The following is a 70,803-nucleotide window of genomic DNA, read 5'->3' as shown; positions in this document are numbered from 1 at the left end:
AAATATTTAATCCGTTAAAAAGAGATAATTACAGGTTTAGAATCTTAATGTATTCCATTTTGGAATCTCGTTATTTGCTTTGAGGGCTTGGGGGCCGCTGGTTCCGCGCTTGTACACTTCTCGTCATTAGAATTTTGTTTTCTCTGTTCATACAGGATTACAAATAGGCTGAAATGTAACAATGCGAACATTGTGCCTCTGTGCGGTAACGCAGAGCTTCTTAGAGCTGCTTGCTGGGATAATGTAGCCAGACCTAAGAGGAAATCATTTTTTACCTTTCACTGGTACTGTTGGAGCTGTTTGTCTGAATACATGCAAAAAGGAAAAAGCCAGGGGAAGTATTTTTCACAATAATATATGTAACATTTAACCCACTCATTTCTTAAGAGGGAAACCCCATTCATTTTATTCTTGAGTTATATGGAGGAGTGCGCTGGAGTTAAAAGCATAAAAAAGTCTGTTTTGGTCATAATTCACACATTTTAATTTTCTAACCAAAAGGCTCCTTTTTAGTGAATAGGTCATTATGGATGCCATCTGTGCCCAGGGTCCCCATAGCCAAGAAGCTTTGAGAAAACGTACCTTGGCCACGCTCTGGGTCACAAAGATCTCATCAACCATTGTAGTTGTGTTATATTGTAGTTTTATAATGATATATTAAAGACATTTTGTCTTACTAAAACCTATTGAGAGAACCATTTTTTTCTGCCCATGTAGAAAATATTCAGATATCCTTAGGGACACACGCATGGTATCTGTAAGGTGTGTTTAAAGAGGGACTCTCACCACCCTGCCCAAAGCTTTTATAACAAAGTATTGAGTATGTGAGTTATACATACCTAGTGCTCTAGTTTAAATCATTTTAAAACTTTGATGTCACTTAACTTTACCCTCAGTAGATGTACTCACCTACTCATGATCCTCTATCACTCTTGACATTAGATTTTTCTCCAAAAAGCAGAAATGGAATAGTAACCTTTGTAGCTGGCAATATAGAGACACGGATAAGTACATTGCCTCTCCTGAGTGTAGAAGGACTGGGGGCATTAAAGGGAACCTAGCAAAGGGAGGCAGATTATGTATCTGCGCATGGAGTGGGGGTCTCTGAACTAGGGCTCTACCTCCAACCATCCCAATATACCATACGACGAAGCTTTAATTCCCTTAGCTTAGTCACCTTTTGTTCTGAATGACGGGACATGACATCTTATCCCAAATGTCATCTTATCTTTAGAAGGACACACATCACAGACTTCAGTAGTGTCAATAGTTTGGGTAACAGGGAGTTGTCTGATCTCCCCGACCGGTTCATTGAGCTGCGGCCCAAATAATGCGATTAATTCGGCAAATAACACAGAAGGCCTAATCAACTTATGGGGGAATATAGCTATAGACTCGGAAGAATCATAATAGAATCATGATATATATATATAGGTACATGGATATTATCTATGAGTTTATACATTGTAGGCAACAGATACAGCTAACAATGGACAGTAAAACTGAAGAAGCTGTAGCTTCTTTTCTCCATGTGTTCTTAGCTGATACAATGACAAACATACCTCATATAATGAATATTATTTAAAAGTACATTGCTTTTGAACACGGACTGCAAGATGAACTTCAAGGTTCCCTCATCGATGGGTGGGGGTTTCTGCAGCTGTCGGCCACAACCTCCAAGACACTCCTGGCCAAAGTTGAAGAGATTTGGGTAAGACCAGCTGCTAACCTGAGTCCGCTTGTAGCCAGGAAGACAGGTGCTTCAACCAGCAGGTCCTTAGCTCCCCACAGGCTATATGAGGACATGTCTAGGGCACTGTAGGTGTTTGACTAACATCTGCTGCAGATTAAAGTTTAAAGATTCTATAACTTCGATTTGTCTTTTCCGTGGATTCAGCGTTTTGCAAAATAATAAAAAAGTTAAAATCAAGCAACTGTGGTTTTTTTTCTGCTCAGACTATTATTCTATGACGTAGGTTGATCATTTGTGTTTAGGAGAACACCATGTTTAAGCCTAGTTCTCTTGCTGTTACAATGTTACAATGTTACATGCCAATAGTAAGATCATCCTACCAGTGGTGTATTCATCCTACCAGTGGCTTCCCCAGCTGATCCTCAAGCTAAGTGTCCTCTGTCCTGAGCACCGGCACATTTCCCAGTGCTCCGTTTCTAGAAGCATAGACCTCCATAGAACAAATGGGCCATTCACTAAGCAGTGCTCCAGAGACCCCGATGACCAGTAAGGGCCAGGGTGATCTGGTCCCAAATCCTTGGACCCGGCGTAATATGCCCCTGCTCCCCTCTCCCACTGACAGGAGGTTTAGGTAACCAACATGCCGCCTTGAATAAAATATGGCTTGCCATATCAAGACCTGAGGGAATGGGGTGGTGGGTCAAATGTGGGGGGGTTAAAAAGGGTACGGGAGCCAGGAGAGGGATGGTACTAGTCTTCTTCAAATAAACTCTCCATAGAAGACCAGCTTTTAGCAGGCTGTGGATGAGCTATAGATGGTCTTGGATTGAAACCAGCTCCCTCATTAACACCAGGCAATGTTTGCCCCACTAATGTGACAGAAGGGCCTAATTGCTCTGTTGAAACTTTCTGTATATGTATACCATGTGTGCAAAACCTCATTAAATGAGAAGTTTAACCACAGCCTGGTAAATATTTATTTCTCCTGTGAAGCCTAGAAGAAGAAGAAGAAGAAGAAGAAGAAGCATTTTATGTAGATAACTTTCAAACAAAGGACATCAACAAGAATGTGAAGTTTTTCCCCTTGATTTTGCCATTTTTAGTATCTCAAAAAGCACATTTAAGCGGCATTCAGACTCACAAAGATCTGGGTATTTCTTTTAAAGTCCCTCTACGTCAAAATAATGAGCAAAGGAAGAATCTCTGAGCCCTGTGGGCATACGATAATTTGCATGACTTAAAAGAGCAGCAGTCTGGTCATTGGGAAGAAAACAAGAGTTAAGTGTATTTTTTTTTTTTTTGCTACTATGGAAACAGAAGGAACAATTAAGGAGCCCTTTAAGTTTAAGATTTCACTCTAAGCAAGATGACAGTTTACCCTTTCCCACCATATTATATTTTAAGGAATTACCCACGTGGAAGAAATTTAAAACATGTCGGCATTGACCTCGTAGTGTAAAAGTAAAAACATTCTTCAACCTTCCAGTAAGCATGACTCTAAAAGGTTAAAATGTAGAAAGGCTGCAAAAATAATATTAACCCCTTAAGGACAATGGGCGGTCCCTAAACCCATTGAAAACAATGCATTTTGAGCCTGTACATGTACGGGCTTTGTCATTAAGGGGTTAAAAAAAAAGTCAGAGCATTAGGTCTTTTTTTTGATGCGTATCATCACAATATTACCATTAAATTTTCATGGGATCGGATTAATCCCTTCATTGCTGCGGGGTCCAGAAAGTCGCTATAGACCCCTCCAGCAAAACTGGAAGTAAATGCTCCAGAGAAATATTTATACCAGGAGATTAAAATTTTGCAGTTTTAGGGGGGGGGGTTACTGTTCAGGCATCTGGTTACAAAAAAACACAAGTATTTGCTGATAAACTAAAATGGACAAGAAAACAAATAAATGATGTTTTTTATTACAAAAACAAAATTAACGTCTTTTTTCCCACCTTAGTTGAAAACTGTTGTAATTAATTCCTAATAATGTCAAAGGCATTAAATTAAGGTTGTGTCCTGTGCCAAGCCCGGGCTTAATGAAGAGGATGAACCACAATGGACACTGGAGCCCCAGTTCTCCTTCCCAACCCAAATCAGGACTGCAAGAAGGACCATGTCTTCAGCTATGGCCAGCAATGCTCAAAAGACTTTCCACCTCTTCAAAGCAAAAGGCTTAGATCTTCTTTGCTGATCACAGAGAACTCAAGGACTTCATTTGCCTTTTTCCATGGAGAAATAAGCAAAGACCTACAGAAAGTGGTGGTAACCAAAAGAACCAAACTCAACATTCTTCTAGAAGCAGAAGCACAACACAAAATGTAACCAAGAACGATATCAGTCCCAAAGATAAAAGCCTACAAGGCCTTCTTAAAACCAGTTAAAACAATAAGAAAAAACATTTAATGCTCACGAAAAAGACAAACTTTTGGCTACTAGTGTCTTCTAAGGCACAAAAGCCAAAGGTGCCTGTCCAAGGTAGACTTGGATGTCTAGAGAGAGATACCAAACATATCTCAATGATGTCTAATCTAATAAAACACAACAGGACCCAGAACGTCTCATTCTAACGAAACCATGGGCAATATCTATATCATCACAGAACTACATAAAGTGTATCTGAAGATATATTATATTAAATAACATTAAATATTTCGGAGAAGAAACTGGCCCAGATTCCCGAGAAAACATAACCCACCTTCTTTAAAGACAGAACCTGAGCAAAGACCGTGAAAGTTCTATTTTTTCTTAAATATTAATATCTTAGCAATCAAAATTTGGCAACAATAAAACTTAGTTTTCACAGTGAAACACTATAAAGCGATAAATGGGAAATGAGATCTTCCAGCAAAGCAGGATAATTAAATAAGAATATTCTTTGATGGCACAGAATTTCCGCTCACCCATGTCTGTTGTATCTTATTAGCTACCCCCGACGTGCGCCACGGTACCAGTCTGTTAGTTTCAAATGTCATAAACTATCATTTATTTTATCTTTTCGTCTTGAACACCTTTAGTAAGTTTCTTCAGTCTGTAGGTTTAAATTCCTTTAGCGACTGATACATGGTTAAAATTTCCTTTTTTTCGACACAGTAATGTTCTAAAATTGGATTTAAAAGAACAGCGGAGGAGACTGGATAATGTAATAGCGGCTGCCTTAAAACAAAATTATAATGCAAAGTAGACCTGTGAAAGAAAGAAGCAATACTTTCCATTAAAGAGACAGAATAGTGTCCATGACAGCCCCCCCGAAAGGAAGAATGCATATTAATGTACTCTGTGAATAACCCTAATCCTCCATGAGTACTTTAATGCAATCTTCAAAAAAAAAAGAAGAAGCCTTCCAAACAGTCACTGTTATAAAGTTTTGGGAGCAGTGTGGCTAGAGGGAATGGGATTTGGGTTATTTTTTAGGTTATCTTCTGAACTAATAATACCAAGTCATTTAAAAAACAATATATATATATATATATATATATATATTTTTTTTTTGCACAAAATAATTTCTAAATCCCCCATATTACACCTAGTTGTTTACTTTGCGTGTGCTTTTTTTTTTTTTTTTTTTTTTTTTAAATGTATATTTTTTTTGTAAAAAAGAAAAAAACTACTCATTTATCCTTCAATCAGGAGGTTCCAATGTGGTGTAATCTCCCTATTCCCTATCAAAACACCGGAAATTGCTGTTTTTGGCATAATTTGCCAAATACTTTTGATGTCAGATTCTGCCTCATTCATAATTTTTGCTGGAAACAGCGCTGAGACGCTGATGCCATAGAATGTTTTTTTAAAAAAAAAAATAATAAAAAAAACCCTGAAAAACAGCCTCTTAAAAGGCATTTAGGATTAAAATGACACATGTGTACTTTAGGGGGCAACTATTGTTCTGTCTAAGTGGAACAGCACCTTTAATGAGCTGACACAGTGGTTTTTGGCAGGTATGTGAAAATGCCCCCCTCCCCTTAACAAAGCAGACCTTTAAACAGAGCATAAAAACACTGCTTAAATCTTTTATTAAAATGGTTCAGTAGTTTTTAAGATATCGTTAATTGTAATTAACAAGCTGTCATTTAACATATTCGTTCATTTGTCTTATTCATTGCTCAGCCACAGGGAATGCTTCATTTGGTGTCATTGTCACCCTCATGCTATATAAAAGTTTTTTCTTCCTTCTCAGCACTTTATGGTTTTACTCTTCGTTTTAGGTTAAAAGCCCACAGTGTTGTAAAGATGGTGTTGGGTGCTTGTGCCATTGTATGGCCACAAAAGAAAAAGTGTCCCCCAATGTCTTTCTTTTGGGACCCCACTTCCCAAAGGGATATGTAGCATATTTCCTTCCTTAGACTAAGGAAGGACCAGATCTTCTAAGTCTTCCTCCAAGGAGAGGAACCACTTCTTTATGGCTCTACTCGATCCTCGAAACAGATTTCTCACACATATTCATAGTCTGTAGGTAGCGTCCAGGAAATATGTTACGACTTCCCACTAAGATTCAAATCCAATCTTCGCTGAGGGTTCATGGGAAATGAAGGAACCTATGGTGGCTATCACAGCTGGAAAATAAAAAATGTGATTAACTGAACATTAAATAAAAATAATAATGGCTCAAGTGCTAGATAGTCATCAGTAATGGATTGACCTATAGATCCCATTCTCATTTACACTTGAGCCGTATACAATAACTAGACCGGTCAAAGGAACTTCATTTACTAGAAGATCAGGGCCATCCTTAGACCTCAAGGGCTTCCCCGTGTCGGGAGTCCAGCCTCATTAGAGGAAGATTGGAGATCCACTCTGATTATATTGCTTTGGATCACTAGCTTTAATCACAGAACCGACCACCATGGACCTCCCTGAAGACTCAGCTCTCTGGTGTTGGATGACTCCTTGGCTCCTACTTACCTTTGAAGGCTACAGATCCCGATAGCCAGTCCTCCCTTGGCTTTACCAGTGAAGAAAGGATAGGGTCCTGATATCTTTTCAAGGGGATCTTATGTTCCTCTGTGGCTTTTTAACAGTAATGGTACTGGTACCATAATCATCTCCACCAAGATGGTTAAAGTACATCACTTTGGATAACCAACATTCATCGTCACTCAAACTTCACAAAAGTTTACCTTGGGCCTCAAGAAATAAAAAAATAAATAAATACCCGCTTTTTGCATGTTTAATTCCCCATGTGTGATTATATTGTATTTTATACAGTGTGGTATGAGTCCTATAGATGTGTTTTACACATGTTACTAGTTGAGTGATTGTAACAAAGTGCTTACACAACTGACACATTGTCGCAAGCTAATAACCATCATGGTATATTAAAATTACCATACCGTCGGACTATAGCGTTCTAATATAAAATGTGGAGCGTTTCTGCCATCAATCACTATATTCTGCGGAAACCCAAATCTAATTAATCAGGAGGCATATGTACAGAAGTGCGAAACGAAGGCACCTTTTATGAATGACACATTTTATGGGGCTGTCAGACTGGGCTATAGCTGTAATCTCCCCCCCCCCCAACACCACCACCACCATGACAGAAAGTTTTCACACCCAACGTCTTCTTCTTCCCGAGGAAATTAAAATAAACACGTTTACATGACACGAAAACAAATTACTAAAATAAATTACCATCTGTCAGAACAAAAAAAAAAAGATAATCAATCCCTTATCTTGTTTATGGGTCCATGGGGTGATTTATAATATATAAAAACAGTCACATGGAGGATAAAAAAGTCAATAAAAAAAAAAAAAGAAAGTTTTAAGAAAGAAAATTTCTATGATTTTATAATTCTGATTTATAATGCAAACATTTACATACATGATACGGTAAATGACATTGTTCTATAGGTTTGTTGTGTGTCCAATGTATATTTTTATTGCGTTATTGGTCCACACACCTCACTGGAGTTTATTGGTTGTAAAGAAAAGTTAATAAAAAGTATTTCGGCACGGAATGCCTTTTATTATAAGTTTCTTTTCTTAAGGGGACACTCTGGCTTTTCAATGCACTGTAATGCATGCGTTAGCCGAGAGGTCCTTTTAAGTTTACATAGAGTCCCCCTCTACGGAGTCCCCCAAATGCATTTGCCCCATTGGCGTGCCACTGGTTTGGTTTTTGCCAGTGAGATCCAGCTCTGGCTCGGTGAACGTTACACAGGAAATGCTTCCATTGATTAGAAGGGGGGCACTTTCCTTCCAACGATCGATACCTTTTACTTGTTCCGTACCGCCTGTGCTTTCTGTCTGTGGCAATCGATTGAAACAATGCGTAGATGTTTGTTTGACTCTCTTTCGGAGCGCGCGAGTTTCGACGGAGTAAATCGAGTCCTGGTGGTAGGTGGCTACATGTCTTTCAAGAGGTTCCAGAAGGAACTCTCTCTCCGGAACGCCCAGTTATAAATCCTGCTACATCACGGGCAAACCGGGACCGGTCCTGTATATGGAGATAATCGCGATTTATTGAACTATTGTCCACAAACCGTAGGCACAACCGGCAAAAACAGAATGGCGGATGTGTTGAGTAGGTTTTCTGTAACCATGATCACCGTCGGGAACGTAATATCCAGCGGAATATGTTGTGTGCTTATGCGCTCGGTTGTCTTGATATTGTGACTGTGTCCGTATTCCGCCATGATCCGCTCCTGATCACGTGATTAATGTCATATTAAACTGAACTGGCAGAATTGGTTAGCGGCCCCCGCGTGTGTGGCATCTGGCAGCGTGTTATTACACTAAATTAGCGAGATAAGTGCGCCTGGTAGGTTAACGACTTTTATATACACACACGTAGAGCTCATTAACCCAATAATGGCCCAGTACCTATCATATCGTATGTTGAAGCTGCATTAATAATAATATTAATGTATTATTAGTGTTTCCTTAACGAGCGAATCGTCTGATAGTTGTATAAATCAGCTTCTTTAACGAAAACGATCTAGGAACATCCAACCTCGGACAATCCGCAAGCACAAATAGCTTAGGGATTTCGATGCGTTGCGTCTCTAATAAAGCTTCACGCGATGGGTCACGGTGAGAGTCCTGACCCGTAGAACTCCTTCCTGATGGCAACGGCGCAGATTAATGTTGGTGGGGGGAAAAAAATGGAATTAATGGACCATTTGGTTGAAATTGCTGCATCCTCTCCATGGAGCATTAGGTACGTGGTATAAAATATGTAAATCATTCGACAGAACTGCATTTTCATCATATTATTACATATTGTTGATAAATATGAAAATGAGCATCGATATTACATTTCATAACTTGTGTCCTAACTATACTTAAAGGGACTTTACTGCCCCCAACGACAAATACATATTAAAGTTAACCCTAACCCTCTGACAGTATTCATGCACCTGATTGGTTGGTTGAAGCAGCCAATCACTGGGAGGAAAGCTCTCCCGTTTAAATCAATGGCTGGACATTCTGCACGGGGGTCGGAGCAGCAGCGGGTGAGCCAACGCTGGCGCTGACAAATGGTACGTATGTCACCTGCATGGCGATGGCCAAGGGGCCCAATGTACATGGGGGGATTGGGCAGAATACCCCATGCGTTGGTGAAAGGGGCCACTCGTCTATCATATGGATTAAAGTGCATATGATGGCTGGGGTGTCCATTTAACTGAAAGAAGGAGGTTGAGAAAGAAATGGCTGTACAGAATTGGACTGGGAATCGTTTATATAAACATTTTACCAGGGGGGGGAGGGGCTGACATACACAGGAAACAGGAAAAGATTAACATAATTAACACAACATTGGGATTATGAAGACAGTGGAAACGTGGGGGAAAATACAAAATATTACAGTTTAACCCCTATGAGTCAACGTCAAATTGGGGTCCCAATCATTTTCCTAAACCGGGGGTCCAGCATCCGTAACACATAGCCCCCCCCTGAAAAAGAAGAAACGACGCATGTTCGCAGATCGAATAAAGGCTATATGGAGTCATAAGTGCAATTATTCAGCCTTTGAAAAGTGATTGCTATTCCAGGGCTTCTTTATGGTCCTGTCACAGCTAAAGGAGCACTTGTGAAATAAGACTAAAATTACTAAGCTATGGCTTTCTAGGCACTTTAGTTTCCAATTTGTTACCCCTATCTGCTTTGTTCTGCACTTTAACGGCAGCTCTTACACGGGCGCAATGCGATCTTAACTCTTGGCGTGCCAGAGGGCTCATCGGCACACCGGTCCAAGCAATGGGGTTTTCTTACCCCTTAAAAAAGTTCTTTAAAGAGTTAAATGACAAGTGCAAGAAATACGTTTACTGCTGTGTACTTCTCATTTATCACTTTACTTCCTTCCGGGGCTAATCTCCTGCAATGCTGACATTTCTCAGCCCTAATACAATGTTATTTGGTTAAGTGATGTATATTTGGCTGTCCGTATCCCGCGCTTTCATATCGCAGAACATTGTACGTTATTGGCTTGTGTGTAAAGAAATTCGATCGCGCGGATCAGGATGCAACTAAACAAATTATTTATGTATCGTTTTTTCCCCCACGTCAGATATATTAAAGTCATGGTGGGTGTACGCCTCGGAGTCAGATCTAGCTGGTTTCTGTAAACCACTCATCGAGAAGACACAATTTGACCAGAGGACATTTAAATAAAGGGCTAAAGAAAGGTGCAAGTTCTTCAAGGGAGTCCTTGGTCTCATCTTAGATTCAGGAGCCGTATGCCTACCCCATGTATATTTACATTCCTTCACTGTATTAGCCTCTACCACCTCTGCTGGGAGGCTGTTCCACTTATCTACCACCCTCTTGGTAAAATAAAGCTTCCTTCCATTAAATCTAGCCAAGGGCTGGTTCATAGACACCGCAGGATGCCATTGTCAAGACATCTCCAGTGCCCCCCTTTGCGGACGTCTACATGGAAGACTATTCCAGACATATATTTAGGATTTCCGGGTCTGATCTACCCTTAGAAGCCAACAATATGCAACAAAAGAGACGATAATCGTCTATCATGTCAGTTTTAAAGGACGGTACACACGGGACTGTCGGCGCCAGTAAACCTAGTTAACTTCGGGTTCTTTTTTATTGAGTCAGCGTTTTCTGGTTTGGAAATATCATTATGCAGCAGGTTTCTCCGAATCTATATATAGTTTCCAGCCCCCTAGTATCTGCTCGAGAAGATATGTTCAAGCATATGGAACAGATAAGAACGCACTTAGCTCTGTGGCTCCTCTAATGGTATTCTATACCCCCATGAATATTGAAATGAGCTCAGCTGAACGCCCAGGGAATCGGCTGAACGGGAGCACCTAATTGCTTTTGTGCGCTGAATAGATTTAACGCATCATTCCTCGAAAACCGGTGAAAATCGTTTATCTCAAATTAACAATGCAGATGAGTCTTCTAATTATACGAAGTCTCGCTACCAATTACTCTGTACTTCTCTTCTACATAACGCAATACATCTGAAAGTATGACCGTTTTGGGGTTTTTTTTTGTCTTTTTTTTATTCTGTTTAGAAAAGTTTCATTTTTATTGATACTAAAAGATTCCATCTCGTTCCAGGATAATGTCACGGATCTGTGCCGATCTGGCATCAACATCCCCTCGCTACAATGTTACATGAGCCTTGCGAAAATTCAAACATTAGAAAGTCATCAAATGTCGTTTTATCCCCTGAATAAGATTAAAGCGGGAAGTCTGTTGCCCTTGATTGTACGGATTGGTGCTGTATCTGTTTTGGCATACTATTAACTTTATTCTTCTTCTAAAAGTTAAATCACATAGAAACAACAAAAAAATACTTTTTTGTAGCAGCAGCCTATCAGTGTTTGCTTTTATGTCACATGACAATTAAGCATTCCCTGAAGAATTCTGGACAAGGGTGCACTTGGACATTGGACATTGACCAGTTTTACGAATGAACTACATTTATTTATAAAGATAGTAAATTCAGCAGAGTAAGTGGAACAGCACCTTTAGAGTAAGAAGCTCTGAGAAGCTCAAAACATATTGGTCCAAATTGGCCTGACTCATGAAGAATTGAAGACTACAAGCAAAAGCCAAGCCCGGGGCTAACCTACTAGCACTGCAGACAAACTATGTCTACGAGACAGCTGGGCAACAAGCAGGCCCAGACTGGCCACCTGGCACACTGGGCAAATGCCATAAAAGCATAGTGGGCAGAAGTGCATAAATAGCCGTCAGTCGCACTTCTGTCATCAGACGTCCTCTGAGGAGCCACGGCCGCCTCGTCATCTCCAGCCCAGTTCTGGCAATGAGAACATTTCCAAATACCTCTTGACTCTGCTTTATCTGCTCTTGTCGCTTGATAAAGGAGTGCGGAAATGTGGTTTTGGTGGCTATTTTGATCTTCCTGCCCTCTGACGTCATGACGTAGGCAACAACTTGACTCCTGGAACCGTACATGCATCAAAACACGAACATCAGGATGCACCTGACATCGCCGACACAGAAATTCTAAAAGGAACTGTAAAAGGAGCCTTTTTAACCCTGGATGGAATTTGCCATTTTCCAGCATTTTTAGAATATGTCTTGTGATAGCTGGATTATTGTAACTATTACTGTAGCTGAACGGGCTTTTTGGGGGCTTTTCAAGCTGTTTAGTTTATTAAAATATAAGAGATATTAGCTTTGTTACAAATTCACAAACACGATGATCCAAATTCTATATTTATTTTAATGTTTTTTAATTATTTCTACTTCCTCCTATCCGGCCTCTCCTGCCCCACTATGCCAGTCCCTCCACCAACTCTCCATACCCTCCACAATTGGATTTAAGCTCCAACCCTTACCTTCCCAGCACTAAAAACTACACAGCAGCCCCTATATCTCTGCTTTTATTTCCAAATACCCTCCTAGCCGCCCTTTTGATTGTGACCTCTACTCTACTCACTATGGGTTTGGTGTCAAAGATGGCGGACAAATTGACTGTATTCCCATATCAGTAGAATTGATGGATTGACAATGTCTTTCCTTTTACATTTTTTGTCTCTTGTCTACTTTTTATTCTGTGTCCATCTCCACCATATGTACCATATAAAATGTGTCACTTCGGTAATACGCTACTATCCTTTTTTTTCCAAAAGCTTCGGATAATTTAGGGCCCACAGAGGTTCCTCCATGACAAATTGCTACACTGTTCCATTAAATGAATTATCTAGTGAGGGAAAAAAAAGAGCTTTCCTCTAATACAAAAATAAAATCACATCTAGAGGACTCCCCAAGCATCAAAGCTGCGTACAATAATGTGTCCAGCTGTTCAAAGGCAACCAGCGCGGGGCAGATAAGCATTATAGAAATAAGAAAAACATTCCCAAAGATAACATTCTGATGCCTATTGGAACATTTATCGGGGCAGGTGACTACCAGATGTTCCTGCACTCTTTGGTCATTTCTCATGATTATATAAATGCTATTGTGTTTGGTTGGCGCTGGTATAGTGGTTGCAAGCGACTCAGCGATGACCAGGTCTAGAGAGTCTCCTGGTGGTCTAGGAGAAGCTGCAGGGAACATTATTGGGACGATAAATGGAAAACCCAAACAAAGATGTATATCGATATTTATGCCAACCTACAGTTCCACCAGGACATAGTAGGTCTTCATCAAGGCAAGAAAAATAATGATGCCCAGCAAAAAAGTTTGAAACCTCCTCCCACCCAATGTGGTGAAAGGGTCTATTGACCCGAGTGGTAGGGCAGCAGGTATTGCCATAGCCCCAGATATTTCCTTTCTGCCCTGCCACTTTAAGGCCATCTGCCAACTGATAACGTAAGTTGGATATGAGCCACATTTTTATGATCATGTAGCTTACAGCCGGGCATATCCTAAAAAAGAGGGGCATCGGGGGAAGGAAGAGAGATGGAGGGTCCCAAATTGGGTCTGTCCATGCTAAAAGGGGCATTTGAGAAGTATAGGAAATGTCGATAGGGGCACAGATGTCCAGAAGGTCTAGAAGAGAAGCAGGGAGTACTTTTCTTCTTGAATAGTTAAATGACTCCAAAATAACCCACGTATATTCCCACAACACCGAGAATATTTCATTACCGTCTGTGAACGTCTTATTATTATCTGGGATTTTGAATATAGTTCTATGTCAGCATCCCATGAACAGATCACACGAGTCTTTCGCACAAAGTAGATACGGCATACATTAAGCAGAGCAGCTGAACAAAATTACCAACTCCTAGGAACGTGGAAATAACCGAATGAACAACAGAAATCCCTTCGGGGTATCCTGCAGTCAGATATTGCTCTGATCATCAGGCGAAACCATGCGCTACAAAGCTATTGGAATCAGCAGACAAGTTTCTTTCATTCTAATAGGCAAAACACAGCTGCTACCTTATAATATATTTTTAATCATGTTATTATTTGAAGTGAGGTACGTAAATATATTGAATTTTGCAAAATATGAAACGATTCCTGGAAAAGGCGTCGTTTTAGTTAATAATTTATATTTAAGATGAAAATCAGATTTATTGCTACTGGTTTGTCCTTTTTATTTTTCATGTTATTATTACAGAGTGTTTTAAGCTTTTTGTAAATGTTCTTTCCGTATCAGAAGAAACCATCGTTTATACGCCTTTTTGATGTCTGCCGAGGATTTATTGTCAATAAATAGGCAGCCTCTTGCACTCCACTTGGCGACTACAATTCCCATCATGCTTACCATCATACCTGGACAGTTGACTCTTCTGGGGGCATTGATTATGTCGTGGGTTGGAGGCGATGACATCATTGGTTGGAGGCGATGACATCGCTGGTGGGTGGGGGTGACGACGTTGGTGGGTTGAGGAGATGACGTTGGTGGGTGGAGGAGATGACGTAGTTGGTTGGAGGAAATATTGTTGGTGGGGGTGATGAGGTTGGTGGGTGGGGTTGATGATGTTGGTGGGTTGAGGAGATGGCGTTGGTGGGTGGAGGAGATGACGCTGGTGGGTGGAGGTGATGGCATTGGTGGGTGGAGGTAATGCCGTCATTTGTTGGAGGCGATGACGTTGGTGGGTGGAGATGATGACATTGGTGGGTGGAGGCGATGACTTTGGTGGGTGGAGGTGATGACGTTACTGGGTGGAGGCGATGACGTTGGTGGGTAGAGGCGATGGCATCTTTGATTGGAGGCAATGACATTGATGGGTGGAGGCAATGACACCGGTGGTCAGTGCCGATGGTGTCAGTGGGTGGGGCAATGACGTACCTGTATTCCCTTCTCTTAAAACCAGGGTACAGATTGCCTTCTCTGGTGATCAACCCCACACAGTGAGCTGCTGTTAAATGGGGCAGTTACAAGAGAGAAGCCTGATCTCCCCAACCGGCCCACTTACACTATGGAGAGTGTGCTGAGCTGTGCACCTTTAAGTCGCGGGGCATCTGGATATGATGTCATAAAATATGATGTCATAAAATATGATGTCCTCTTAAAGAGACGGTAAAAAATGAAGCCAATGATGACTTGTGCATTCATAAGCTACAGTTCAGAAAAGATAAAAAAGAAACACTGTCATTAAGTTTTGCGCCTTTTCTAACATTTATGGCACAAAATCGTACAGAAAACAAACATTACAAAATACAAACAGACGGTAGGGGTGCCTTTGACGTCCGATATTTCCACAGCGCGGAAGTAAAGTCAGGATTCTCACCTTTACAAGTAAAATTGGAAAAGTGTGTGAACTTCATCTAAAACCTGCTGATTTAGACTTATAAGATAATTATTGATTTTTTTAACGCAAAGAGCAGAATAAAAAATATAACATTTCTGTTTCTCATTATATAATATGGTTTATCCATGCTAAGAATATCAAAACTTTCTGCAGAAAAAAATTGGGGTTCACTAAGTGAAACCTCTCAAAGTTTTCACGGTTTAGTGTTTTTTTTTTTATTTTGTATCTATTGAGTTAATACTGCCCTTTTATGTGAGGCTAGAAAATAGGGCAATGGAAAAAAAAACAGGCACATTAAGTAGAGCAAGCTCTGAAGTCTTCTTCTAAGCTTAATATAGCCGTAATAAAGTAAGCTTTACAAATTTGATCCCAATACCTTAAAATTCTTTGGCTTAGTGAAGCTGCAGGAGCTACATACTGAGTACATTTTTTTTTAGAATTATATAAGGGCAATTTCATTGACCTATAAAAAAAAAAAAGGAGAAAAAAAAAATTAAAATAAAATATAATTTATTTTATTTTAATTTTTTTATTATTTTTTTTTTTAATATAAGCACCGGAAAGGACGCAGGACTTAAAAAAAAAAAGTTTCCTGACAACCCGGAAAGGCCAATTATGAATACAAGCTGTCGGAGCAGCCGTTTGAGATATGAAAGTACTTCCTCCTGCGTGGCGTCTCCTGGAAAAGACAAAGTACGCGGTATTGCGTACGACCCGTTTTTACTGACGTGATCATATGAAGGTAACTACAAAAACAAAAAATAATGGAAAATAATGTGCCCCCCCCCCGGGGGGGCTTCCGAAGTCATCGGAATACAATAGGGTTTCTTTTTTGTTTTTTTACAATAATACAACAAGCACCTGGATGTCACTAACTACACAATAAGACGGACCAGTTGTGTCTGTGTATGAGATATTAGTGATATATTATCAAATGACGTTATGGGTTTGGATCACAGCTGTATATCCGTAGAATGTTCTGTGAAGCATTGCCCCCTACTGGTGAGTGTGCCGAACTACACTGCAAATATACAAAGCGGAATGGAGTTATTCCAACGGTAGCTTAAGTTAGTTAGTTAGTTTGTTGGTTAGTTGGTTTAGTTAGTGGTCCTCTAAAGTTTAAAGAGATAATGTTCATAATTTTAAAAAAAACTCACTTCCAGATTTAATGTGCAAGAGGGTGATAGATGCTGAAGCAGAAGGTTGAGCGCTGCAGTGTGTGGCTGCCGGCTGGATATGCCCTAAAGTGCCGGGACCGCCTAGTCATCCATAATGCCCTCCCCGCCATAAACCCTTATAGAAAGATAGATAGATAGATAGATGATTGATAGATAGATAGATAGATAGATAGATAGATAGATAGATAGATAGATAACTAGATAGATAGATAGATAGATAGATAGATAGATAGATAGATAGATAGATAGATAGACATCCCGCTGCACGCTGTCGGTGTCCAGTGGATACACGGCAGGGACCTGGAGTGTAGGTGATGGATGTGTAGTTTGAAAACAATTCTTTTTGCAACATTTTCTCATAGGTTTAAAAAAATCAAACCAGAATGAAAGCAAACATTTTTGACAATGAGAGGGCACTTGAGGAGCTCTGCACCTTGAGATCGGAAAGCCACCGGAGGTCCATCTCATTGGAAGGGCTGAAGCTCAAGCAGAGCCGGCCTTAAGTGTTCTGGCGCCCTGTGCGGACTACTCCTCTGGCGCCCCCTTTTCACTAACCCCCCCTGAGCTCAAGCCAGAGTCAAGACCTCTAAAAAAAAAACATTCCTCCTCAACTTCCATGTTTTGTGTCTTTGAGCCTCAGAACGCAACCATTGTCAGTTTTGATAAATAAACTTTATACTTTAACTGTTATATTAAAATCTATGATGCCGACACTTCATTTTTAACGAGTTTTTCAACCGACGATTCCCATTCACTCTTCTCTTTCCCAAGACATATGGATCAGTGACAATTTACATTTAGGCCACGTACAATTTCAGTAGCCCGTCTCGGAGATGCCTTGAAGTTTATTTATATTCTTCCGAGGGATTTATTCCGCAGAACTGAACAAAACATCATAAGACAGGTCAAATGTGTCTTATCGATGATCTATGAAACAACATCGCAATCTCACTCCCTTGCTACATCTCTACACGTCCCCATATCCTGCGCGGCTCGGCTACAATGTCAAGTCGTCTTAACGAATGGCTGCCCGGTCCCTTTCTTCTGTCGTGGCTGACAGTATTATGCCATTAATCCTATATCAAGCCAGTAGATCTTTCACAATTCCATAACCGGTTTTATTGCATTCTGGGCCATCATTCCTTCAGCGATATTCTTAAAGACAAACAGCTGAGCGTTAATGTTCCCCTCTGATGATACAAATGATATTGTATCCATATTGCATCTGGGAACCACCATCAGCCACCGGTGGAAATTCATTTCTGTTTCGTTCTTCGGATTTAGCGTTCTATCTGGCGTTCTGTAAATATCCATCTACCAATGCTTAGGATGATCAGATCTGATCTTCACTTAGACCCAACATGGATAAAACATAAGAATATGAAAAAATGCTATAAAAAAAACCAAAAAAACTATAGAATGTTTTCTCTAATCAGGATACAAAAGCGCCCTCTAAGAAACATTCCGCTCCTTTCTATTCCTCTCCCGCCAACGTAGATTGATGGGAAGATGGAAATAGCCCCATCTTCCTGAAGGCCATTAGGATCCGATCCGTAAATTTTAAAGCATCTTACATTAAGTGACATGTAAGAGCTCTCCGCGCGGTGCGCATGTACAGAAGAACTGGCTTCTTTCGCAAATTGTTGAGAGACAATGCCTTTCCTGATTAATGCGGTGATGAACCGGATCTTGGTGATTTATTTGAAGACAATGCTTTTCCTGATTACGATAGCGATAAATGTGACGGGAATTGATAAGGGTTTGTATTTCGCTGGATTAAAAACAATATATGTGATATATTTATATGGTTTTTCGGCGAGGGCTTGTCTGTTGATTTTGGTCAAAGGAGGAATGGGGTGAAAAAAGGCAGATATTATCTAAATCCAGATCGCACTTGTCTACTGAAGACAGAAGACACATTGTCGCTGATAAGTAGATGTCACCATTCTGTTGACGCTTTATGGAGTCATCCCGGCTCTTTAAATTACACACCCATGTACCCCTGACTGACTAGGGCATGTGCCTAGGGACTGTTTGGGGTTCGTTGAGTTTTAGGGGTTTTATCCCAATGTCAGGATCTCAGAAGGAATGGAAGCGTCTCGGGGTCACACAGTCTTCGCATTCTACTGTCATTGAATGATATCTGATCATCCCAATTGGTGTCTTTAATACATATACTCTATACCACAGCTGAAACCTCTGCTTGAATACAGGTGACTTCATTAAAATATCTTTAATTATCCTACAATCTCTTAGGGGAGTTGAGGAGGAACGGAGACAGAAAGCGAGGGTGATGTGGAAAGGTCAGGGGCCCGCAGATCATGAACGTGAGGAGGACAGATGATTTATTTCTAGCATTCAGGCAAATGCATTGGTCTAAAGAATTTCTACACCTATTTTCAAGGAGGACCGACAATAATGCGGAGGACACTAGTGCATATGATGCCATATTGTGCCAAGCAAAAAAGAGCCAAGGAGCTCTGCAGAGGCTTTCATGGAGAGACCCTCCGCAGAGCATGAAGAGGTTGGGTCGGGACATACATATATATTAAGATAATGAAATAAAACACATTTTAGGCATTTAAACTGTTCCTTTAAACAACCAAAACCTCATCAAATCGCTTCGGCAATCAAAAAAGAACCTTCAGCCCCAGTTCTATCCTAAAATAATGCGATTAAACTAAAAAAATCTGAAATTGGAAAGAGCGAAGCGACGGAGCGGCATATCTCGCGCCCTCGATCCCTCGCACGGATATCGATAAGGTGTTTATCCAGATAAAGCATGGTGAAGCGGGTACTACAGAGCGGCTGCTCACTCGCCAGGAAAGTGACTAATTCTTCGTGGCGTGAATGCCGTCACGTTAATAACATGCCTTTCGGTGACAGATTATAACGATCCCGCGCCGGGGCTGGTATATTCTCACTCAAAGACGGGGGCTTTAAATCTTCCAGACAGATGCCGCGATCCCTCCCCACGTCGGTCCATTAACTTTATCTCCGCGTCTTTACTTTTTTTTCCAAAGTCAAACATCTAAACTTTCCATGGCTGCAGGTTGCTCTAGAGGAGAGGAGATATGCCTTCTTCATCCTGTTCAAATAAATAAGTCAATAAATAATGCATCTTTAGGGGCAACTGCAGCCCCAGAGCTGTATCACCCCAGTCCAGCATTACATAGAGGAACTGGGGAATAACCAAAAGATCCTTTATCAACATATTCTATTATTTTAATATTTAATTTAATTTTTAATTCTATTTTTTCTATTTTTTTTTAAATTTAAGTTGAGTTATTGTATGTTTCTAAAAAAAAAAAAATGACATTAGACACTGTAATTTTCCATCCAATCTATTTTCGAAAACCCTTCACACGTTGTTTATAATTGGGAAGCTATATTCTAGCTGACGACAGATGTGCTATAGCTTCTACTCGGAAAAGGTGTTAATTATTTTAAACACAATCTGTATAATCAAATTTCAGCTGCTAAAAACATTTGGTTTCTGTATTACCCAGAATGCACTGGGGGGGACGGATTTAAGAAATACTTTATTATTTTAAGGTTACACTAAAGCGTGTATTTTTCTCCATAGGTAACTACGGGGACACTAACACTATATGCTGACTTCCCACACACACACTCACACTCACTCTAACACTGTACATCCACACGCAACACAGTGTAACTCTATACACTGACACTCCCACTCCCACTCACTGTAACACTGTACACTAACTTTCTTTTTATTCATTAAATGTATTATCCGGTTAAATTTATTCAGTGTGTTTATTTGTTATTAAATGAAAACAACTCATATATTATGAAGAAAAGGTAAGGGAAAATCACTATTACTGCGAAGAAATTCATGCTAAACTATCTTAGGTACTAGTGTGTCGTTAATAAAATATTGGTTCTTAAAGGGCCTCGTATACAAACAATGCGTACGTTGTAAACACTTTCATATGAATTGTTCAAATTAGGAAAAAAGCAAGAAAATTGGTAGTTGATACAGGGAGATGCTGCAGCTACAGAGCTGCAGCTTCCCACCGCTTTCATGTCCCGACTGGTTGAAGCAGCCAATCAGTGACGGGAAAGAGCTTCAACGTGAACGCTGTCCGCACATGCACACAGGGGTCTCAACAGACTCCCGCCAGCAACGGTCGCCGAGCCAGCGCTGGAGCTGATTGGCTGCAAATATTTCATATGCATGTTGACGTGGGGAAATATCTGGGGGTTGGGGCAAATGCATATGGCATCCCCGGGGGACACCATGTACATTTAAAGGAACCCCTCAGCTGTACATTTAAAGGAACCCCTCAGCTGTCATATGTATTAAGGTGCATATGATGTCTGCGGTGTCCCTTTAAGCATATAAGCATTCACAGGTTACATTCCCTCCACTTTTGAAGACTCTGTTTCCGTGCCCACATCAAAGATGGCCGCAAGCGGTATCCGCCCCACGCTGTCGCGTGACGTCAGACGCAAGCCGGCTCGCCTTTCCGAGTGTGTGTGTGTATGTGAGTAAGTGACGTCGCGGTAGGAAAGTTTTGGGTGGCGCCGCGGTGCGGAAAGTTTTAGGAGCCGGTGGCTGACAGTCGGAACGGCGAAAGCAGCCTGAGCCTTTCCATATGAAGAAGAGAAAGGTGCGGGGAGGGGGCGGAAGGGAGGGGGGGAGTGCGGTACCGGGGGTTAACCCTTTCCGTGCCGGAGCTACTGCTGGCCATTATACACTTAACCCTTTGTGTTCGGATCGTTATAGCATTAAAGGGTTAATGCTGTTTCCATTAGAAGTGAAGCCAGTCCCTCGGGTTACAGGGTTATGGGGGGGGCTAAACTTATGGGGTCTTTTTTTTTTTTTTGCCTGTGTGATGTGGGGTATCCAGTCCTAAGGTGATAGGTCACGGGTAGGTATGATATATAGGGGGGTCTCTGGGAAAACCCTAATCAGGGTACCCCGAGTTTGTGCTGCAGATCTCCGGCGGGGCATTTAAAATGATTAAGTGCCCAATATATTGTTGGCGCAATGGACGGGGCATGGGGTGGTGATGCGTGATGCGATTCGGGGTATTGGGGCAGGATTGCAGCTCGGTTTTAGGCGTCGTGGTTATCTGGCATTTATCGTTTGGTGGCGCGTTTAGCCAAAGGAACCTTTTTGTTAGGTTATCAGAGAAGAATATTCACTTTTAAGACCTCTCGGGTCTCTTCTTCAGATAGAATGAACAGGAGACCACTAAGGTCCAGACTCATCTTCCCGTCATTTATTGTGTTCTGGATTGTAAGCTTGAGAACGGTCCTCCTCGCCTTTTTGTAAGTGCGAATCCTTTTGCCCTGTGTAACTGTTGTACAGCGCTGCAGAATTCGATGGCGCTGTATAACCCGATAAATAGGGACCTGTGAAGGAATCTCGTGCTTCCTCCCTGCCCAGCTATTAATTGCCCTAAAAGATAACTCCGGTGCGGATTCTTTGGCTGTGAAATCTGCAATAAACGCTAATCCCAGAGCCAAAGAGAAAGTAACCAGAACGGCCCGGAGCCTGAAATCAGATCCGTGGATCTGTTCCGATAAACAAAGCGCTTATCGCTGCTCCTGACGTTCTAGAACAGGAGGCAGCAAAACAAAGCTCTCGTGCTTTTGTAGGACTACAACTCCCATGATGCTTTCCTAACACAGGTTAGAATTAGCCGGCAGTTCGGCCCCATTCGACCCCCTGTCTAGTCGCCCGTTTCTCCTGCTGTAAAGGCTCAAACCTTAATCAGTCGTTGGTCTCGTCTTAGATTCAGGAGCCGTATGTCTATCCCATGCATGTTTAAATCCCCTCGCTGTATTATCTACCATGTCTGCTGGCAGGATGCTCCACCAATCTACTACCCTCTCAGTAAAGTAAAAATCATGTTGCTCTAGAACTCTTGGTTCATTGCGCTCTAGAGATGCAGAAATCACTCTGTCATATTGTTTAAGTTAACAGATGCAGGGCGATGCTCGACGCGGCAGAAGAATAGGAAGTTCTCAGCGCCTCAGACCGCGTCGGACCGCGAAGCCGAGACGTGCAAGTCTACAAAGGACACGCGTGTGGTAAAGAGCAAAAACTCATATGTTTAAAAATAAATAAATAAAAAGAACGCCGTGAGGCTACAATCTGTGAGCGCCCCTCTAATGCTGCGGGGGATCTCCTTTGGCTCCCCTGCTGGCTGATCACACATGCAACGATAAGGAGCCCTGCTTGCTGATCACAGTGTGATCAGTGCAGGGGAGATCAGCGGGAAGAGAGCGACCGACAATGTTTCTGCCTCTTCCCACAAAGGGAGAAAGTAGAAAAAAAAGATAAAAAAGCGTTGTTCTGTTTTTGTTTTTTTTAATGAAATATCAATAAAAATAAAATAAAACAGTGAGCTCAGCTCACCTAATGCATAAAGGAAACTTTCCGAAAAGCTGTTTATTTTAAGTCTTTTACGTACTATCACTCGCAATTATTAAACTTTGCACGTTTCTATGGTTTCAAATGAAAGCTATATATATATATATTATTAGACCCACATATGGTAAAAATGTATGGTACGTAGGGTACTAAATGGAAAGGGTTAAAGTACTCACAGAGGGTTAATGTACTCGCACAGTGCTGTTGATACATATTCTTCTATAGTAGGGGGGGTCGGGGACATTAGATCGCCCCATTAAATATACGTTTCTCAAACATCGTTTCTGATTTCTTTAAAGGCCTCCGAAAAAACTACTGAAAAACAGCCTTCCAAAAAAGCCAAATGCGACGAAAATCCCAGCCCCGAAGCGCCCGGACTTCTTTGTAAAGGGGACGATCCCGCTTCTGCCAAAAGCAGCGCTCCGTCCGGCCGCGGCCGCGTTAATTCGGGCAAAACCGCGACCCGAGCGGACGCCGGGGGAAGGAAGTGTCCGAAGACGGAGATAAGCGTCCGCGCGGCCGGCATCCCGCTTCCCAGCGCCGACGATTCCGCGAGGCTCGGCGTGACGGACGACAGCGCCGACGGTTTGGGGTTTGATGATCTGGCCCAGTCGGCGGTCTCCAGGAGAGAGAGGAACTCTGTGTCTGTGGACAGCGGCTCGTTCGTCGATGAGGACAGTAACCAGCCCATGCCGCTGGGGCGAATCTTCGAAAACGCGGATTTAATGCAGGTGAGTTTTACTCGTTTTCGCTTATGGGCCATCTTAGTAAAGTCTGTGACGGTTCCTATTCACTAAATGGAGAGCTGCTTTCAACCCACCGACGTGACTTCATTATGAAGGGCCGGTTGAGCGAAGGTCTGCTGCAGGAGGAGCCCGGCTAGCCCTGTATAAAAGCAGTTTTAGCGGAATTTAACCCTTGCCTGTGATTACCCTATAGGACTTGCCACCCGTTACCCCCTTCCATGCATCCATGAGCAGAAGAGAGTTAAGAAATCTTCATTTTCGAGCAAAGGAAGAAGACGAGGACGAGGATGAGGATGACGAAGAACAGAATGATAATGTCAATGGAGCTGATATTTAAGTAAGAGGCAGATGCCTTCACAGCATCCAAGAATCGCGTTTTAAATCCCGCCGCGTGATGCTGTTCACCGCTTTAGTCGAGCTGCAGACGCACGGCGGACCGTAGCGGCGACGTTATTCCTCTTATTACCGCATTAGCTCTGTCAAGGTCAGCCTGGAAACCTCACGTCGGTTTCTTCCCTACATTGAGCGGTAATGTGCTGCCGGTGGGAGATGGAATATCCGGCACGGTTATCTCTGCCCGGCGGCGCGTAACGCTGTAATCTAGAACACCATCATAAAGTCATTTGTATTCATAAATAATTCCGGCGAAGAGGAACGGCCCCCCTATGTAAACCTTCCATTAAATCAAAGTAATATATGCTGAAAATACGCGTTATTTTTCACAGCAAGCACTCAACCTCCTCGTCCTAACCGGCCCCAGTTACGGAACCCCTCTGGTTTGAACCCTGTGTCCTTCCGTAGAGTAGCCAGTGGTCCCTCTGGGCTCCTGTGCATGCGCGCCAGTGCTAGATACCCAGCTCTGCTTCCCAGACTGATATCGGGGGGCAGATGTCCGGTGGGTTACGAAGCTGCTGAGTTTGCGAGGGGAAAAAGGAAGATGTGACGGCGCCTTTGATTATATATGGGGCATAGAAACAGTGCCAAGGATGCCCAGAATAGGGGTATAGTCTGATTTTGGGTGTTTAACCCTTTATTTGGTTAACCACCAGTCCGGCATCAAAATGGACAACATAACTTAGATTGGAGACATAGCATATGAAACAGCCGTGTTTCACTGACGTGATGGGATCCAATAAAGATATTTTATATACATATACATGTTATATTTAAATATATTGTGATGTCCCTCCAATAAAACGCCTCTATTTTGCTAACGTTGGCACAATATCCCCTTTATATCTTGGGTGTAATATGGTTGAGTGTAATTTATTGTCTCCAAATCTCATACTTTTATAAAATTCTGGACCAAAAGAAATGAATGAATTGCTTAAATTTTTCAAGATGGTCTTTTTTTAGCAGCTTAGTGTTTGTAGATCTGAACATTTATTATTTTTTTTGTATTTGTCTCCTCCGACAGATGATCCCTCGCAGACTTACCAATGGAGATGAATGTACCTGCTATCCAAGGATATCCAAGGCTATCGGATACACACCAAAGTGCTTACGCCGCCTTACCTATAATAAAACCACGGACATTGACTTTATTCATTTAATATTAAACCCCTACCTGGGCTCCGTCCAAGTAACTATGCCTAAGGATACTGTGTGTCCTCTCTGCTGGACCCCGAAGAACCACTGGACCCCCCAGCCTTCCCAAAGCTATATTGTTTACAGATATAATTAATAATGTAGGACCTTTAAAATGTAAATCGATGAAGATATGATTTATACTTTTTTTTTTTGGTCCCAACCAAATATTTTTAGCATTGTTTATAAATATCACAAGTGTCTTATAAAAGAACCATGAGATTGTGAAAGCACGCGCTGAAGGTATACCTACCAAAGGTAAGGAACCCTGGTAATAGTACGGCTCGTAGATCATCACCCGTAAGTAGTCTTTTTATAAGGAGACTAAAAAAGTATAATGTATATTTTATAATAAACTTGGTTTTGTAGCACAAAGTAACTTAACTGTCACCACTGATACTTCATTGAAAAGTGGCATGAAAATTACAGCCGACCTTCTGTTTTAAAGAACTAGACCGTAAGAATATGTAGTATATGTATTATACGTAGTATTAGCGCTAACACCCGATACTTCTTAAAGGTGCTGTTCCACCTACTCGGCCCGATTTTACATGGTTGTAACCGAAACGCTTCCCGGAATATCTTAATAATTACTTAATCGTTGCCTTATTAGTCATTTTTCAGGGAGTGCCGCAAAAGCAGACACTTCATAGGTTGTTGCCATAGAAACTGGAATAATTTTTTTGTTTATATGATTAGACCTCAGGTGGAAAGACTAAGTTAAATAGCGCAATTAATGTTTTCACTGGAACAGCACCTTTAAGATATTAACGCTAAGACTTGAAGCTACCAGTTGTTTGGCCCTCTAAACCTGCTTCTGTTTCCCGTCTCCCTCTCTGTGATTGGCTGCTTAACTTTCTAAACATGAACTTTTTTTAAAATAAACAGGAAGTAGGAGGAGCTAAAGCCAAGTGCCCATTGTGCCCAGAGCCTCGCGGAAATCTTATTTTATGCTCGTTTTAAAAACCGCCAAACTGTGTTAATATGTTAATCCAAGGCATGCGCGACTTCCCGTGCTTTTTGATGTATATTGTATATATTGTAAGCGTTTTTATCTTTGCATATAAAGCAAGCCATGTGTGCGGTACCCGCCGGCTACGTAAATATTTCCTCTTTCATTTCTGGCCTGTTTATTTCAGTCCAAGTAAATTTATTATCAGATTAACCTCTTATGTGGTATCCTCCACCATGGTGGAGTAAGGGGAACATTATAAGTGCCTCGTGTTATATGATGCATAGATGGGACTCTATCTTAAATAACTCTGGAATACACCAGGAATAAAAATGTCAAAATGCATTTGCTTATCTGCCATTTTTTTTTGCCTTCAATGCTCACAGAGTACTTTAACACGCATTCTTCTATAGTGGGGCAGGCGGCCGGTATCTTGAGGTGTTATTTGCCAAGTACCTATATGTGAAGTCAATACGGTAAACGGACTTTAATTTTTTTCACTCCATACCATCTGTACAGCACAAAAAAATCCATATAAAATCAATATAAAAGGCTTGATTCTTTTAAATCAATATAAAAACATAATATTTTGGATAGGGTAGGAACGATTTGATTAGTACACCGATATCCTAAAGCAAAATTAAATGGATAATAAATATATAAAAAAAGGACTTTGAATGGTTCCTTTATCCGGTCTTGATGGGTCTGCAGATCTTTTTACAGTAAGATCTCTCATCCACGTGGCTCCGAGAGGTAGAGAAAGATTGAGGGACCTGCTAAAAACGGCTGGAGCCAACTTTAAGATCGATATTGTTCCGGTGGAACCGCGTGCTGCACCGTGGGAATAGGACAATATCTCACGGGGAGGATAAAACCAGCGTTCGTTCTTCTTTAAGTTTTCCGTGCTTTTTTCCTCGTCTTGTAGATCATGGAGGAGTCACAAGTCAGATTATGGGAATGTTTTTTGTGGCAGGCTATGTGAACGAGCTTCAGGTTCTCCGCCGTAAACAGCAGGTCGAAAAAATACGGCCAGTTTATTTCGCTGCCGTCGCCTTCCTTCACCGCTTTAACCAGACACGGCAAGATTGTCCGCTTCTTCTCGATCCTAGAAAGCATCAAACAAAAGTAAATATTACTTTTTAACTACGATCCCCAAATCCTCGGTCGGTGGAAGTCGGTTCGTTATAAGCTAGAAGACTACAGGTTAGTTTTTACCCAGAAAGGAAGCATTGGGTCTATCTACTCTTAGAAATGCCCAGTATGGTGTTTTTAGCTTTATTATTATTATATTATTTTATTTGCTACATTATATTTATGGAGTGCCGGTAGATTCTGTAATGCTAAAACAATGAGGAATAAAAAAAAAAAACAAAACTATACAATAACAATGATATGAACAGCGCAAGGACGAGGACCCCCGTTCATGTGGCTATAGTCAATTTCTACAAACCTCCTAAACTCAATTTCTTCGGAGAAATCGCTCACCTGTGGTCCAGATTCCACGTACTGAAGAGAATTCTGCTCTCCTTGTTACTGTACGGATTAATGGAGTGCTTAGAGACGCAAGCATCGACGTCAAATGAACCCTAGAAGGAAACAATTTCCAAAACATATTTAGTCTCTTCATGTCCCATATGTTATTGAAACGGCCCACATCGCCAAAAAGCGTGACCTACGATCATCTTTGGACTACAGGCTTCTATTTCTGCCGTCAAACAACTTGGACTGGGCTCACGGAGTGCTTACGCAAAAGGGCGGGGACATTACTGCACTCAAAATCGTATCCCATTTTTCCTTTAAAACCTGACATTTATGAAATAATGATACAAACTTACACTTCAGAATAAAATTGGCCAATCCTGTGGCTTTGTATGACCTTCATCAAGTCATATTATAGTAAATAAGCGTTAGCAAACGAGAATTCTATTTTCTTGGGGTAGGAATTAATTCTGCACAATCCCAATTCCAAGCTACGGCTCTCAACAGCGCAAGAAATCTTGGTGTTGCCGTAACATTTTATGCTTTCTTAATCGAAATTCTTAATTTCTTTACGTACAAACGCTTATTTTTTTTTCTTATTTCCCAGATGTCTGGAATTTTTTATATATTTTTTTTTTTTTTTGCCTCCGGCAGAAATCTGTATTTGCTGACATTTCATTAGCCGCGTTGTAAATTGAAGACGTGTCTTACTTGGCAGGAGAACCATCCTTCCGAAGTACAAAGACGATTAGCCTTCTGTTCCGTTCGATCAAAGTAACGGCCGTTGTATTTCACAGCTTTCAGCTCGCTGCTCATGGTCTCGACGATTCTCTTGTACTCGTCCCTCGCCGTCGGATCTACAGCAGCCGTGTGGTTCTGCACCTAGAGAAAAAGATGACAACTTCAAAGGAAGCCCCCCTACGTCTCTTTACACCGGTTTGAAATCTCTTGTTCTACCAGCTGTCGAGACAAATATACGGAATCCTTTTATAAAAAATGTGTAGTTTCAAGGGGAAAAAAAATTGCAGTGTGTTTTTGCCCTATGGGGGACTGCTTTTTTGTAATTATGTCAGGAATACATTGAATAAAGGGTTAAACGTGAGGATTAAAGGCCATTTAATAATGTGCTGGCTTGGGGGGGGTACCAAGCCTCCGTTTTAGGGTTTTCTTTGACCTGGGGGGGGGTAACAAGCTATTTGCTGTTTTAACAGATTAATTCATCGTCTATTAACTTTTATTCCTTTATTCAATCTTGGAAACCATTATTTTCTGATATGTCTCATGTCCCCGGAGTCTCACTTTCCTTCTTAGGTGTTAAGTGCTTAGTAACTTTCATTATCTAGTATTGGGTTGAAGCTGCCGTTCCACCTACTCACTTTTAAACCCACATCATTACGTTAACCCTTCGTAGAAATAATTCTTTAGCCACACACAGTTTTCTCTCGTTCGTAACTTTCGGGGAATGCTTAATTGTCATGTGACGCGGAAGTAGACGCTGACAGGCTGCTGCCAAAGAAACTGATAGAAGTCAATTTAAATGACGGCAGCGCTACCAAACGCTGTATTCCTCTATGAAAGTTATGCGTACATCCTAAATACACCAGCTTTACATTAAGCCATAAAATCAACGGATACAATGTAATTTGTGTTACGGATTACTAGGGTGATTTCTCTTCTCGGGGGTTAACGCGGGCGAGGTTACCCATTTACCTCTTTCATGTAACTCCGTATTCGGCTCTCGCAGCTGTACCTCATGTAGCTGGATTTATTTTTGAATCGAGGTTCTAAACCTAAAATAAAAAAACACACTTTATGCATTTTTCTTTAGTAGGGCAGTCAGAGACACTAAACAGTCTCGTTAATGCCTTCATGTTCAAAAGTTTGGGGTCACTTAGAAATGTCCTTGGTTTTTGAAAGAAAAGCACATTTTGTCCATTAAAATAACATGAAATGGATCAGAAATCCAGCGCAGACGGGGTTAATGTTGGAAATGACTATTGAAGCTGGAAACGCCTGATTTTTAATGGAATCTCTTCATAGGCGTAACAAGGCCTTTAATCACTCCCATCACTCCTGTGTTCCAGTGGCCCTTTATCAGTCCCATCACTCCTGTGTTCCAATGGCCCTTTATCACTCCCATCACTCCTGTGTTCCAATGGCCCTTTATCACTCCCATCACTCCTGTGTTCCAGGGGCCCTTTATCACTCCCATCACTCCTGTGTTCCAATGGCCCTTTATCACTCCCATCACTCCTAGGTTCCAGGGGCCCTTTATCACTCCCATCACTCCTGTGTTCCAATGGCCCTTTATCACTCCCATCACTCCTAGGTTCCAGGGGCCCTTTATCACTCCTGTGTCCCAATGGAGCTTTGTGTTCGCTGATACAATTTTAAGTTTAAAGGCTAATTGATGAAAACCCTTTTGCAATTAAGTGACCCCAAACTGTTCAGCAGTAATGTATATTTTGTGTATTCTGTCTTCCATAACATTATTAAATATGGTACAAACAGAAAACGATTAATAACTGCCGATTATACATAATTTTTTACTAACCTTCAAACCACGCTCTGTCCTCGTCTCGACTTTCTGCCAAGATATTTTCATTCAAATTTTGAATAAAGTCTACAAGCATTTTTTGTATTTTGGGAGCATTTCCATCCGACAGCAATTTCTGGGCTGCTTCCACAACATCCGACTGCCTTTTGTAAAATGCATTCAGAAACCGGTCAATATCGGAGATGTCTTTTATTTGGGGTGGAAAAAAGGGAAAGGTGCTTAGATTATAGCATAAAGAAGTTGTTTCTTTTTTTGTTGCATTTTTGAACATTTTATAGGAACAGTAATAAGTCCGTTACTCACATCCCTGCCACGACTGCCCGGCGGTCAGTAACACAAGTTCGGTATTATCTGGAATTTGTTTTAAATATTCATCGCTCAGCTCCGTTCCATCTTCATACAAGACAACACGAGCTGTAGAGACGGGCAGCTAAAGAACAGGCACAACGGCATTACTTATTGCGTTAACAAAGCTTTTAGAATACAATACTCACGCGGGTTACGCACGATCCTTAAATTGTCTTACACGGAAGGTTTGAATTCAGACGGGACTCCTTTAAGGCCTTTTCTATCATTAAATTGATTTAATAGAATTACATTTGTGTTTTTGTAATGTTTGTAGCTCCATTAGCTAACAGTAAAGCAATAAAATACTTGTAAACTGGCCAGCATGATGTATGGGTCAAATTGTTTCCATGTAAAGTCTTTTCCCATATAGCTGTACTTTTGTCACACCAACTCACCCCCCACCCACTGACTGTCACATACACACAGTGACAACAACACCCCTATATGTAAATGACATTAACCTGGAACCTTTTGCATCCTTTCTGCTTTAGCTCATTGAGGTTCCTGCAGGCAATGCCATATTTGTCTCCGCTGTTTAGAACTCTTATTTTAAAAATCTTCATCTGCCCCTCCATTACTGTATTTTTATTGCCCATTAAGAAGCGCGTAGCTACCCTTCGATAGGGCGACACAATAGTCAATGAAACCTGTACGCATGCGCACAGCAGCTCTTCCGGGTTCGTGCGGAATGTGGCGCATGCGTGCAAGCTCCATTCGGGAAGCCACAGCGGAAGGCAGGACTGCAAATCCCAGAGTCCTCCCCGGTGAGCGGCAGACGCATGCGCGCCGCTGGGGTTGTTGTCAAACGGTGGTTATGGAGATGGAGGAGAGGTGGTGGTAGTGACGGAGATTGTGGCCGAGGTCTGTGGATGTTACCGGTGCGCAGAGAATTTACCGTGGCCGCCTGACAATACGGGATTGTCTTAATACCCTGTGATAAGGGGGTACAATTAAGTAACTGGCGGTAAAATGCCCTCAATATAAGGTGTCAGGAGGCTGGTGCCTCAGGGGCATTACTGCCAGCTACTGGTACCGAAGACTTCCTGCCTGTCTGCCCGCCCACTGTTTTTAGGAATCCGGGTACCTAGGGTCAGGGGTACCCAGGCCTGGGGTAAGTCGTAGGGCATGGGGGGGGGTCTGAAAAGCTTCCAGTATGTTCTGTGGCATTATGGAGAGATAGGATGCTCAGTGAGCAGAACAGATTGGGAGACCGGTAATTCAGGCCTGTGGCTGGGTGTGTGGGATGCACCTGTATGGGGTTGATGGGAGTTGTAGTCCTGCTTCCACTGCTGTGATTAGAGTGGCTGCCCATTCACCGTTGGGTTATGTTAGGCAGGGGTGGCAATGATGGGAATCGCCTTCCTCTTTTGGCAGAGGATGCTGGGAGTTGCAAACCAACCTGATATTAAGGGGCTGCAGGTTCCGTCAGCTGTGGTTGATGAGAGTTGTAGTCCATGTATGCCCATTGATTAGCTGTAATGTGTAGGAATGTAACACATGCTGCCCCCTGTTGGTGCCTGTGATTATTGGGAGTTGTGATTAGGGGGTATTATCTAACCTGCCTATGGGGGAAGCTGGTAAATATTGTTACTACCTGCTGGCGGGGGCATTATGAGCTGTAAAGTAGTATTTGGCTGGGGATGATCTGAGTTGTGGTGTAACCATAGCTTTTGGGTTTTAGTTGCTGCTCTAAGCTGCAGTGAGATTAGAATTTTAATTTATTATTGAGCCCCAGTGACAGCTGAGGTGCATCGTATGATGTGAGTTGTTGTCTAGCTGGGGCATTGGAGGATACATTATGATGATGAATGATGGTTTGGCTATGGATGATGGGGGTTGTATTAAGTCCTCAATCCTCAAATTTAGGAAACCTTAACGGGGAAATCCCACCAAGTTTTTTGTTTAATTAAAAAAAAATGTAGTACAAAAATTGCTTTGTCTTAAGGTTTTAAAACAATTCTTGCGCTACACACGTCTTGCAGTGACTATTGAATAAAAGCTACCGTATATATATACGGTATATATAATCAGAGTGTTATATTTTTTTTACCGTAAGGCGGGATGATAAGGACTTGGTGCGATTTCCTAGGAGATTGGGCTGGAATAACAAAGCTAGAATGTAGCGTACATGTAGCAAATACACAAATGGCAACAAATGTCGTACTATGTGAAAACTATAGCTGGAAATACAGTTACACCGTGATTCATAAAACCTGGTGGGACTTCCCCTTTTTTTCACATATTGTTTCATTAAAGCATTACATTCATCTTGTGAAATCCTTTAACCCTCGCAGATTCTAACGGACCGTTTCCTTGAATGAACAGGATTTGTGTCTCGTAGATCCGGTTTGCAGTCTGCAGGAGCATATGGCAGCGACTCCATTATCTCCTTACGCCTAAAAGGAATTTCGGACGTCGTCTTTATCCCTCCAGAGCTTGAAAATGCCTCACAAGATTGGATTTGTAGTAGTGAGCTCCTCTGGGCATGAAGATGGCTTCAGTGCCAAAGAGTTAATGGTACATGCGCCAACAGTTACTGGGTGGCGATCACCAAGGTACCGTAAAAACCTTTCCGCTTTCATCCTAATGTTTTTTCTTGTCTACGTAAAAAATAAAAACATTTATATGTATTTAGTGTGATTCTCCACCGAGCCAGATGTTCGTAAGGAGTCTTTCTCTTCTCTATGGCTTCTAGATTAATCCCGTGACGTGATCTATTACTAGTCCTAGCATCTCCGTCTCAGCAGCGAAGGAGATCTAATCTATTGCTGACGGTTTACGTCATTGACGTATCTCTTCTGCCGTTTACCCCCCGGTAGGTTTTGCCAATACCCTCAAGAAATCGTCCTTCAGATGGTGGAAAGATGCCGCATTCGGAAGCTGCAGCTGCTTGCTCACCAATACATGATATCCTCCAAAATAGAGTTTTACGTCTCGGAAAGCCTGCCTGAGTATTTCACCCCGTATCAGTCTGAAAGGTTCCGAAGATTAGGGTGCGTGCGTAATGTTACCCTGGCTTACGTTACAGGAGCATGTGATGCTTAAACATTGGTATTTGGGAGTTATCTCCAAATGTATAAATGACATAAGGAACCTCGGCTAGTCACTAGGTGGCTGTTCTTAGTGCGATCCTCATAAGTCGTAATTTTTACCCTACTGTTTGTATGTTACCCTAAGGCACCCTACTGTTTGTATGTTATCCTAAGGCACCCTACTGCTTTTACTGTATATGACCGCCATGGACTTAGAAATAAAATCTGTATTTTTTCTTTTAGTTATGTGTCACTATCTGATAACGAAAAAACAAGCTACAAGGCGCGGGAGCTGAAGTCCGTGTATGTCGATGCAGTTGGCCAATACCTGAAGCTGATTTTTCACAAAAACTATGCGAACCGATATAATCTGTATAATCAGGTACGTGTTACGAGGCTGACCTATACACACAATGCCAAGGAACCGGGTACACTAATAATGTCCTAGTTAAGGAATGTCCGAAAACAGGGGAGCCTTTCAGTCATTGTTTGTTCTTTTCTCAGTCTCTCTCACTCTCTCCCTACCTTCTTCAGCAACTAGTCAGTCTCTGCTTCCCCGACTCGGCTTCCCTGTCTACTTTCTCCTCTTCAGCGTTGTGTCCCCAGGGTGCACCGAGGCTCCTCTGTGTTGCGGAAGTAATCTGAAGAGGAGTCTATAGTGTAGACCTGCTTAGCACAGTACAGAATGGAGAGTTATAGTGTGATTTACCCCGTGTCCCTTTGTTTTTATGCAAGGTTGCGCTGATTGCTATAAATATTATTGGCGATCCTGTGGACTTCGACGAGGAGAATAATGCGGTAAGAGTCTATTTACACCATAAATAAGATGCACTCAACACCTGCTTCTTCTCCTATTCCAGAGAAAAGGGAAGAGGAGAGGGAGATGAGATGTAATTGAAATATTTTAAATGCATAAATGGATTTAACAAAGTACAAGACGGAAGTCCTGGATCTTTGATGGGACCAAGGACTGATTTAAGGTCTGGGTCTTTACAGACTAGATGGGCTGAATAGGTCTTATCTGATCTGTCTGCCGGTTCTATCTTTCTTAGTATGTCCCTTTTGTAAATAATTTTAAATCTGTGTAACTTTGTGTTCCAAAGCCGACAAGAGATAAGCTTATCGACCAGTATCTGGGAAACAGCTCAGAGGAGCCTGCTATGGATTCTTCATATATTGGGTAAGAACAACAAAATAGGTCCGTATTAAATTTCATTTAAAACCTCACATTAAGCCTTTTGTAGTGTCTTTTCATTTCTGTAAAGTTGGAATAGACTACTTGGTACTGCCTGCCTTCATTTTTCTGCCAATGACTGGCTATTTGGGACAGTAACTTTAATACATACAGTAATACTCACTAGTTCTTACCCGTATTCCTCCTTAAGCCGTCCTCCTTATCCATCATACAATCCCAAACAAAGCAATACACGTGAAATTTGGTAGGAAAAAAAGTCGGGGGACTGTAGTAATTAATTTATATGTTTGGTGTCACTGTCCACTTTCTTTTTAGAAACCTGGGTTACCATGTAACTATTGAAATCGTATAAAGATAAAGAATATGAATAGAATTAGAATCATTCCCCGCATTGTGTCAGTTTGGCAGATGGCCACTGGGGGGAGCACATGCGCTGTCAAAACCCTTCGGTTACAAAGTTTAGAAAGGAAACAATTTATTTACCTTTTACGCTAAATGATTTATTTTGTGACATAGAGAAGAGATTCTCTGCTAGAGAATGCTTAAATATAGGTGATTGGTTATAAATGAGGCTGAATTGTGTACATCATGATTATTATTACTGTATCAAAAGGATAAACTGTAATAACGGTGTCGTGCAAAGTGGTGTTTTATTTTTTTCCTATGTGATTGTTGTGATATTTATTACATGTTATCACCTATTTTTGCATCTCTACTTTTTATTTTTTTATTTTATTAATTTCTTTTTTTATCTGCAGAAAACCAGATTCGATATCCCCGCTGGATGACTTGGCTTTTGATATGTATCAGGATCCAGAAGTGGCACAAATAATTCGCAAATTGGATGAAAAGAAACAGGAGGCTGTCCGCCATGAACGCTACGACTATGCCAAGAAGCTCAAGCAAGCTATTGCTGATCTGCAAAAGGTATTCCGCACATGGCAGGGGGTAGCCAGCAGGCATCAGCTGCTTTGGCATTACAACTCCCATGATTCTCATCAGTCTTACATATGCTTATTGCCGGCTAGCGTGACCTATTTAATTGCACCATCCGGGGCGAGGCACCCTAAAGCAATAGAATATATGTATAGTGATGGATCACCAGAAAGTGTTAAGAGCATGTGAAAGGCTGTTGTGCCATGTCTTGAGAACAAGGACCAAATAGGATTTGTGGTTTTCATAGCAGGAATAAATGTTTCCACTGGGTACCAGAACCATTACCCAACTTAACCACAACGACAGTTTCTCCAACGTGTCCTACCGATTAATACACGTGTTTTGTTTTTTTTCAGGTTGGTGAACGTCTTGGCCGTTACGAAGTTGAAAAGCGCTGCGCCGTGGAGAAAGAGGACTATGACTTGGCAAAGCGAAAAAAGCAACAAATGGAGGAGTACCGGCAGAAAGTGTATCAACAGTTAGAGCTGCACGATCTTCTGGATACTGCGCTGGTATGGATCCATACGTCATTCCACAACAACGTATCTCTTACTAATCCATGTGTCGATATATTCTTCTGTAGGTGCTGTGCCATGTTCTGACCACCATCAAATTCCGTAGCGCTGTACAATGGGTATATAAAATATATATATATTTTATATACCCATTGTACAGCGCTACGGAATTTGATGGCGCTATATAAAACAATACGCTTATATATATATATATATATATATATATATATATATATATATATATATATGTGTGTGTGTGTGTTCATCTATAAAAAAAAGTATCACGTCTAAGTTTGGTGGAAAGGAATCTTTAAGCTAGAATTATAAAGTTGCATTCAGCTCCCGTAATAAAACCATTGTCTCTTTTATTTTTTTTTTAAAGCCTGTTGTGGTGGATTTAGTGTTTTGGAACAGGCAGCGCGCTGTTTCATTCCTTTTGACAGGACATTCCTTGGGAATTATCACCCGCTGCCCCAGAGATCAGATTTCTCGTAACGAAAATCGGCGATTTCATTTAGCTCGTTAATAACTTTCTGGTGACAAGGGCCGAACGATGAGCGCGGATAAAATCTCTGCGGATTCCACAGGCAGAAAGACTAGGCAGACTAGCAGTCGTATAAGGTCAATTATTCATGGCCCGTGTTTATTCACAACGTAACCTATACCTGATTGTAAGCAGCAGCATTGTTTTAAAGCACGAGTACATGGAAGAAAAAATATTCCATTGTTGATGTTACTTGAGATATAAAAGAAAATTTACTGGGTTCCCTGCAACAAGATAAAAATCTGTGCTGTGCGATTTATTGTATACGAAAATATATGTATATATAGTATAATAAAATATGGCTGCTAGGTGGGCTGCACAAACAGAGAGGATTGTGGGGGCACTCACTAGCTGTAACATAATTGGAAAAGGGTTTTTTAACGATCAATTAGCCTTTTAAACTTGGTTTAGCGAACACAAAGTGCCATTGGAACACAGGAGTGATGGGAGTGATAAAGGGCCATTGGAACACAGGAGTGATGGGAGTGATAAAGGGTCATTGGAACACAGGAGTGATGGGAGTGATAAAGGGTCATTGGAACACAGGAGTGATGGGAGTGATAAAAGGCCTCTGTATGCCAATGAACAATCAGCCATTTTCAGCCAATGTCTCCTCTGTATTTCATGTTATTTCAGGCATTGTCATCCATTTGTATGTGTGTTTGCATCTCTGGCAGTAAACCCCATATGTTTTGAAATAGAAATGAAAAATGTTTCCGGAGCTTAATAATTGATTAGATTCACGTTAAAAGAGTTCAGGACGGAAAGAAAATAGAAAATGTAACACTCTCTTTGGTCTAAAGCCACGAGCAAAGAGTCGGGGTGGGGAGTCTCGCTCTCTACTTGTTTTGATCTCAAAAATGTATATTTTTCTATCGTTTTGCAAAAAAAAAGCAATTAAGACACTTTAAGTGACGTTAAAAGCCTTGTCTAGCCTCTTTCAGATCACTAAGATAAAGGAAGGATGAGGTAAAACCACATACACCCTTTTGGGTCAGGAAGTATAAAGATTATTACTTTATTGAAACAATTTTGCCAAATGGTAACTAAATATTAATACATTTAAGTGACCCCAGGAAGCACAACTTGATATTCAGTCTAAATATTCGTCGGTGTCGTTGTGCATTGGTGGGATCTGGGGACGTTCTGATGGTCCCATGCATCTTGTGATGACTTGTCACTCGGGATACTATAACATATTTATATAGTTGTAACGGTTTCTTTGCCGTCTTCCTCCAGTTCTCAGGCTTAGTTTCTCCTTTCCTACTAGATACGTCGGGGCCCAGAGTTGTCTCTCGATCCACTGGAGAGTCCAACCAGCCCACAGCTGCGGAAAACCGCAACTTCGCCCCCGCCAGACCAGGACAAAACCATAGAGAGGAGAGCTAAGAGAGAGCGGCAAATCGCGACAGAGAAGCCTCCAAAGATGTCTTCACCGAAGCCAGTACAACAGCCACGTTCTCCTTCTCCTCCTCCTCCTCCAGCTCCAGCTCCATCTGCGGTGGCAGCCACCCCAAACATAAATGTAAGTGTGTGTGTGTGTGTATATATATGTGTGTGTGTATATATATATATATATATATATATATATATATAATATTAGTAATACCTAAGTACAGCAAAATGTTTTAGAACTAAAAATGTTATTGAAGCAGAGAAGACCATGTCCACTGATCATATTTTTTTTTATTTAATCAAATATAGAAAATTCTCTTAGGAACGTTATACTTTGTAGTTATATCCCTTAATTATTCATGTTTGCATTTCTTGTGATTTTACTTGAACAAATGGACACAGGTTAAACTAGGTCAGGAGGGAGCCAACGGGAGTTGAACGAGAACACGAGGGAAACTGAGTTTAAACATATGTTTGCGGAGATGTTAACATTTTTGTAAGATTATGTAGCGTAACGTATGAAGGTTTTAGTAACTATTTGTCTTTGGTCTCCACGTGCCGCTGTTTAGATTGACGCGTTGCCCTACGATGAGCGGCCGCTTCCAGCCCAGAGGAAAAGCAAAGACGAGGCATTTACTTATCTTGAACCCGAGTCCATCGAGGAGACGGCTGCAGATACCCCAAGGACCAAAATCACCGGGGAACCAGAGCCGTTAACCGAGAAAGCTCTGAGAGAGGCCTCCTTTGCCATCGAAGTGTTTGGCGAAGCTCTAGTAAGTGCCGGTGGAGTCCTGCGTGATAGGAGCACAGTAGTGGGGTTATTATGGACAGGTTTGGAAATGCACTAACTACGTATAGGGCCTAAAAAAACACCCTCTTATGAGCACAGAGGCATGCGTGATTAAATGTGAGAGCTTTTTATGGCAGCTTATTCATTGTGATGCCTACTGCTGTCAACACAAAGGGCAGAAGTTTGCGTCTTATTCTTCTTAGGGCAGCTATGCATTTCCCAACATTTAGCTGTAGTTCTGCAATCAGACCTGCAGGAGATGCCTCCACGACGGTGGTCTCAAGGGTTAATTCTGACAGGTGTCTCTCTGTGCAGCAGATGTTCATGATGCACTACAATTCCCATGATGCAGGAATAGACCCATCATCATGTGGTTGTGATTGCGACGACACATGGGCTCCTTGATGCCCCTGCATCTAACTTACAATTGTATTCTTTATTCTTTCTCTCAAGTCCTTCATTAACTTTCCTGCGCGGATTCTATTAACGGATCAAAATAAAAAGTCTTGCGTTATTATCTGCAAAGGTGAAAATCCTATTCCGAGAAGATGGTTTCATGTTCTTCCGTGAAGCGCGCCGAGTGCGTTAATCCTGAGATTTCTTCTTCTTAGGTCGCTGGAGCTTATTCCAAGACTTGGTCCTACAGAGAAGACGCTTTACTCGCGGTGTACAAGAAACTGTCGGACATACCCAGCGAGACATCAAAGGACGACCTGAAAACCATGCTCCGCGCTGCGATATTCCTTGTCCGTCGCGCCATCAAAGACAAAGTGACCTCGGTGAGCGCGGCCTATTTTTATATACTTTTATGGCATATATATATTTTATTTGTATGTTTATTATTAATGCCTGGTGCAATCATGTAGTCTGTTATTCTAAGGAAAACGATCCTAATGTAATCTGAAGTCTTAGAGGTTTTGGGAAGCATTATTTTACCGTTTTGTCCTGGAATAAGCCCCTGTCCAGCCCTCTCCTCTCAGTCTGAGTACCTTAAGTTTCATGCTATAGGGCCGTTTGAGATATTTATTCCCATCTTCTAGACCCGCATGTGATGACCTCTTGTGTCGACACACGTGACTAAGGGTAGAAAAGCCTAAAATGCGTCTGGAAGTTGGCAGAATGCCCAGGTGCGTTTCCCATGGGCCATGGAAGTTTCTGCCTTGGGGTAAAGGCTACATAATGCTATTCGGCACCTTTATATACTTATTTTTATTATTTTATTTATTTATTTTTTAAATACTGCCCAATATACTGCCCAGCATATTAAAGTACTCTGTGAAGAGCGAGGGGAGACATGATAGGTACATTCAAATATGTCAAAGGGTTAAATAAACCCAAGAAGGTTTTCAGGAAAGACGAAGAGATCTCGGCATGTACGGCTTGGAGGAAAGAGACAAGACGTGATAGAAGCCATTTAAATACATAAACAGATTTTACAAAGTACAGGAGAGAAGTTTATTTCATAGGAGAACAAGAAGCTAGATGGTGAGAGGTTTAGATGTGATGTAAGGAAATTGTATTTTACTGAGAAGGTGGTAGATAAGTGGAACAATCCCCAGCAGATGTGGTAGAGGGTAATACAGTGAGGGGATTTAAAAACGCATGGGATATGTCTCCTGAATCCAAGACGAGACCAACGACTGATTAAGGTTTGAGTCTTTACAGCAGGAGAAACGGGGGCCGAATGGGGCCGATCTGCCGACAGATTCTCTGTTGCTATGTATCGTTGTATACACCGGGTTAACTTACCAGGATTTTTCTCTACGCTGGCATTTTTTATTTTTTTTTGCTGCCAATTGTTTTTTGGACCAGTTAGCGATAAATAAAGCTGGCTTGGAATATCTGGATATCCCTCGCTGATGTGAAACCAGTTGGACAACATCCTGGTTCTACTTTCCAGAGCGCTGCTGCCAAAGTGACTTTAATGAGTCCGAGTGACTAATTAAAACAATAAATTCTCAAACCGGGCATTGTGCGCAGCCTTTTGGAAGCTCCGCTCGACGGGTCCCTCGTAACGCGTCTCGCGTCTCTGCGGAGGGTCGGCGTACCCACAAACACAAAGGGCTCTAAGATTCCACGGCCCTTGTAATTTCCTCTGTGTTTCTGGAAAGGAGTCCTGCGCGGAGGCCAGGAACAATGAATGTATAGACGGGGGCAGCGTAATGTACTCGCTAGTGGAAAATACATCATCCCGCGAAGAAAAAAAAAAGCCCGGCGTTGGTTTAACGAAGATGATATCTTAATTGGCCACAGCTGCTTACGGGAAGAAAGCGCTCCAAGGCAGACGTGAACGGCGAGGCGTCCCTTTAAGCTCGACTACGCTTACCGCAAAACTTCTTTTTTATTTTTTATAATTCACCATTCAAAGTTTCCATCATAAACATTGATCCATCGACGGATCTGTCTGAATCGGCGTTTCTCTTGACGCGTTCAGTTAATGTTGCTTTAGCCTCTTGGACGTGTGAAAGTTCTCTGACGATCCCCCCGGGTGATATCACAGCGAGGACGTTAGACGCGCGTCGCCATGCCTGGCACGGGAGCCTGGCGTACGCACACGCAGCAGGGTACACTTAAGCCGGGTTCTGCTTTTACGATAAATAATTACACGCCGTACAAAAATTCACATGGAAGGCCGCTCTTATTTCCTCCTCAATCATACATCAATACATTTTATTCTTTAATGAACTCTTCCTCTTCGTTATTATTATGGCAGTAATTCCAACAAACAATAAATAAACTAAAGATATAAGTCTTTTTATTTTAATTTATTCATATTTATTGGGGGGCTTGTTGAAGGGAGGTTATGTTCACTACTGTTCAGGAGTTTGGGGTCACTTAGAAATGTCCTTGTTAATGAGAAAAGCACATTTTTGTCCATTAAAATAACACAAATTGGATCAGAAATGCAGCGCAGACGGGGTTAATGTTGGAAATGACTATTGTAGCTGGGAACGGCTAAGTTTTAATGGAATCTCTTCATAGCCGTACAGAGGCCCTTTATCACTCCCATCACTCCTGTGTTCCAATGGCCCTTTATCACTCCCATCACTCCTGTGTTCCAATGGCACGTTGTGTTCGCTGATTTAAGTTTAAAAGGCTCATTGATGATTAGAAACCCTTTCACAATTATGTTTCAGCTAGAAATGTCCCTTGTTTTCCATGAGAACAATTAATTGACCCCCAAACTTTTGAGCGGTGATGTATATTGTCCCCATACTGTTGTGGCATTACAGATAATAACTTTTACTGAATCAATAAAATGAAGGGGTTTGTTTGATGGAGACAGCTCCGTATTTTATTTCTCCCTCTGGCATGTATTGGTGGCGTTGCACTTCGCTGTCACGGCATAAGGGATTAATCGTTGTTGCGTCTTCTTTTAATTAGGTTTTCCAAGCTTCATTAAGGCTTTTGAAGATGATAATCACTCATTACATCCCGAAACACAAGCTGGGCAAATCCGAAACCACTCACTGCGTGGAGAAAACCCTTCCAGACCTGCTGTCCCGCACCGGAGACTCTGCCACGCGGTACAGGTTAATCGCCTCCAACTTCATCCAGGTACGATGTTTCGTCTTAGATTCAGGAGCCATATGCCTATCCCATGCGTGTTTAAATCCCCTCGCTGTATTAACCTCTTCTAGTTCTGATGGAAGGCTGTTTCACTTTTCTACTACCCTCTGCTAGGTTTTTCATGGTATCCCCGGGAGTTGGTGGGACTTGGAACAGATCTGCTGAAACTCGGTCACTCCAAAGTGATTTTTCTGTGAAATTCCGTATCCCATCCACCGAGCCCAAAACACGTTAGCGTTAAATCAATGTGGGGTTGTGTTTGCTGCGTTAGTGAACTTGCATCCCATGTTAAATAAACACAGAACCTAGTGCTCACGGTACACCAACATAAATACCGTGATGTAAATATAACATTAAAAAGCAAATTCTTCCAGCTTTTAGTATGAACAATACACGCCTTGTTCTCTACCAAATAGGTGTTCACAGCGGCTACCCAAACGGACCCGGCTCTGCGATACGCGGCCGGATAAGCTATACTGGAACAGTAACGCTTTGTGGTCGCGCACTCGTTGCCGTCTGGGGACCGATCAGCTAAACTCCGAGTCCACGCAGCCCTTTAACAGACGAAAATGGGGTCTGACAGAGACGCGTCTAAAGAGTTAAAGAGCTCCTTTGTGAAACCTTGAGCCCCCCCCCTTTTTCGTTTGTTTCCCGGCGGTCCGTGATTATTTCATAGGCGGCTCTTGGCTCCGGCACAAGGCGTTCGTAATCGTACACTCAAACGGAAATCGTGAAAAGCATTACAGAAACACTTTTGTGTGAGTTAGACATGACATGCTGCACTTAGCCAGACGTAAAAAAAAAAGCCAAAAGCCTTAATGAAATCTTTTTAACGTACGTTTTCTTTAGTCCCGTTTTTAATATCAAAACAGGCCCTAGCGGCATTTCGTTCTTTTAACCCTTTGCTCTCCAGACCAGGTAAGCATTGAATTGCCAGGGATTTGCTGCGATGTAATCATCAATAGTGAAATGTATAGATCAAAACCGATCCGTGGCTTCATTGCATTTAATTGAATGACTTTCCAACCATCATATTCCCTTTAATGCATGTGATAGCTGAGAGGTCTCTTTAAATATGCATGGTTTCTCATGCAATACCCCGTATCCCCCCCCCCATAATATGTATTCTTCTTTACTGGTGCTGTCGGGGTGAGTAAACTGCCCCTTTAATGGTTCCACTGGGGCATCCAGTACATTAGTACTTCTAAAACTATGTTAAGCTAATGCTTTCTTCTGCGGTCTCGGCATCAAGCGCCAGAAAGTTATAGCTTCTGACATCTAAAACTCCAATTCACGTCTTCTGAGGATTAGCTTTTGAAGGTTCCAGAAGGTTTTGAAGAAAAGCCAAGTAAACCAATCCAAAAAAGTGGCTTTTTTGAGCGTTATTGTAAGGAGCGGCTGTGTTTGATCAGACTGATTGCTTTATGTTCTCAATGATCCAGGAGATGTATTGTGATCATGGTCACCATTATACTAATGCCGTTTTTTTTGGTCTAGGAAATGGCCCTTTTTAAAGAAGTTAAACCCCTGCAAATCATTACGGTTCATTTGGTTCAACCGCTGAAGGCAACGTTGCCTTCTCGTCTGGCCTTGAGTCAAATGGAGTTGGTGGACACGTTGATCGCAGAGTTGGGGGTGGAAAATTCTGGATTTACTGTGGACAACGTCATGAAGGTAAGCGGAAAATCTGAGGTTCGGATGTAACGTAATTCTCAGAGAGGGTGGTAGATACATGGAACATCTGTCTGGCATAAGTGGTAAGGGCTAATACAGTGAGGGGATTTAAACATGCATGGGATAGGCATATGGCTCCTGAATCTAAGATGAGTACTTTGGTAAAAATGGGCAGACTAGATGGGTGGAATGGGTCTGATCTGCTCTATGTTTTTAAAGAAGCTTTCCATCATTCGCTTTTCATTCCTAGATAATTAATATAATTAATAACTTTTTATGTCTCAGCTTGCAATAGGCGCCCTGGAATACACAACGTCAGAAGTGCGGGATAAAGCCGTCCGGATGATTCTCTACCTATACAAGCAGCATCGGAGCCAAGTGCTGGGATACATGCCGACCGATGACTCCAACACGCGGAGAAATATCTTATACAAAACTCTCTTCGATGGCTTCGCCAAAATTGATGGGAGACCCACAGATGCGGAACTCAAGGTGCGTAACGCTTGTGTGATTGAATCCGGTAACGTCCCTTTTCAGCATGCGTAGCCTCTGCTGCCACTGCTTTCCCTCCCGCTATGACCAGTATATTGTTTAAAAATAATAAATCATGGCCCATCTAACCGATGGAATCCAACATTGGCGTGTTCGGTAGCTTTAGGAGCTTTCGGATCTCCCAGCTGTTCCTGTTTTATGAGAGACAAACCCTACTCGGAACCCAAAATCTTTTTACTCTCCCAATGTAAAAAAAAAAAAAACACATTGGGTAAAAAACAGAAAACGCTAAATATCGTTACTAGGCCCAGAAAAAGGCACTCGCAGAAGAGGCGGAAAGGCAAAAAAAAGAAGAGATCCGAGCCCTCCAAGAACAGCTGGCAGCCCTGAAGGAGATGCAAGCAGAAGCGCTGTCTGGGAAGGTAAGGACATCATTGTATACGGAGGCCTCCGTGCGTTATATGTCATACGCTGTCATACCCGGGAGCTTCCTTATGAGAGAGGAGCCTAATCTCTCCATTTTGGATCTTCTAACGTCTGCCTAATTTGCATATTTATTTATTTATTTTTAGACAAAAGATGCCAATATGAATAAAACCAAAAATGGTAAGTCTACTTATTATGTATCATCTGAAAGCTTCATTCAGACCCTAGTTAATTTTTACATACCTTTTTTTTTATTTATAATGAGAGAGCTGAGAAGCAGATCTAAACCGGGCAAATAATGGTGTTGATTTTGACCAAAGTAGACTGTGAGTAAACAGCCTTAATTATTTAAAGATACATTTTATTTTTCAGATAAGCAGAGCCTTCAAACCCAACGCCCACGTCGCTTGTTATATTTAAGCCGCGCGGCGGAATCTGCCGGCGCTTTAGAAATAAACGTTACGTCCCTAATAGTTTATTTTCATGTTTTATTTTTAAGATGAACGTGGCAAAAAGGCAACCTTGTCTCCTAATACAGAAGCCTCTGACCGCCATTCTTCGGGGACAAATTACTTGGATAAGTAAGTAAAGTTTTATATACGATATTCTGTTAAAGTAATTAAGCTGACAGGGGTATATGTCTCTGGGGTAATTAGCTTTACGTGCAGGAGATATAGCCTTGAGCTGTCCATGCAGCAGACACAATGAGCAGAGAAGAAGGTGCAGATGCTAAAATACATTAGAAAGGTAGACGCTTGGATCAGGATTTATCTACGACGCACAAAAGAAATATTGCTTCAAGTTAAAAACCGATGCATCTGTGTCATCTACTGAGCCAGCTTTCTGCAAATACGTTCCACCAAGAACGTTCTGCTTGGAGGCTCCTAAAACCTGAGATGTTTGCTGATGGATCCCATCCTTACCTCTTTGTTCCTTTATACCAGATTTCTTACGCGATGGGGGTTATTTCTATAGAGCAATTTTGGTTCAAAGGATTGGAAAGAGGTCTTGTGGCCATTGTAGCCAATGGAGTGGTCCAGTCAGCAGGGAGATTCCAGCAGTTGCCATAGCAATAGGTCAATCTTTTAAAACTTTGAAGCAGAATTGCATACATTACAGAACATGTTGAGATATCCTCCAAAGTTTGCCAGCTGTTACTGTTACGTTTGTTACGATTGCCCCGTTGTCGAGGTCTTCATGGATATCTTTACTGTAGCCAGCCAGCTAAACCTACCTTTTGTAATTGCATGATGAGCAGCTGCATATCCTTTCAGACCTCCGTAAATGGTAATTGTTTAAGCGATCTTACATTATCTTTTTTGTAGCTTATGTATATTTTGTGGGGAGAGAGACGAATCCTTTAACGAGGAAGGCTTGGATCTACATTACTGGAAACATTGCCCCATGCTGAAAAGATGCGAGCAATGCAAACAGGTAACTGAAGAAACTAGTAATCGTAATCACTAGTAACCAGTTATGATACCTCGCGCTATGGCTTTGCTTCTTTCAAGCTTTTACAGATGTCAGTGAATCATGATTTATCTATAGAAGAAAGTTCACTTTAGTAACATCATTTTTTTTAAAATTGTTTGAGTATTTCTTACATTTTGAGCTCGGTTGAATTGACATCTGAGATCAATGCGGATTGTGCAGAATGACCTTTGGGCACCAGCAGTTTTTTGATCGCAGTTTCATTTTTCCGTTATTTTTGCAGTAATAGTGTAATTTCTTCCAGGTTGTTGAAATCGCGAGCCTGATGGACCACCTCTTAACCGAATGCGATCAGAAAGAATTATTTGGCAAATGCCAGCGCTGCTCCGAAGCCGTTTTCAAAGAAGTGCTTACAGAGCATCTAAAAGCCAAGTCCTGTAACCGTAAGCATATTAACGTTACGACGCGGTTCAGTAAAGGGTCATTGGGGTAGCCATGAGCTTTTGAAGCTATCCAGATAGATGGCGGACACTTTGATGGGAAACACATAGTCATGGGCGTTTATCATCATTTTTCAGTTAATAGAACAAATGCCCTAAAAAGATGAACTTAGCGGTTGTTTTTTTTCTTGGGTGATGTGGTGCAGCCGTGTGATTGCAGTGCGAGCCCACGTTGGACTAAGTTGATAACCCCTTCGTACATTAGTACCGTATTCTGTCACCGTTGATTAGATAAAAACTCCAAAGAAAAAGGCTGAGTCTGTTCTGATTCAAGAATCCGATCTATCTGTAACTAGCAGACTTCACCCACACCCTTAGTAACTTTAAAGCGACCGCAATGTTACACTCAGCGTGTATGAAAGATCGCAGCCTATTCTAATCTGAGTGTTTTGTATCCGGTCGCTATGATCCTTTTGGTTATGGTGTTGAGAAACGCCACTGTCTGATGCCGATATCCCATTAACGTTTACGATCTCTGCCGGGTCGATAATATAACTGTAGGCCGGGGCAGATCTCCAACTGCTGTTCATCTATTCTCCCCATAATGCTTGATCAGCACTGGCTTGAATGACTCTTTGGGGTTGGGCCCTTAGGTGAGCCCTGACCATGTGTAACATTATCGATTCCTGCCAAGTAGGCCACCATCCAGACATTCAAACCTTAATGAAATGTAGAGAGTTCCTCGGTCTAGGGGAAGGGATAGAACTAGATGAGAACCTGAAGAAGGAGCTCAAATAGTCTGTGATTTTGTTGGAAGGACTTTCTGTAGGTTTCTTCCAGGGCCGAGTGATTGGGGACAGGTAATCTTGTGTCTGGTTTAGTAAGCAGGGTGCTGGGTTGTAAATAAAGAGGCATTACTAGTGGGAAGAGGAGGAAAGGTTCTGCCACCTCACAGATCTCTGGCCAGACTTCACCTAGAGGATTGTGTACAGTTCTGGAGACCACATCTATAGAAGGTCTCCAGAACTGGTCAGAGTTCAGAGGACGACTAAAATGGTAATTTATATCCTTCAAACAATTTATCAGGGAAGAACAAGGGATCGTTTAGCTTGGAGAAACTTATTCCAATAAAATCACAGAATAGTTGGGCTCCTTCCTCAGGTTCTCATCTAGTTCTATCCCTTCTCCTAGATGTTTGGCTTGGAGGAAAGAAGAGAGAGATGGGATCTCAATATCTATAACTGCAGAGAAGCCCTTTGCCATTTTATTTTATAACATTCTGTTATATAATTTAATATTAATATAATAATATATATAATAATATTTCTCTAAGTCTCTAAAGTAAGTCCGTTTTCTAGCTTCCAACTCCTTTATTTTTTTTCCCGCATTCATGTCATCGCTTAAAGTCTGCAGATCCTCAAACTCTACGTGACTTCATAAAGCCCGATGGAAGGAGCACTTAACACATTAGAACAGTGCAGGCCTTTGTCTTCGCTCGTAGAACTGTCAGCTCCGCTTGATTCTTTTCTTCTGTTCTAAGCCTTGTCGTATGAATCACTTTGGCCACGGCGAAGGTCATAAAAGAAAAGCAACGGGTTGGAGCCAAGTTTGTTCCTAACGTGCCTACAGCTGGCAGGAGAATAGGACCCCCACACCCTGAAGCGCTTCCACCTCTCGTACACTAAACACAGGCGTGTCTCTTTACTCCGTTGTCCAAGAGTTTCCCAATGTCTGTTCGGCTTAATGGCCTGAATTCCAAATTCCTATAGTTTTGTTGGTGACTAAATTCACTGAGGTCTGGGTGCGTCCGTTTACCGAAAGTGTCTACACCAGCTGCGTGTCTCTTAAAGAAGATGACTGGGCCGCGGTCCACGGTCCGTTGGAAGCCCCATTTATATATATAAGCTCAGTAAAGCTGCTCCCTTTCAACGTATATTAAGTTGTTACAAGATTTATTTCGCCAACGGGGCTGGTGGGTTCCATTATTGTTGTGTAAGATTTTTTTTCTTTTAGGGGGGGACAATCTATTGGGATAAATGAGTTATTTTATAACGATTTTATATTAACAAGATGGAGTCTGTACTAGACCATGATAACATTTTTATTAAGCTGTAATGAAGTGTTCCCTTTAAAAATGGGCTTTGGGTACAGTACAGGTGTGTATGTCCCTTCACACAAGCACAGGTGGGCTAACCTGCTTGGTATTTTGAGTCTGTTGACCCAAACACTTAAATGTTCTTCTGAAGGATTTGCCACTGGTTGGTCTTATTTGTTCTTGTTTTTTATTGTTTTCAATGCATTCTTTGCCGATTCTTCTACAGGAGCAGATAAGAAAACTGCGATCATTTTATATCATTACTAATATATATTTTTGTTTAACTCGATTACAGCTTCTAAGGGGGACAAGGTGGCCAATCGCTGTCCGTTATGCCATGAAAACTTCATGCCAGGAGAAGAGGTAACGTGTCTGTAACAAATTGGTGAAATATTTATAAGATGGGTCAGCGAGCCCGAACGTTACAATGCCGTCCATCTCCCTGCACTGAAAGGTCCAGATGAGTTAAATGACCGATTCCAGCGGATCGAATAATGTCACAAAAAGCTGGCTTTGTACGGCAAAACGCGTAGGGTCATGCATCTATCTCTCAAATATCAACAAAGACCCGATGATGTAAACACATGCTGATTATGTTAATTATTATGTACCAACGCCGTGCTAAGTTTAATGTACAAAACATTCAACAAACATTGCATCACATCGGCTATTTTGTAATCACTGGGATGATGATTAGGCACCGGCATGAAATGAGAATAGATATCCTTTGGCCTTCCCAGGTGTTCGCCAACTTAGGGTACCTTTGTCTCGTGGAAATTAATGGACGTTCTGGAACCAGTCAGGTCATTGAGGGGACTTTTATGAGTCTGCCCCCCCCCCCGACAACATACCCATTCAGTGTAACGTAACGGGGACTAATTACAAAGTTTCCCCCCGAGAAACCATATAGAGGTGCGTTCATTCTTTCATCATTTCAAGTCCGGTAAGCGATATCGCCGAGCCGGCTGTGTGGTAAAAAGACACAGTTATAATTTCAAATAAAAGCCATGTTGTGCTCCGATTCCTTCCCTCGCCGCTTGACTTCCCGCGTAGCGGTCGTGTTTTATGTCTTCGCTTGGGTAAAAAAAGAAATCTGTATGAAGGACATTTCTTTGTTGTGTGATATTTCAGTCCTTTTTCTAGCCCAAGATTAAATAGATGGTCTTTGGCAGTGAGATAGCGGGTTCGTTTTCAGTCATTTCTTCTTAAAGTTTAATGAAAATAAGTGTTTTTTTGGGGGGGGGGTTACCGCGTGCCAGCTCCTGTACCGATTATACGGGTAGAACGTCGACTCTGGAGATCGATGGAGCGTTTAAAGCCAACGCCGGTCCTTGACACGCGGGGCACGAGCCTTCTAAGAAAATATAGACTTTCAGTTAATTGTTTACTTGGCGACGTTTCGCTTTTACCTTCTCCGCTCCCCAAATATCGTCCGCACGGCCCGTCTTACCAGGCTTTGGAGATAGAATAGCGCTGTAATAAAAATTTTAGTGCTCCACATTTTTTGACGATGTCTTGAAAACTAAAGCTCCCCGTCAGGCCTGTTGCCAACGTAAAAATAATTCCGAGTTTATGATTACAGATAAGAAGCCATACGCTTATCTGATCGGTGTATCTAAACCTTCTAATTACTTGTACTTTGGGGGAGTTTCGGATGTCCCTGGCATTTTTTTTGGTTTAGCTCCTTAACTCTCCCTCACCCTCTTTGCATGGGAAGATCACTCCATGTTCTTACTACCCTTTAACGTTTAAGTTTTAAACCTATTACCCAGGGTCGGTCCTAGGGTTTATGCCCCCATGTGAATTGTGCCCACGCTCTTCTTCTTCATGTCCGTTGGGGCAGAAAGCGTAACCTCCTGTGGAAACGCCGATCCACGGGAGAACACGAAATGTCCACTTGGGACGCGATGGCGCAGACGACGGCTCTTCTTAGCTTAGATATTTTAACGATCATTGAGCCAAGACATTTTGAGGATGATGCCCCTGCTTATATCTCAAACTGCGTTCAGTTTCATTAATTATAAAAGCAGCTCCTCGAGACTCTTGACGAGGATTTCCGGATCCTCCGTTCAATGCGTCCGACTGATCCTCTTTTGGTAATGAAAGAGGCGCATGCGCTGCTTTGAGGAGGTTCCATAAAGCGGTCTTAACACCGTAGCAACAAACAAAAATGGTCCAGTTAGGAGAAAAAAAAAAAAAACATTCCATTGGCTGCTATGGCGATAAGACCATTTTTTTTTTATTTCCAATAGTATTTGGAACCTCTGCTTACTGGAAGCATATATAAATTGGGACCCGCATGGACAGACACTAGAGAACTTACCAAGTCGGCACAAAATCATACGTTTAATATTTTTGATGGTTTTTGTGCTGTTTTCCCCTTTAATAGTCTGCAGTCACGGCACGAAGCAGCTGGTTTAATGTTCGGTTTCTTCCAAACTCCAAACCTGTTACTTGTCCGTTTTCATTAGCAGAGGGCCTCGCCTGCTTGGAAGTATAAACAGCGTCTTCTCGTCCACCCAGTTATTTCGCTGTGTTTTGTATCAACAACGATCTAATGCGCGCTTTGCCCCAAAATGCCTCCGAGTGCCAGAATTCTATTGAATAAATGTGCCCGATTGAGGTGTTGGCGCTGGTTACGTTTCAAAATGTTACAACATGAAATACAAAGCTTATGCGATTCCCGTTCCTCCTTCAATTCCTCCTAAAGCCTTCCTCCGAGTGAACAGACATACAGATCGCGGGGAGGAAAAGTTGTCGGTATGGGATTTGGTTAAAAATCATATTCCTTTATAACCAAATATAAAGGGGAACCTAAAACACCTTTGGGTTATGTGTTGTTACTGCAGTTATTGGAAAGGAGAAATCAGCAATCATGAGCCCTTTAATGCATTAACCCCTTCGTGACAATGCATTATTTTTAATGGGTTTTAGGACAACCCATTAAGGGGTTAAATTGCCAGCACTGGCTCTGTGATCTATTCAGACCCCCGTCCACATGCGTTAAAAACGATGCTGTTGATTTTATTGGGAGCACTTCTAGCAACCAATCGGTGGCAAGTAATGAAAGAGAGGAAGAGGGTAGCTGCAGCTGTAGGGCTTTTTTTTTTTAATGGTACTTTTAATATGGATTTCTCTTTAGTCGGGGAGTCAGGGACACCAAACCGGCCCTTTTACATGCAGTTAACAATTTTTAAAATTAAAATTCATTTTACATTTCTCATTTTAACTTCTTTTTACTCTGCCCCCGACAAAACATATCGGTCGTCGAGTGAGCGATGTTAAAATATAGTATCAAAAGTAAAGGCCAATATTACTGCTCTATACACCCTACAAGGGCGACTCTCTGTACAGATCTTCACCCGCTGTTCCCGTTTCATCGTAGGCATGGAAATCTCATCTCATGGGAAAAGATGGCTGCAAGGCAAACCCTCGCAGGACGCAAGCCCTTCAAAGAACTCAACTGGCATCGCATGGTAAGCGGTTCCTCCGTTATATAACCAGCCCCTAAAATCGCCTTCAAAGACCAGTCCATCCGTATGAGGTGTTTCTGCCCTAATGAGAGTGATGCTTTCTGCGGAAGAAATCTGTTAATGGGTCTGTTTCCGTTACGGAAAGATGTACTTGGCCTTTTGGGATCTTTAATACATTCTGTGAATGCATTATGGATCCAGTTGGCGTTGTAATGTGTTTTTCTATTACTGTAAAAAAAAAAAAATTCACACGAAATTTATTTTTATTTAATTACAGCGGCTGTTAAAGTCGGAGGATCCGCCGTAACTAAACCCGGCCCCGTGCTGGGCAAACAACGAGCGCCCGTCGCCGGGAGCAAGATCCCAGCCCCGAGAGCCGGATTAAATAAAACTATGACAAGAGCGCAACCGAAGAGATGATTGGATAGAAAACAGCCGATGGTCTTTGAAATTAAGTAGAACATACATCGGTTCGACCCTCCTCGGTATGAGAAACACTAAGAGGGGTCGGTAGGTTCATAAATGCACTTTGAGGTCTTATCTAGTTAATCATAACCAATTATTCCCACTGATGACGGACTTCCTCCGTCGATTAGTGACATTTTTTTTCTTAAACGGTGTTTGGTGTTCTATTTTATCCATTAGTGTGTGGACCACGAGTATAGATCATCCACGTTGCTGATTGTGAATTATTTTTTACGTCGGAAACCCCAATATATAATCTACGGATTAATAGTCATTTTTAATAGAGAACTTGGACTGAAGACATTTCCTTTGTCGGGAGATATTTTAAGCGAAGACACCTTCACAAACCTCTGTGCAGAGGACATATATCAAAAAGGGAGATCTAAAGACACAGAATATATAGATTTTATTTAAGCATTTTACTTTAATAGCTTTTTGACTGTTATTTAAGAAAAACAAAACTTTTGATTAAGGTCCAGCATAGATGCCGAGAGGCCGTTGGACATGAGACAAAAAATACATACTAGGAATTGCGGTTCGATTCATGAAAGATTCGTCCCCCAATAACAGCAAAACTTTTACTGAAAAAATAAAAAACATAGGTTTCTAGAATTAAATTCCATGAGCTATCGAGTAAGACCTTATCAAAATAGAATAAAAAATAAATAAAAACATATGGCATGCGTTACCAAGTCATGTTCAGGGAAGCCGTCCTTAAATGCAGGAGCCTGGGAACAGAGCGTATGATCGGACTTATGCATGCTTAAGGCTTCCTTTTTAATATTTGTGATTTTGTTTAAAAATATTTATTTTATTGTGTGTATATTGTAAATCCATGACTAAATAATCACATATTTTTGAAATTGTTGTCTACTTTATTTTTCTTTTCCATTGTCTAAAAATTGTCCGTATTACGCAGTTTGTGCCGACATCCGGCAGCACTTTAATTTTCTGTTTGCGGGGATGGCGCTAGGTTTTATTGAGTTCTAAGCAACCATCGTACCATCCAGTGGCGTATTTAATGTGGGTGCTGCCCCTAGGCCCGACACACCAGGGCAGTTCCCCTGAGCCGCCTTCCTCAATGTGGTGTAGAGAGCGATGGAAGATGACGATGTGTGTCCGCACGGTGCCTTTTTACGTATCCAATGGGGCATGTGCTGGCTCTGCACATAAATGGGCCAGTTGGTGAGATCAGAGAGTTGGATGGCAGATCCAGTCTTCTTTTGGGGCCACACTTTCCAAAGGCATATGTAACCTTCCTTCCCTCCCTGGGATCTTCTGCAAAGAGGGGAACTGCTGAAGTGGGAGCCAAAAGGTCAACAGACATCCCCCACCATCAAGCCAAGTCTATAGCAATACATGACTTAACGCTCATTCATTCTTACTTATTGTGTTATAGTTCATCCACCTTTCTAACGTTAAGAGGGGTTGGATGTCACCATTCTTCTGGCACATCCAACATCTCTAGCAACCAATAAAACAAGCTTTCTGTGGCTTTTGGCACATAAAACCGTATAACGTTTTTATTGGCTTTAAATATTTGTCCGGTTTTACAGCCGTGCATAGCTGCAGCATCCAATCTGACTTCGCTCCGGGCAAAGGATTACTATATAAACAGCTTAGACGCTAAGCGACGAGTGAATGAAGAAGGCAGGGACCAAATGTCGTGATGCACCCACACAAATTATACAACCTTTTTTTCTTCCAGAAAAATAGCGGTCGTTTGAAACCATAAATACATTTTAGATGTAGTGCTAGGGTAATGGGACGCAAGTGTTTTTTTTTTTTGTTTTTTTTTTTTATTAAGTTATTGAAATATGGTTAGAAATCCCTTTCGGGATCACTCGTACATCTTATTTATGTAAGTGATGTCAGAAGAACATCATGGAGCTCACTGTATTGTTTATTTTATTTCTAATTTTTATTTAAATTTCGTATATTTGTATGAGTTCTTGCTCCGTTATCTGAGCCGATCTACTTGACATACACCCCGACTCCTTATCAAGCTGCCTATGGCGAACAAGACAGAGCCATTCCTTAATCACCCAGAACAGACTTTATTAACGTTGGCATAAAGCATCAGCTCAGTGTGGTGTTTGAGCCGGGAAAGTCACCCAAAATATCACATGACTGACAATTGCGACCTCCAGGTCTGCAGAAAAAGTGAGTTCACAAAATGATATAAAAGTGGCAGAAAATGATATAAAACCATATTTTTGTCAATGCTGACCAACAATATATACAACGCTGGGGGGTTATTACGGTACAGAGTAATTACAGAATCAAGTAATACAGAGCTGGGGTTTATGATCAAGGAGAAAGTTTGTTTTTTTTTTCATGGGACTTTCCTATAAAAGACCACAAACTGCTACTCGCTGGTTTTGTTTTATTTTTTATAGGTGCTGTTCCACTTGGATATAACATTAATTGTACTCTCTAATATATTAAGCAAATACATTTTAGCAGATTATGCTGAAGGATAAAAATGTGTGTGGGGGGGGTCCATGGGACTACCCCAAAAAGAAACGAGGAACAGCAAAACAAAAGCTGAGGAGAGAAAACAGCGAGAGGAACATGAAATAGGAACAAAGAACGCTTGTATCTTTCATTCTTCGTCACCCAACAACCCTAGCACTCGGCTGCCACACGGCTGTTGGATGGAACACCAAATGGATTATTAGAAAAAGAGGAAATAACATTGCGCAGAAGTCTTGGCATGCGGAAGGACGGCTGGCTTTGTCCTTAGAAATGCCCTGTTGTAAACTCACCTACGTTTCTGCCACATAAAAATGTAACTTAATGCAATGCATCTGTTAGATGTTTGCTTATTCTTCATTATATGCAGAAGTATGTACCATATACTTACAGCTAGATACAAAAGGTTAAAAAAAAAAAAAAGAAAAATCACCTTTTTCTTAGAATATCTTCAGCGGGAAAAAAATATGTTTCTGTGGTGAAACAGTTTGTGGTGAAACGACACATGCAGCATTTTAGCCATTTCCACCCATGTCGACATTTTTGGGGGATTTACTTGTATAACCAGATTTAAAAAAAAAGGCTGCTTTGTCTGATTTTTCAAACTAAAAATAAATTTTAAAAAAATTAAAGTTAAAACGGATGTTTTCTGTAGGGCAAAGAAGTACATATGGTTCGGGGGCCTAGATTCAGTTTAAGGATTTATTAAATCATCTATTTGAAACAAACATCTGCATTCCTGTGAAAGGAAATAAATTTCACTTATTTTATCCATTTTAGTGCGTTTTTCCTCACCCTTTGTTTAACGTTCTGTTCTGGTTGTGACTTAGCATGAAGTGTCCCGTTGGTTTCTACACATTTACATCGTTGAATTACATACTCAGAAAAGCCCAAAGCAATTAGACTACAACACCCAAACGTTCCATAAAATCTGGGAGTTAAAGTATCTCCAGCTGGAGGTCCACCTATAGACAGCACTATTTTCACAAATAGGCCACCAGCCAAATACATACAGATGGAAACTGAGCCCACATCCCACCAACCGTGATTTCCCGTGTCCCTACCGTGATCGCCACCCTACACAAGCCATTTAATACGTGGAGAAGGCTCTATGGACAAATCTCGTGCCCCCACTCCCAACATTCCTTCTACGCAGGGCCTGGCCGACAATCCCATGAGGTCTGGAGCGAAGGAGCAGCATGGGCTGTGGAGGAGACACCTGCTTCCTGATCCTTGATGCTTTAGGGAGTATGACATCATATAAAATCCCTACCCTGCTGTAGTGTCACCAATTCCGTGGTTATGTGCCAACTCCTGCTGCTTCGTACCATATGGAGGGAGGCCTAGTCATAGCTGCACTGATGTTAGAGTAGAACATCAGGTTTTTAGATGCACCTAAAAAAAAGGTACAAACACAGAAAAGAGAAACTTCCTATGTTGGAATACGGTACAGAATTTAATACACCTTTCCGTCATTCACCTCTTAGTGTATACCCTACATATAATAAAGTATTCATAGAACATATACAATAATGAGCCTGTCTTATGTAGATATAATACAAAATCTGGTGGATACCAGTGAATGTATCTCCTTCCCAAAGACAAATCCAAATCAAGGGAACTAAACATGGGGATTTAATCATGCCCACCAAGTTTCAGGTCCTACTAGACTCTCCACCAATGAACGTTTCCAAATGGCAGTTTTCTATCCTAATAAAACACAAATATTCCCACTAATGGAGAAAATAAATCCTTATCCTCTTGCGTTTCTAAGGCAAACAAACTTGAGCACACAGAGTTTTGGGATTTTCAGCATTTTTTTTTTTTTAATACACAACTAAAGGTTAAGTCATCTTTCCAAACTGCGACATTATTCCACAACCAACCGCTTTCTGTGAATACACAGGTTGGAAAAAAGGCAAAGAAAGGATAATGAATAATTTCTTGAGGAGACATACATTGGGCCTGGAAACACACAGAGATGGAATGTTCCTCATCGTCTTCTTGATTAAAGGGACTTTCCACATAAATTAACCGTCAAAAACTGTATGATTTTACCCTCAACCACTGACATTTCAGACACTCAATCTTTTTGTTGAGAATAAATTTCTTCATTGTAATAATTAGCATACAAACAAACCAAAAAAATAATCATAATTTTGTAGTTACTTAAAAAAAATAAATATGTGTAAATTTGTCATAATGTAGCATTTGCTGAAACTGTTTGAACAAGAACTCAAATAAATTATACCTTTAGCATTTTATAACATTCATTATGTGCCTGGAAATAGAAAAAAAAAATCATGCTTTTTGTTCTTTAAGCTATTTTACCAAGTTCTCCCAAAAGTTCTTAATTTTTCATTGTCTTGGATTTTTTTTTTCTTCAAAATTGAACATGTTTGGCACAGCTGATATTTTGCCCATGGACAACGTTCCACATCTTTATTAATTCGCCCGAAGTCAACTTGTGGACCACTAGCAAGCTCTTATAGAAACAAGGGTCCTTATTCATGGCACTGGTCCTCTTTTTACTGATTCCAAATGTCCTGAAGCCGGGATGAAGCTTGGGCTGAACTCCTACAGACTTCAGACACATACCCAAAAATACATCATCAATAGGAAACAGCTCTATCTTCTCAGAAGCTGGAAACAACTTTTTGGCTAAAGAAGATGCCATCAGAAACCCCCCTCCTCCAGCATAAATTGGGTATGGTTTATCATACAACTCTTTGGGGATGAAATATTTACTCTGCTTGTTCCTGATGGGTGCTGCTCTAGAAATAATGTCCCCTACAAATAAGTTTGGCAGTAAAGGATCTTCTTTCTTAAAGTCCAAGAAGTCCAATATGTTTCCAGTGTTCACAAAAATATCATCATCTCCCTTAAATATAAACTGAACATTGTGGCAATAGATGTGAAACCATTTCAGAAAGTTGACTTCTTTAAGAGTCAGGTTATAAAAGGTGTCCATGAAATCCCACTGAAGGATGTCCCCATAAATTTGATCTTCTTGCTCAATGAGTCTTTGAAGGTTTCTGTGATCTTTGCCTGGAGATGTGGTCCCCAGGAGAAACACAGTTCTTATTTTCTTCCCATCTATCTCCCTTTCCTTAGCCCAGGTTTTTCTTAGAGCCTCTCGCCTGTCATGTTGTTCAATGATGGACTTCACCACAATGAGAAGGTAGATGTCTCCTTGGCACTTCTCTGGGTGGTTTAGCAGCAGAGGAAAATACCTGCAGTGTCTGTGCAAGATGAACTGGTGGAACTTTGCATCAACATGTCTGAACCAAGACTGTCTCTTTAAGGCATTGTTCTCTAGACACCTGCTTTCATTAATGTCCCACCTTGCAGGTGACAGCTTAGTAACAACAGTGACAGTCTGCACCTGGCCACCTTTTCTGGAGCTCTGCTGGTTGGGTCCTTCAACTCCCTTTTTGAGGGAATTATTTTCAGGCTGTAACCACTCATTCTTGATCCTTGAGTTGAATATCAAGATGCTTTTAGCTCCTTCCTCCATCAGTATAAGTTTATGTATGGTTACCAGGGTGACACAAAGCAGGCACAGACTTATACAGGTTTTCAATATCCTTCTCCTTTTAAAGAGACACTCCATGTCCGATGTCACGGTCAGGACTACTTGCCAAGCCGTGACTGTGTGGAGGGTGTGGGCATGAAGGGGTTAATAGCACCAGGCCTCTGGATTTACTAACTAGACCCCTTAACAAGGCATAAGTTACACCAAATTAACCCCCAAATCCTGCCTGTATCCCCCCAGGTAGTCTGCCACCACTCACGATTTTGATACCGGATTCGTGAGAAATCCGAATTAGAACATCTATCAGTATATATATATCAACCCACCCCGGGCAAACAACATATATATATATCCTGTAGAACGTAATAACAATACGGTAACGTGTTATCCTCTCTTCGGGTTTGTGGATATCGATACTAGAGCCCAAAGACAGACTTAGATTATGAATATTTTAATAACAAAAATACAAAGATTACACAGTGCCAGAATTACAAAAAACAAGACATACAAAATAAAAATAAAACAGCAAACAGTTCTTAAAAGCAAAAGGACTTAAACACAGGACCCTCACTCACGAGTTTCTCCAATAAGCAGGCCTGTGGGAACTCCTTAAGTCCAGATGGTTTCTTACGATGTTGTTCCAATCAGAGTATATCATGGAGTTCTGCTTTTCGGTCGCTGCATTGTCCCTAAATCAGACTCTTGCAAGCAAACGCCCCTCTGACCACATGACATGACATTATATGACACCATCCCCAAGAATCGGGTCCCATCTTTGATGTGCCAATAAGTTATGGTGGGGTAAAGGTGATGGAAACCCCCCCACTTAAGATAGGAATGGAATTCCTATAACTAAGGATCCTTATCTGTAAGGCCATGAATCACCACAGGGGTCCTTTGGGAAGATGACACCTCCAGCCAGAACAGATACAGAGGGCATTCACAAAGAAACACATTAAATCAACCTCAGATTAACTCATTGAATGCGTAAACAAAGAAACTAACCACCTCTGCTGGGTTACCCTTCCATGCACCCACTACATTATACGAGTTAATCATGACACCTCCCCCTTTAAGATGGTGGACAGAGGAGGTCAGCACACGCTGATCTACTATGTCTGCCTAAATCCTAGTCTCCCCCTGACAAGACAAACTGTCAGCACGGGACTCCATCTGTGCAACTTGCTAAACTTCCCATCTAATCTATCCACCTGAAGAGAAGAGTTGTGATAGATTATAACAGTGAAGTCACAACCATACAAGCATGGCTGTAACTCCTGCAAAGCACACACCATAGCTAAGCACTCTCTGCCAACCCTTGAATAAACCTCTTCCTTTGGCGATAAGTTACTCAGATGTGTTAAGGCCTCATCCATTTGTTTCTCTGCCCTGCTTAGGATAGCTAAACGCTGCCCGTTCCCAAGCAAGACAGCAAACGGGTGTCCATTGTCCTGGGCATCCGGTGTGGATCCCAGGTTCTTGGCTTCACCTACACTCACAGGGCTAAGGGTTTCTTGCTGACTGGTCAATGCAGCTGTCTTTTCATCAACCCGTACTATATTATCCTCTGTAGCTGTTGCCCCAGCATCTTGCTGGTATGCCACTACAGCTACAGGGGAAATATTCTGCCCCTCACACTGCCCACTCGGTAAACACACAAAAGGGATAACAGGGTGTGAATTTTCCTCCCCCTCCTCCTTATCTCCAGACTTTACAGCTTTAGGGGTCTTAGGCGCAGTGGAGAAACTACCCCCTTCCTGCTTCTTAACCTCCAGCACTTTAAGAGTTAAATGAAGCATTTCCTCTGGAGCATGAAAGGAGGGTTTTGGCTGTTGACACACAGATACATCACATTCCATATATCTCTTGTTTTCCCTTTGAGGAAAGTCAGTAACATGAATATCCGCAGACACCCCTATATCATGTATACTTTCTCCTGCACCCAAACCTAAATACTCAGGTGCTGTAGACACGGTTGGGCACACATCCCCAGTCCCCTTTAGTTTTTCAGGGATAATACCTTCTGGGCATACAACTTCTGAAGACACTTTGGCCGAAGTATCCCCAGCATGCCCGAATCCCTTGTCTACCTGATCACCCATAGTAACACTATGCTTTTCCGTATCAGGGGGCATTGAACCAGAAGAGCCACTACAGACTCCCTGTTCCTGAAACTCTGCCCCTCCAAAGGTCAAACCACACTGTTCCCCTAGAGCTTGCTCTCTAGGTGTGGTCCCTTGGTGCACATCCCCCTCCATCTCTTCAGGAGACAGGATCCTGGGTGCTGGTTCAGACAGGCATACCTCTGCCTTCTGGGCTTCCTCCCAGCTACCCACTACTCCCAAAGTTTCAGACAGTACCTTAGGTTGGACAGGGCTCTCTACCAGCCCTCCAGGTTTGCAGGTTTCCTCAACTGGTGCATACTGGCAAACAAGTCGACCCAGATCCTTGCCCAGCAAAACATTAACAGGAATATCCTCGGATATACCCACCTCCCGCAAACCCTTGCCCACACCCCAATCAAGGTACACACGTGCCACTGGCACCGCAGGGCGCACCCCGCCAATTCCTTGGATGGACATGGTCTTCCCAGGGATAAGATCCTCCAATCTTACCATCTCAGGCCGCACCAGAGTGCAAGCAGCCCCCGTATCCCTGAGTCCCATAGTCACACAGTCACCTACAGTCACTCTTTGTAGGTTCTCCTCTTCATTCCCCTGAACCCTGGAAACAAACAAGACAGCTGGGTGTTCCTCAACTGCTACACATTGCAAATTGTCTCCTGGTGCCTCCTTTGGTCTAGCCACAAATAAAACAGGTGCAGCTCCCCCAGCTGTACCTCCATTTCCATTTGTCTGTGGAGATGGTCTCTTAGAAGGGCAGGTGGCACTCAAGTGCCCAAACTGGTTACACCGATAACACCGGCGGGTATCCCCCTGGCCCGATGCGGCCCCTGCTCTGTTGGCTAGGAAAGGTGTTGGTGATAATCTCCCGGCTGGCTTAGGAGTTGGTGGCTGGTAGGCTGCTCCTTTCCAAGTAGATGGTCCTTGTGATGCTTGTACCCGCTTGGTTGTTGGAGTACGGTTGTTGGCATAATCGTTAGCCAGATCTGCCCCCTCTGCCGTGGTCTTAGGTTTTCTGTCCAGAATCCACTCTCGGGCCTCCGGACTTCGTGTGCTCAGGAACTGCTCCAAAATCATCAGATCCTCCAGGGCCTCATATGTAGTAACTTGTAGGCCTCCAGCCCATTGCCGGAAAACAGTCCGAAGCTGTCCCGCATATTCAGTGCAACTGTCCGATGTAGCTTGCTGCATTTCTCGAAACTTTTTCCTGTAGAATTCAGGGGTGAGGTTAAAACTTTTTAACAAGGCAGATTTTATGGCCTCATAGTCCTGGTCAACTTCCATTGGTAAGGAAGCAAACACATCCAGGGCTTTCCCCTTCAGACGTGGGGTTAAATACTTTCCCCACTCTTCCTTGGGCAGCTGGTACTGCCGGCACACTTTCTCAAATCCTCTCAAAAACACATCCAAGTCAGTGTCCTTTTCCAGCATTGGAAAGTGTTCCAGGCGAGGTCGGTTAGCATATCCATCCCCGTTAACAATGCTTTGGGGAGACGGACTGTATTGCTTTAACCGTAGAAGTTCCAGCTGATACCTCCGCTCAGCTTCTCGTTCAGCAGCTGCCCGCTCCGCAGCTCTCTCAGCAGCCTCCATCTCTCTCTCTTTCTCTCTTTCCGCAGCCTCCCTCTCTTTCTCTCTTTCCGCAGCCTCCCTCTCTCTCTCCTTGTACTGCAGAATCAGGTTGAACTTTAGCTGAGGATCCACGCTCCCCAGATCCTTTAGTAACACTTGTAACTCAGAGTCCATTACACTCAAGGCGTTAACTTTATCAGGAAAACATCCTTGATCCACAGGCTCTTCCAAAATCACATTTGCTCCGATGGCCTGCTCTGCACAGAGTTTATCATGTTCCAGGAGATCCAAAATCAGCTGCTCTTTGCTTTTGCCAAAAATTTGTATATTCCTTTCTTGACAAACCAGCTCCAGAGATTCTTTTGGCTGTCGTCGATATGCCTCCATAATGCAGTATGGTAGAGAAAAATAAAAAGGAGAGGAACGAACTGTTTTGCACTGTATGTCTGTAATTAGGCACTGAGTAATGTCTTTGGGAAATTACACAAAACCCATGTAATTTCTTCTAGTACTAAAATCACCAAACCGGGCAATATAAATAGCACTAAAAAACTCTAGATATCCCACCTAGCTGCCGCCAAGTTTGTCACAGTCAGGACTACTTGCCAAGCCGTGACTGTGTGGAGGGTGTGGGCATGAAGGGGTTAATAGCACCAGGCCTCTGGATTTACTAACTAGACCCCTTAACAAGGCATAAGTTACACCAAATTAACCCCCAAATCCTGCCTGTATCCCCCCAGGTAGTCTGCCACCACTCACGATTTTGATACCGGATTCGTGAGAAATCCGAATTAGAACATCTATCAGTATATATATATCAACCCACCCCGGGCCAACAACATATATATATATCCTGTAGAACGTAATAACAATACGGTAACGTGTTATCCTCTCTTCGGGTTTGTGGATATCGATACTAGAGCCCAAAGACAGACTTAGATTATGAATATTTTAATAACAAAAATACAAAGATTACACAGTGCCAGAATTACAAAAAACAAGACATACAAAATAAAAATAAAACAGCAAACAGTTCTTAAAAGCAAAAGGACTTAAACACAGGACCCTCACTCACGAGTTTCTCCAATAAGCAGGCCTGTGGGAACTCCTTAAGTCCAGATGGTTTCTTACGATGTTGTTCCAATCAGAGTATATCATGGAGTTCTGCTTTTCGGTCGCTGCATTGTCCCTAAATCAGACTCTTGCAAGCAAACGCCCCTCTGACCACATGACATGACATTATATGACACCATCCCCAAGAATCGGGTCCCATCTTTGATGTGCCAATAAGTTATGGTGGGGTAAAGGTGATGGAAACCCCCCCACTTAAGATAGGAATGGAATTCCTATAACTAAGGATCCTTATCTGTAAGGCCATGAATCACCACAGGGGTCCTTTGGGAAGATGACACCTCCAGCCAGAACAGATACAGAGGGCATTCACAAAGAAACACATTAAATCAACCTCAGATTAACTCATTGAATGCGTAAACAAAGAAACTAACCACCTCTGCTGGGTTACCCTTCCATGCACCCACTACATTATACGAGTTAATCATGACATCCGAGATTACTAATGGTACCTGCTTTAATTAGAACTTTAGAATCCCTCAGGTAGTCTGGACACGTGAGAATCCTAAGAAGCAGCTGAGAGATATGCATGGAAAAAGAAAACCCCCAAATCTCACGGAAACACAGAAAAACAAAGAGTCCTGCAAAGCTTGCACACTTCCCTGCGGTGAGCTCCTGGAAAGTTTGACTTGGAGTAACATGAGCCTTGCTCTCATTTCACTCCATGGTTCCTCTAGTCTTTCTTGAGCTCAGTTGCTCCAGAAGTTCTATCCATGACACAGGTACACTGGATCCCTCCTGTGCATGGCCAGCCTTGTATTAGTTGGAGATGGAAAAGGTGGTGGACTTCTCATGGTGCCTGGACCAAAGGACTAGTAGCTTGCTCCTCCAGACTGCTCTCTGGCATAAGTCCTCATTGTTACTCACCACACTTTGGCTCTTGCATCTGATCAGCTGCTCTCAGTTTGGTAGATTCAGGGGTCTGCAATGAGGATCTTTACAGATCATGCTTGTTGGAGGCACATTTTAGACTGGAGGCTACAAATTAAACCCTTAAAGAGCAGGATCTGTAAGCCAGCAGGGTCTGCACCCTCTGAGAGATGTAAGACAGAAGCCTTTGTGAAAGGATGCTTGAGGTCAGTATGATTTCCTTAATGAGAGGTGTGACTTGAGTGAGTTACAGCTGCTTACCCTGCCTTCCTACTTTAGGACATTAACCCTCTATTGGCATGTACCACTATGCTACATGTTCTAACTTCATACATTGTATCACTTACTTTAGGAAATTAACCCTCTATTGGCATGTACCACTATGCTGTATGCTCTAACTTGATACATTGTATCACTTACTTTAGGAAATTAACCCTCTATTGGCATGTACCACTGTGCTACATGTTCTAACTGCATACATTGTATCACTTACTTTAGGAAATTAACCCTCTATTGGCATGTACCACTATGCTACATGTTCTAACTTCATACATTGTATCACTTACTTTAGGAAATTAACCCTCTATTGGCATGTACCACTATGCTACATGTTCTAACTTGATACATTGTATCACTTACTGGTTTAATAGACTTCTTTAACAAAATCTAATTATATTAAGACTTTTCAAACTATATACATAAAAAAGTATTAAAACTATATGTGCACCTATATTACGCCACACTACAGACTGGGTATTTTTTTATTTTAAGATATATGCTAGTTTTTTTATATGTTTTATTATGCAGACCTGGTAAGTGCCAAGTACTCAAGTCTTTCTGACGCCTACAAGAGTTAAAATAGTATTTTCTTCATGCCCACTCCATCAATACTGTTTGGGAAAAGTAATATGTAGCTGTTCTAACTTTATACAAGATTTCAGGAAAATATTCTATTTGCACTACATTTAAAAACCTTTCAAAGTATTAATGGTTTAAAATTCACAAGAAGCAGGTTTTTAATTGAAATATAGCAACAGACAGACATAATGTGAGGCTGGAGGAGGAAAACACATAGTGCGACCTGGGATTCATTTATTTTAATTATTTATTGTTTTATATAGCGCCATCATATTCTGTAGCGCTGTACAATGGGTAGACAGGACATAACAAGTAGTATGTAACATAACAAATTGACTTACAGAGACAACAGGTGAGGAGGGCATACCCTATCGCCGCAGCGGCAGATCGGATGGGTATGGAGCACTGTCGGCCAGTGGCTCACTGGGTATTTGCCCGACATGTCAGATGACCAGTCCTGACTTGACCACTGCCGTAATCTACTGGCTTTTGCAGAATTCTGTATCTTAGTACACGTTGCATGGACTCCAAAGCATTTTACTGCATGCAGATCGCTGCATGGCTGCCTCTTCTGGAAGCAGACGGCTTACTTAAGTACATCGGAATCAATGGAAGTAGTAGCAATTGATTACCTCATTCAGGTAACGATTGGCTGCAGCTTCTCCCATTGGTTTTAGTGAATACCTTACTGTAAGTAACAGTTACAGGGCACTTCTGAACTCAAACCAATATTCTATGTTCACATTCCAACTGCGCCACCTGCTGGTTGTTTGCTGCATAACAGCCTTTACTGGAAGTTGGCACCTGTTATGGGGGCTACATGGAAAAAGATGTAACATCACATAAGCTTTCGGGACCTTGGGGGTCTCTCCTTCAGATGGAATGAAGAGACCTTTTTAGGCCACAAAATCTTATGAAACCCAAGTATCAACTTCACCTAAAGACTCAATTTTATTTTGGGCTACTAGAGACAATGCCAGGCTGAGGAAGACTGGGTGGCCCTGGCACTTTAAGGCCAGCGGCCACCAAATGATATATGTTATTATACTCGCACAGCGTGTGGCCGTGTGTATACAGCCGGTGGCCACATGCTGCAGGGTCGATCTGACCGAAGGCCATATGACCACACCTGGGATTTCTGCGGGTTTGACCGGAGTGAATCGCTCCTCCGGATACCCAAGGGGTAACCCCAGGTGGCAGCGTTGTACCAGGCCCCACTCCCTACCTACTTCCCCATTAAAAATACCATATCCGCGATGTGGACAGCCCACCAACATCAGTGGAATCTCCTATCGGCATACCGCAAGGGGGGCTCCGGGGAGCAGGGGCCACAAAGTCCCCTGTTATGCATACAACTAATGTGCCAGATTACTAGTCAGGGCCGGAATATTGCAATATCCAGTTATCTCTGCATAATATGAGAGTGAATGGTGTAGAGATACCGACGCATTCCACGTAACCGATGCTTGATCTTTGACATATATATACTAAAGTACTAACACGGACAGTGGGACAGTCTCTCTTTGGGTCCCAAATCCCTGAGACCCCTTTTCCTCCCCTGATGTCCCTCTTTTCTAGGGGCTCTGAATGTGTATGAAGGCATCACAGGGAGAAATCAGACAATATTTTTATAAATATGTGTAAACATCAGTATGTGAGAAACGTTTTTTTATTAAACTGAAGCTTTTACTACAGAAACATTGTAGGAGTTTATTTATAAAATATTTGTCTTGCGCACAGCTGTCCACTCATTTATTGGAAGAAGAGCATCATGGGAGTCGTAGTCCACGACAGACGTACAGAGCTACAGCGATAACCTGTACCCGCAAGGGATCATGGGAGTTGTAGTTTATCAAGCTTTCAGCATCAGCCTGATGTTCAGCGCGCTGATTCTCGCACAGCGGCCTCTAGCGGAACCAGCTAGCACACCCCCAGAGGTTGGAATCTGATTGGTTGGAGCTGCTTTTCCGTCAGTGAGTTTGCGCCGGTGTGTTGCCTCCGGGGATCAAGATGGCGGCATCGATAATCATCTGGCCGGAGATAGAGAAAGCTGAACGGGAGAAGCGACGGGAGCTGGTACTGCAGGGCCCGGCAGTGGAGGAGAGGCTGCAGCTTAGTGGCGGGCAGCTCCCCCCGAGCCTCTTCAGCCTGACCCTCCTCAATTACCTGGAGGTGAGAGACTGTGCGGGGCTGCGGGAGCTGCCGGCCGGTCTGGGCCTCCTCACCCATCTGCAGAACGTGGTGCTGTGCCGCAATAGACTGCAGCGGCTCCCCGATGTGCTGGGCAAGCTGCAGGCCGTGCGGGTGCTGGACCTGTCCGGGAATCAGCTGGAGGAGCTGCCCGCCGAGCTGTGTGAGCTGCCTGAGCTCTGCACCCTGAATGTCAGCTGCAACCGCCTGCGAGAGCTGCCCCCCGGCCTGGAGAGATGTACCAAGCTGGCCAGCCTCAACCTGTCCAAGAACTGCATCGCGGCCTTCCCCCCCGGCCTCTTCTGTCCTCAACTGGCCCTGCTGGCCTCCATCTCCGCGGCAGATAACCAAATCCAGGAGCTGGGAGCGGAGATCGGCCTCTTGCCCGGCCTTAAGGTATGGAGCTGTCGCCCTCCGGCTGCCCACAAGGGAGGGGTCTGGGGCGAGCTGTCACTCACCAACTGCCCGCAAGGGAGGGGTCTGGGACGAGCTGTCACTCACCAGCTGCCCGCAAGGGAGGGGTCTGGGGCGAGCTGTCACTCACCAGCTGCCCGCAAGGGAGGGGTCTGGGGTGAGCTGTCACTCACCAGCTGCCCGCAAGGGAGGGGTCTGGGGCGAGCTGTCGCTCACCAGCTGCCCGCAAGGGAGGGGTCTGGGGCGAGCTGTCGCTCACCAGCTGCCTGCAAGGGAGGAGTCTGGGGCGAGCTGTCACTCACCAGCTGCCTGCAAGGGAGGAGTCTGGGGCGAGCTGTCACTCACCAGCTGCCCGCAAGGGAGGGGTCTGGGGCGAGCTGTCGCTCACCAGCTGCCTGCAAGGGAGGGGTCTGGGGCGAGCTGTCGCTCACCAGCTGCCCGCAAGGGAGGGGTCTGGGGCGAGCTGTCGCTCACCAGCTGCCTGCAAGGGAAGGGTCTGGGGCGAGCTGTCGCTCACCAGCTGCCCGCAAGGGAGGGGTCTGGGGCGAGCTGTCGCTCACCAGCTGCCTGCAAGGGAGGGGTCTGGGGCGAGCTGTCGCTCACCAGCTGCCTGCAAGGGAGGGGTCTGGGGCGAGCTGTCGCTCACCAGCTGCCTGCAAGGGAGGGGTCTGGGGCGAGCTGTCACCCACCAGCTGCCCGCAAGGGAGGGGTCTAGGGCGAGCTGTCACCCACCGGCTGCCTGCAAGGGAGGATTCTGGGGCGAGCTGTCGCCCGCCGGCTGCTGGCAAGGGAGGATTCTGGGGCGAGCTGTCGCCCGCCGGCTGCCCGCAAGGGAGGGGTCTGGGGCGAGCTGTCGGCTGCCCGCAAGGGAGGAGTCTGGGGCTTCCTAGTTCTTATGCTGTGTTGGAAATGTTGGGTGTTTTGTGCCTCTGCGATGAAGTATGTTTGACTTTTTCCTCTTAGAGTCTGGACCTCTCAAACAATCGGCTCGCCGAGATCCCCTGCGAGCTGGCAGACTGCTCCAAGCTGAAGGAGATCAACTTCAAAGGCAACAAACTAAAGGACAAGCGCCTGGAAAAGATGGTGAACGGATGCCAGACCAAGTCCGTGCTGGAATATCTCCGAGTCGGAGGTCGCGGAGGCGGAAAAGGGAAAAACAAGACAGAAGCCGCGGGGAAGGAAGAAGCCAAGGACCGAAAGAAGAAACGAGAGCGCAAGCAGAAGAGAGACGATGGCGGAGACGAAGATGACGAGGAAGAGGAGCTGAACAAAACGATGCTGCGGATCCTCCACATCTCTGAGAACCCGGCCCCCCTCACCGTGAACGTGAGCGGCAACGCGAAGGACGTGCGGCCGTATATCGTGTGCTGCGTGGTGCGAGGAATGAACCTGAGACCCGGAAATGCCCTTAAGAGGTTTTTAGTTGCCCAGGTAAGCCGTGCCGTTCTTCCCCGCGCCTTGGAAGAAACTTACAGGTTGCTGATAGCTATTGGGGCATATTCACTAAAATATAGTTTATGACTTCTATGTATCATAAAAGGAAAGTTTGATGAGCTTCTGCAGGAAAATAATCGGCCCCGGTTAATACCCAACAAAATCCATGAAATGCCAATGTTTTTAAAAGCCGGTGCGGGTTTTGCAGACGGTTATACGGCTCGCCCTCCGGTACATTAAAAACGCAGACTTTGTAACATGTTGGGATGTAGTTTGGCCACCAGGCTGCAGAATATCCACGGCTACGCTTCTTTTATTAAGTTACTTTTCTGCTGCATTATCGAGCTGCACAATGAAGACGTAATGCCTCATAGATACTGTGAATATTGAAAAAGGAATCATGGGGCTTATTTACTAAATAGCGAATCGCTTGATCTACTGGAGACTTCGTTGGTAGAATTGGCGTCTGAGGTTATTGTCGGCTAAGTGTCTGAAAGTTCCGTTCTCTGACCTTTTTATTGTTCGTTTTAGACCAAGCTCCACGATGAAATGTGTGAGAAACGAACGTTAGCAACCATCGCCACTCACGACTTGAGGCTGGTAAAGGGGCCGTTGCTGTACGATGCCAGACCACCGAACGGCTTCAAGGTACGATTCAGGTGTGAAAAGCTTTTTTATTAGAAGAGAATCGGTAATCGTTGGAGACGGACAGATCATGGAAGCCGGGTTGATGTGGCCACTCGATTCTTCATCTTCCTTTTGGTACTCCAGGTATGATGGGTCCAGGACGTACCGCTCTACGGATAGACAGCGAAGCCCTGATCGCCACACTTCTGGTCTGCAGGCTGCCACCGGGTGGTTGGTCTTTTCTAGATACAGAGAGTTTTGAGACGCTTGTGTAACGAGGCTTCTCTGTATAATCTCATGCGCAGCACTTGGGGTACTTGGATTGAGTTCCCCGGTAGGATGTGCCGCGCAATCATTGCAGTCAATGATTTGGATTTTAGCGTTTCTTTGTTGTATTATTCCTAGGAACCGGTATGTGTAACATCGCACCATGCGTGTGTTTTGTGTTCTGCCTCCTCGTATGGGGTATTTTGTTACGCAGCTGGCAGTTTTAAAGACGTTTCGCACACAGG

At 42.7% G+C, this 70,803-nt stretch overlaps 5 protein-coding genes across 7 annotated transcripts in view; 3 read left to right on the top strand and 2 right to left on the bottom strand.

Annotated features, from left to right (window-relative positions):
- The first annotated feature begins 21,014 nt into the window (after positions 1 to 21,014).
- On the top strand, positions 21,015 to 25,628 carry C12H1orf174 (chromosome 12 C1orf174 homolog). The gene is made up of 5 exons (XM_053451886.1): positions 21,015 to 21,148; positions 22,464 to 22,577; positions 23,220 to 23,651; positions 23,860 to 24,003; positions 25,084 to 25,628. Exons 1-4 carry the CDS (start codon positions 21,134 to 21,136, stop codon positions 24,001 to 24,003), a joined length of 705 nt encoding a protein of 234 aa, XP_053307861.1. The 5' UTR covers positions 21,015 to 21,133; the 3' UTR covers positions 25,084 to 25,628.
- A 1,051-nt stretch (positions 25,629 to 26,679) lies between these two features.
- On the bottom strand, positions 26,680 to 31,244 carry DFFB (DNA fragmentation factor subunit beta). 2 transcript variants are annotated; one of them, XM_053451884.1, is made up of 7 exons: positions 31,051 to 31,244; positions 30,545 to 30,671; positions 30,239 to 30,427; positions 29,395 to 29,474; positions 28,396 to 28,566; positions 27,691 to 27,791; positions 26,680 to 27,310 (listed from the first exon to the last, which is right to left on the bottom strand). In XM_053451884.1, the coding sequence occupies exons 1-7, from the start codon at positions 31,183 to 31,185 to the stop codon at positions 27,097 to 27,099; spliced, it is 1,017 nt and encodes a 338-aa protein (XP_053307859.1). In that variant the 5' UTR covers positions 31,186 to 31,244; the 3' UTR covers positions 26,680 to 27,096. The 2 variants fall into 2 exon arrangements, with proteins under 2 accessions (XP_053307859.1, XP_053307860.1); XM_053451885.1 differs by having other exon boundaries at positions 31,058 to 31,184.
- A 123-nt stretch (positions 31,245 to 31,367) lies between these two features.
- Positions 31,368 to 53,212, top strand: CEP104 (centrosomal protein 104). 2 transcript variants are annotated; one of them, XM_053451374.1, is made up of 22 exons: positions 31,368 to 31,700; positions 32,931 to 33,144; positions 33,409 to 33,582; positions 33,865 to 34,003; positions 34,357 to 34,419; positions 34,725 to 34,801; positions 35,575 to 35,743; positions 36,109 to 36,264; positions 38,082 to 38,336; positions 38,776 to 38,979; positions 39,608 to 39,775; positions 42,381 to 42,554; positions 44,064 to 44,240; positions 44,526 to 44,732; positions 45,038 to 45,154; positions 45,305 to 45,338; positions 45,658 to 45,739; positions 46,484 to 46,592; positions 46,894 to 47,032; positions 49,420 to 49,487; positions 52,510 to 52,600; positions 52,875 to 53,212. In XM_053451374.1, exons 2-22 carry the CDS (start codon positions 33,032 to 33,034, stop codon positions 53,015 to 53,017), a joined length of 2,859 nt encoding a protein of 952 aa, XP_053307349.1. In that variant the 5' UTR covers positions 31,368 to 31,700; positions 32,931 to 33,031; the 3' UTR covers positions 53,018 to 53,212. The 2 variants fall into 2 exon arrangements, with proteins under 2 accessions (XP_053307349.1, XP_053307348.1); XM_053451373.1 differs by having other exon boundaries at positions 32,915 to 33,144.
- A 4,474-nt stretch (positions 53,213 to 57,686) lies between these two features.
- LOC128469573 (UDP-GlcNAc:betaGal beta-1,3-N-acetylglucosaminyltransferase 7-like) lies at positions 57,687 to 59,153 on the bottom strand. The gene has a single exon (XM_053451385.1). The coding sequence runs from the start codon at positions 59,148 to 59,150 to the stop codon at positions 57,921 to 57,923; it is 1,230 nt and encodes a 409-aa protein (XP_053307360.1). The 5' UTR covers positions 59,151 to 59,153; the 3' UTR covers positions 57,687 to 57,920.
- An 8,449-nt stretch (positions 59,154 to 67,602) lies between these two features.
- Positions 67,603 to 70,803, top strand: part of LRRC47 (leucine rich repeat containing 47) — a 7,200-nt gene continuing 3,999 nt past the window's right edge. Inside the window, exons 1-3 of the mRNA XM_053451379.1 lie at positions 67,603 to 68,212; positions 69,194 to 69,661; positions 70,196 to 70,312. Coding sequence (XP_053307354.1) covers positions 67,637 to 68,212; positions 69,194 to 69,661; positions 70,196 to 70,312 — 1,161 coding nt within the window. The 5' untranslated portion in view covers positions 67,603 to 67,636. The remainder of the gene's footprint in view (positions 68,213 to 69,193; positions 69,662 to 70,195; positions 70,313 to 70,803) is intronic.

The sequence above is a fragment of the Spea bombifrons genome, chromosome 12 (assembly GCF_027358695.1).
Source record: "Spea bombifrons isolate aSpeBom1 chromosome 12, aSpeBom1.2.pri, whole genome shotgun sequence".
NCBI classification, from domain to species: Eukaryota; Metazoa; Chordata; class Amphibia; order Anura; family Pelobatidae; genus Spea; species Spea bombifrons.
Note: the sequence above shows the minus strand (reverse complement) of the source record. Positions and strands in the feature narration are given on the sequence as shown.

Excerpts from the sequence above, each read along its gene's own strand:
- LOC128469573 (XM_053451385.1), bottom strand. The coding sequence starts at position 59,150 with ATGGAGTGTCTCTTTAAAAGGAGAAGGATATTGAAAACCTGTATAAGT.
- DFFB (XM_053451884.1), bottom strand. The coding sequence starts at position 31,185 with ATGGGCAATAAAAATACAGTAATGGAGGGGCAGATGAAGATTTTTAAA. Across the intron at positions 30,672-31,050 it reads AAGGATGCAAAAGGTTCCAG|CTGCCCGTCTCTACAGCTCG; the intron begins GTTAATGTCATT and ends CCTGTTCTTTAG. Across the intron at positions 28,567-29,394 it reads TACGGAGTTACATGAAAGAG|GTGCAGAACCACACGGCTGC; the intron begins GTAAATGGGTAA and ends CTTTTTCTCTAG.
- CEP104 (XM_053451374.1), top strand. The coding sequence starts at position 33,032 with ATGCCTCACAAGATTGGATTTGTAGTAGTGAGCTCCTCTGGGCATGAA. Across the intron at positions 36,265-38,081 it reads ATCTTCTGGATACTGCGCTG|ATACGTCGGGGCCCAGAGTT; the intron begins GTATGGATCCAT and ends CTTTCCTACTAG. Across the intron at positions 38,980-39,607 it reads AAGTGTTTGGCGAAGCTCTA|GTCGCTGGAGCTTATTCCAA; the intron begins GTAAGTGCCGGT and ends TCTTCTTCTTAG.
- C12H1orf174 (XM_053451886.1), top strand. Across the intron at positions 22,578-23,219 it reads CTACAAAGGACACGCGTGTG|GCCTCCGAAAAAACTACTGA; the intron begins GTAAAGAGCAAA and ends ATTTCTTTAAAG. Across the intron at positions 23,652-23,859 it reads AAAACGCGGATTTAATGCAG|GACTTGCCACCCGTTACCCC; the intron begins GTGAGTTTTACT and ends ATTACCCTATAG.